Source organism: Berghia stephanieae, chromosome 1, assembly GCF_034508935.2.
Source record: "Berghia stephanieae isolate SIO BIC M18660-M18661 chromosome 1, UCSD_Bste_1.3, whole genome shotgun sequence".
Classification (NCBI taxonomy): Eukaryota; Metazoa; Mollusca; class Gastropoda; order Nudibranchia; family Aeolidiidae; genus Berghia; species Berghia stephanieae.
In genome coordinates this window covers 31547796-31619884 of record NC_088360.1, presented here as the reverse complement: position 1 = coordinate 31619884, position 72089 = coordinate 31547796, and the positions used below count along the sequence as shown (strand labels likewise).

General features: G+C 35.3%; 3 protein-coding genes across 4 annotated transcripts in view; 2 read left to right on the top strand and 1 right to left on the bottom strand.

The window, feature by feature from the left end:
• Positions 1–27974: 27974 nt before the first annotated feature.
• LOC144966565 (uncharacterized) lies at positions 27975–32051 on the top strand. The gene is made up of 3 exons (XM_078903275.1): positions 27975–29109; positions 29368–29567; positions 31998–32051. Exons 1-3 carry the CDS (start codon positions 27975–27977, stop codon positions 32049–32051), a joined length of 1389 nt encoding a protein of 462 aa, XP_078759401.1.
• Positions 32052–32419: 368 nt separating this feature from the next.
• LOC144971860 (centromere protein K-like) lies at positions 32420–46871 on the top strand. 2 transcript variants are annotated; one of them, XR_013645185.1, is made up of 4 exons: positions 32420–32762; positions 41499–41724; positions 43900–44492; positions 45490–46871. XR_013645185.1 is itself a non-coding variant. In XM_078912939.1 (3 exons), the coding sequence occupies exons 1-3, from the start codon at positions 32521–32523 to the stop codon at positions 44332–44334; spliced, it is 903 nt and encodes a 300-aa protein (XP_078769065.1). In that variant the 5' UTR covers positions 32420–32520; the 3' UTR covers positions 44335–46871. The 2 variants fall into 2 exon arrangements, 1 of the variants encoding a protein (XP_078769065.1); XM_078912939.1 differs by having other exon boundaries at positions 43900–46871.
• An 11198-nt stretch (positions 46872–58069) lies between these two features.
• LOC144971854 (thimet oligopeptidase-like) overlaps positions 58070–72089 on the bottom strand; it is a 43794-nt gene continuing 29774 nt past the window's right edge. Inside the window, 7 exon segments of the mRNA XM_078912929.1 lie at positions 58070–59417; positions 60259–60587; positions 64252–64368; positions 66214–66345; positions 67844–68075; positions 69348–69421; positions 70503–70610. Coding sequence (XP_078769055.1) covers positions 60504–60587; positions 64252–64368; positions 66214–66345; positions 67844–68075; positions 69348–69421; positions 70503–70610 — 747 coding nt within the window. The 3' untranslated portion in view covers positions 58070–59417; positions 60259–60503.

Below are 72089 nucleotides of genomic sequence, written 5' to 3'. Positions count from 1 at the left end.
AGGAACCGATGGGTTCCAAACAATGGCACATATATAATATATAACAAGGAACTTAAGGTTTCCAAAAAAAAAAATAACACATATATTATATATGACGGAAATGAGGGGTTCCAAAAAATGGCAAAAAGATGAATATGAAGGTACTAAGAGGTTCAAAAAAATGGCAAAGAGATAAATAGAAAGGAACCGATGGGTTCCAAAAAATGGTACATATATAATATATGAAGGAACTTAAGGTTGAAAAAAAATATAACATATATTATATATGACGGAACCGAGGGGTTCCAAAAAATGGCAAAGAGATGAATATGAAGGTACCTTGAGGTTCAGAAAAATGGCAAAAAGATAGATATAAAGGAACTGAGGGGTTCCAAATAATGGAACATATATAATATATGAAGGAACATAGGGTTTCCACAAAAAAAATAACATATATGTATATGACGGAACTGAGGGGTTCCAAAAAATGGCAAAGATGTATAAGAATATGAAGGTACTTAGAGGTTCAAAAAAATGGCAAAGAGATAAATATAAAGGAACTGAGTGTTTCAAAAAATAGCACATATAAAATATAGGAAGGAACTTAAGGTTCAAAAAAAAAGATTACATATATTATATATGACGGAACTGAGGGTTCAAAAATTGGAAAGAGATGAATAAGAAGGTACTAAGAGGTTCAAAAAATGGCAAAGAGATAAATAGAAAGGAACCGATGGGTTCCAAAAAATGGTACATATATAATATATGAAGGAACTTAAGGTTCCAAAAAAAATACCATATATTATATAGACGGAACTGAGGGGTTCCAAAAAAATGGCAAAGAGATGAATCTGACGGTTCTAAGAGGTTCAAAAGTGGCAGAGATAAATATCAAGGAACCGATGGTTCCAAACAATGGCACATACAAAATATATAACAAGGAACTTAAGGTTTTCAAAAAAAAAATAACACATATATTATATATGACGGAACTGAGAGGTTCCAAAAAATGGCAAAGAGATGAATATGAAGGAGCCGATGGGTTCCAAAAAATGGCACATATATAATATATGAAGGAACTTAAGATTCCAAAAAAAACATATATTATATATGACGGAACTGAGGGGTTCCAAAAATGGCAAAGAGATGAATATGAAGGTACTATGAAGTTCAAATAATGGCAAAGAGATAAATATGAAGGAACTGAGGAGTTCCAAAAAATGGAACATATGTAATATATGAAGGAACTTGAGGTTCTAAAAAAAATAACATATATTATATATGACGGAACTGAGGGGGTTCAAAAAATGGAAAGAATGAATAAGAAGGTACTAAGAGGTTCAAAAAATGGCAAAGAGATAAATAGAAAGCAACCGATGGGTTCCAAAAAATGGCACATATATAATATATGAAGGAACTTAAGCTTCCAAAAAAAAAATACCATATATTATATATGACGGAACTGAGGGGTTCCAAAAAATGGAAAAAGATGAATAAGAAGGTACTAAGAGGTTCAAAAAATGTCAAAGAGATAAATAGAAAGCAACCGATGGGTTCCATAAAATGGCACATATATAATATATGAAGGAACTTAAGCTTCCAAAAAAAACATATATTATATATGACGGAACTGAGGGGTTCCAAAAAATGACAAAGAGATGAATATGAAGGTACTATGAGGTTCAAATAATGGCAAAGAGATAAATATAAAGGAACTGAGGGTTTCCAAAAAATGGCACATATATAATATATGAAGGAACTTAGGGTTCCAAAAAAAAACATATATTATATGTGACGGAACTGAGGGGTTCCAAAAATGGCAAACAGATGAATATGAAGGTACTATGAGGTTCAAACAATGGCAAAGAGATAAATATAGAAGGAACTGCGGGGTTCCAAAAAATGGCACATATATAATATATGAAGGAACTTAAGCTTCCAAAAAAAATAACATAGATTATATATGACGGAACTGAGGGGTTCCAAAAATGGCGAAGAGATGAATATGAAGGTTCTAAGAGGTTCAAAAAATGGCAGAGATAAATATCAAGGAACCGATGGGTTCCAAACAATGGCACATATATAATATATAACAAGGAACTTAAGGTTTCAAAAAAAAATAACACATATATTATATATGACGGAACTGAGGGGTTCCAAAAAATAGCAAAAAGATGAATATGAAGCTACAAAGAGGTTCAAAAAATGGCAAAGAGATAAATAGAAAGGAACCGATGGGTTCCAAAAAATGACACATATATAATACATGAAGGAACTTAAGGTTGAAAAAAAAAACATATATTATATATGACGGAACGAGGGGTTCCAAAAAATGGCAAAGAGATGAATATGAAGGTACCTTGAGGTTCAGAAAATGGCAAAAAGATAGATATAAAGGAACTGAGGGGTTCCAAATAATGGAACATATATAATATATGAAGGAACATAGGGTTTCCACAAAAAAAATAACATATATTGTATATGACGGAACTGAGGGGTTCCAAAAAATGGCAAAGATGTATAAGAATATGAAGGTACTTAGAGGTTCAAAAAAATGGCAAAGAGATAAATATAAAGGAACTGAGTGTTTCAAAAAATAGCACATATAAATATAGGAAGGAACTTAAGGTTCAAAAAAAAAGATTACATATATTATATATGACGGAACTGAGGGGTTCAAAAATTGGAAAGAGATGAATAAGAAGGTACTAAGAGGTTCAAAAAATGGCAAAGAGATAAATAGAAAGGAACCGATGGGTTCCAAAAAATGGTACATATATAATATATGAAGGAACTTAAGGTTCCAAAAAAAATACCATATATTATATATGACGGAACTGAGGGGTTCCAAAAAAATGGCAAAGAGATGAATCTGACGGTTCTAAGAGGTTCAAAAGTGGCAGAGATAAATATCAAGGAACCGATGGGTTCCAAACAATGGCACATACAAAATATATAACAAGGAACTTAAGGTTTTCAAAAAAAAAATAACACATATATTATATATGACGGAACTGAGAGGTTCCAAAAAATGGCAAAGAGATGAATATGAAGGAGCCGATGGGTTCCAAAAAATGGCACAATATAATATATGAAGGAACTTAAGATTCCAAAAAAAACATATATTATATATGACGGAACTGAGGGGTTCCAAAAATGGCAAAGAGATGAATATGAAGGTACTATGAAGTTCAAATAATGGCAAAGAGATAAATATGAAGGAACTGAGGAGTTCCAAAAAATGGAACATATGTAATATATGAAGGAACTTGAGGTTCTAAAAAAAATAACATATATTATATATGACGGAACTGAGGGGGTTCAAAAAATGGAAAGAGATGAATAAGAAGGTACTAAGAGGTTCAAAAAATGGCAAAGAGATAAATAGAAAGCAACCGATGGGTTCCAAAAAATGGCACATATATAATATATGAAGGAACTTAAGCTTCCAAAAAAAAAAATACCATATATTATATATGACGGAACTGAGGGGTTCCAAAAAATGGAAAAAGATGAATAAGAAGGTACTAAGAGGTTCAAAAAATGTCAAAGAGATAAATAGAAAGCAACCGATGGGTTCCATAAAATGGCACATATATAATATATGAAGGAACTTAAGCTTCCAAAAAAAACTATATTATATATGACGGAACTGAGGGGTTCCAAAAATGACAAAGAGATGAATATGAAGGTACTATGAGGTTCAAATAATGGCAAAGAGATAAATATAAAGGAACTGAGGGTTTCCAAAAAATGGCACATATATAATATATGAAGGAACTTAGGGTTCCAAAAAAAACATATATTATATGTGACGGAACTGAGGGGTTCCAAAAAATGGCAAACAGATGAATATGAAGGTACTATGAGGTTCAAACAATGGCAAAGAGATAAATATAGAGGAACTGCGGGGTTCCAAAAAATGGCACATATATAATATATGAAGGAACTTAAGCTTCCAAAAAAAATAACATAGATTATATATGACGGAACTGAGGGGTTCCAAAAAATGGCAAAGAGATGAATATGAAGGTACTATGAGGTTCAGAAAATGGCAAAGAGATAAATATAAAGGAACTGAGGGGTTCCAAAAAATGGCACATATATAATATATGAAGGAACTTAAGGTTCCAAAAAAAATAACATATATTATATATGACGGAACTGAAGGGTTCCAAAAAATGGAAAGAGATGAATATGAAGGTACTATGAGGTTCAAAAATGGCAAAGAGATAAATATAAAGGAACTGAGGGGTTCCAAAAAATGGACACATATAATATATGAAGGAACTTAAGCTTCCAAAAAAATAACATTATTATATATGACGGAACTGAGGGGTTCCAAAAAATGGCAAAGAGATGAATATGAAGGTACTATGAGGTTCAAAAATGGCAAAGAGATAAATATAAAGGAACTGATGGGTTCCAAAAAATGGCACATATATAATATATGAAGGAACTTAAGGTTCCAAAAAAAAATAAACATATATTATATATGACGGAACTGAGGGGTTCCAAAAAATGGCAAAGAGATGAATAGAAGGTACTGAGGTTCAAAATGGCAAAGAGATAAAATAAAGGAACTGGGTTCCAAAAATGGCACATATATAATATATGAAGGAACTTAAGGTTCCAAAAAAAAACATATATTTATATATGACGGAACTGAGGGTTCCAAAAAATGGCAAAGAGATAATATGAAGGTACTATGAGGTTCAGAACATGGCAAAGAGATAAATATAAAGGAACTGAGGGGTTCCAAAAAATGGCACATATATAATATATGAAGGAACTTAAGGTTCCAAAAAAAAACATATATTATATATGACGGAACTGAGGGGTTCCAAAAAATGGCAAAGAGATGAATATGAAGGTACTAAGAGGTTCAAAAAATGGCAAAGAGATAAATATAAAGGAACCGATGGGTTCCAAAAAATGGCACATATATAATATATGAAGGAACTTAAGGTTCCAAAAAAAAAATATATATTATATATGACGGAACTGAGGGGTCCCAAAAAATGGCAAAGAGATGAATAGAAGGTACTATGAGGTTCAAAAAATGGCAAGAGATAAATATAAGAACAGGTTCCAAAAATACATATATAATATGAGAACTTAAGTTCAAAAAAAAATATTATATGAGGAATGAGGTTCAAAAATGGCAAAGAGATAAATATAAGAGCAAAAATGCAAATAATATAAAGGAACTTAAGTTCAAAAAAAAAATTTATATATGACGGAACTGAGGTTCCAAAAATGCAAAGATAATATGAAGTACTATGAGGTTCAAAAATGGCAAAGAGATAAATATAAAGGAACTGGGGTTCCAAAAAATGGCACATATATAATATATGAAGAACTTAAGTTCCAAAAAAAAACATATATTAATATACGGAACTGAGGGGTTCCAAAAAATGCAAAAGATGAATATGAAGTACAAGAGGTTCAAAAATGGCAAAGAGATAAATATAAAGAACGAAAAGGAACTGAGGGGTTCCAAATAATGGCACATATATAATATATGAAGGAACTTAAGCTTCCAAAAAAAAGTAACATATATTATATATGACGGAACTGAGGGTTCCAAAAAATGGCAAAGAGATGAATAGAAGGTACTAAGAGGTTCAAAAAATGGCAAAGAGATAATATAAAGGAACGAGGGTTCCAAAAATGGCACATATATAATATATGAAGGAACTTAAGCTTCAAAAAAAAAACATATATTATATATGACGGAACTGAGGGGTTCCAAAAAATGGCAAAGAGATGAATAGAAGGTACTAAGAGGTTCAAAAATGGCAAAGAGATAAATATAAAGGAACCGAGGGTTCCAAATAATGGCACATATATAATATATGAAGGAACTTAAGTTCCAAAAAAAATAACAATATATTATATATGACGGAACTGAGGGGTTCCAAAAAATAGCAAAGAGATGAATATGAAGGTACTATGAGGTTCAAAAATTGGCAAAGAGATAAATATAAAGGAACCGAGGGGTTCCAAAAAATGGCACATATATAATATATGAAGGAACTTAAGGTTCCAAAAAAAAAACATATATTATATATGACGGAACTGAGGGGTTCCAAAAAATGGCAAAGAGATGAATATGAAGGTACTATGAGGTTCAGAAAATGGCAAAGAGATAAATATAAAGGAACTGAGGGGTTCCAAAAAATGGCACATATATAATATATGAAGGAACTTAAGCTTCCAAAAAAAATAACATAGATTATATATGACGGAACTGAGGGGTTCCAAAAATGGCAAAGAGATGTATATAAAGGTACTAAGAGGTTCAAAAAATGGCAAAGAGATTAATATAAAGGAACCGATGGGTTCCAAAAAATGGCACATATATAATATATGAAGGAACTTAAGCTTCAAAAAAAACAACATATATTATATTTGACGGAACTGAGGGGTTCAAAAAATTGGCCAAGAGATGAATAAGAAGGTACTAAGAGGTTCAAAAAATGGCAAAGAGATTAATATGAAGGAACCGATGGGTTCCAGGATATGGCACATATATAATATATGAAGGAACTTAGGGTTTCCAAAAAAAAACATATATCATATATGACGGAACTGAGGGGTTCCAAAAAATGGCAAAGAGATGAATATGAAGGTACTAAGAGGTTCAAAAATGGCAAAGAGATAAATATAAAGTAACTGAGGGGTTCAAAAAAACGGAACATATATAATATATGAAGGAACTTAAGGTTCCAAAAAAAACATATATTATATATAACGGAACTGAGGGGTTACAAAAAATGGCAAAGAGATGAATATGAAGATACTAAGATGTTCAAAAAATGGCAGAGATAAATATCAAGGAACCGATGGGTTCCAAACAATGGCACATATATAATATATAACAAGGAACTTAAGGTTTCAAAAAAAAAATAACACATATATTATATATGACGGAACTGAGGGGTTCCACAAAATGGCAAAGAGATGATTATGAAGGAACCGATGGGTTCCATAAAATGGCACATATATAATATATGAAGGAACTTAAGGTTACAAAAAAAACATATATTATATATGACGGAACTGAGAGGTTCCAAAAAATGACAAAGAGATTAATATGAAGGTAGTATGAGGTTCAAATAATGGCAAAGAGATAAATATAAAGGAACTGAGGGGTTGCAAAAAATCACACATATATAATATATGAAGGAACTTAAGGTTCTAAAAAAAAAACATATTATATGTGACGGAACTGAGGGGTTCCAAAAAATGGCAAACAGATGAATATGAAGGTACAAAGAGGTTCAAAAAAATGGCAAAGAGATAAATATAAAGGAACCGATGGGTTCCAAAAAATGGCACATATATAATATATGAAGGAACTTATGGTTTCCAAAAAGAAATAACATATATTATATATGACGGAACTGAGGGGTTCCAAAAATGGCAAAGAGATGAATATGAAGGTACTAAGAGGTTCAAAAAATGGCAAAGAGATAAATATAAAGGAACTGAGGGGTTCCAAAAAACGGAACATATATAGTATATGAAGGAACTTAAGGTTCCAAAAAAAACATATATTATATATGACGGAACTGAGGGGTTCCAAAAATGGCAAAGAGATGAATATGAAGGTACTATGTGGTTCAAACAATGGCAAAGAGATAAATATAAAGGAACTGAGGGGTTCCAAAAAATGGCACATATATAATATATGAAGGAACCTAAGGTTTAAAAAAAAAACACACATATATTATATAGGACGGAACTGAGGGGTTCCAAAAATGGCAAAGAGATTAATATCAAGGTACTTTGAGTTTCAAACAATGGCAAAGAGATAAATATAGAGGAACTGCGGGGTTCCAAAAAATGGCGCATATATAATATATGAAGGAACTTAAGGTTCCAAAAAAAAACATATATTATATATGACGGAACTGAGGGGTTCCAAAAAAATGGCAAAGAGATGAATATGAAGGTACTAAGAGGTTCAAAAAATGGCAGAGATAAATATAAAGGAACCGATGGGTTCCAAAAAATGGCACATATATAATATATGAAGGAACTGAGGGGTTCCAAAAAATGGCATAAAACTGAGTTAAAATATAAATGAGAATCTGAGGAGTTTACTACTTCTAAATCCAATTGCCCCCGTGTGGTCTCCGGGATAACTCAATATATAGATGATAAAGATTTATTATTATTATTATTATTATTATTATTATTATATTATTATTATTATTATTATTATTATTATTATTATTATTATTTTATATTATTTAATATATTATTATTGTTATATTATGATTAATATTATTATTATTATTATTATATTATTAATATTAATATTTATTATTATTATTATTATTATCATTTTTTATTAATTATTATTATTATTATTATTATTTTATTATTATTATTATTATTATTATTATTACTAAGCTCATACTCATACGTGCGTCATTGTAAAGGCTACTGTACACGGCATTTATGTTTGGTGGCATCTAACAGAAATGATCATCATCGTTGAAGTTTATTCTCTTTGTGAAAGTATTCTCTCCTTCCTGTACTATGCAAATCGATATCTTATTTCTCCATTGTATTTCAAGCATTATTCTTTAAATGGCATTTTGATCGCGTTGACTTCTTCGCCCGTCGTGTCTCTTGTTCAAATTTCACATCGTTATTAATTAGTTTCAACATAGCATTGCAGAAGTTTTCTAAAGCTCCAGTTTTTTATTTGTCATTTTTTCTTTCATTGTCACAATCACATGTTATCCTCCTGTCCACGGTAGATGTAGTCAGCATTCGCATGAATTTGTAATACAAATAAGTGTGCTTCGGCCGGTGGGAGTTCATTTGTCTGTTTTTCAAGTTTATACCAAAGTACAATTAGTTTTCTGGAGGCCTACAGATCACTCAAATGTATTTAGGCAGTATGATGGTTTACAGTGACCGTGGCAACAAGAACACAGTGTATGATTGGCTGGACTTTTCTATTTGTCAAGTCATCTCAAATCAAGGTCTCGAACTTGCAAATCCGCAGTAAAAAATATTGCAGTTTGGTCACAAATTTTGCAAACAAGTATTTCCAAATCAATAAAATTCATTATCCTGTTGGTATTTTAACTCTAGACTGAATGTTGAACTTAATAATTTGATGTAGTCGAATAGTAATATTTAAATATAAATACCAGTAACGGCGTTGAGCATCGCAAAACACATTGTCCAGACCCATGAACTCATAATCATGACGCTCTCCGCCCACTTACTTAAAGCTCCAGTTGTTTATTTGTCAGGCAGAATGTCTTCCATTTTCATGAATGTCGTTTTGCTCGAAATATTCTGCATTTTAACTTATGTTGATAATAATAATAATAATAATAATAATAATAATAATAATAATAATAATAATAATAATAATAATAATAATAATAATAATAATAATAATAATAATAGCTCTTTATTGTCCATAAATATGACAATTTGTCATTTAGTTACACTTGTTATCACATATGATAATTATAGCATTGAACAGATATTTCACTCCTACTTATTTTCTCTCTGTCTCACTTTCTCTCTCTCTCTCTCTCTCTCTCTCTCTCTCTCTCTCTCTCTCTCTCTCTCTCTCTCTCCCTCTCTCTCCTCTCTCTCTCTCTCTCTCTCTCTCTCTCTCTCTCTCTCTCTCTCTCTTTCTTTCACGCGTGCGATATACACATCATAAACATATTCATTTCATTTTCAATTCGTTACATTTGTGGTAATTCGATACCAAATATTATTCATCGTTATCAATTGGTCAATTAATCTAACATTAAATAAATTAATCATTCAATCAGCCAAATAAATTAATCAGTCAATCATTCAACGCATCAATCCTTGGTTTTGCTGTACCATATGATACAACATTCCAAAGTGATTGAAACAATTTATATATATCTTATTGTTTAGATTTTTTAACATCTCGGGTCATTCTCATTAAAGATTCTCAGTTACTTATATTATTTAACTTGCTTATGCATTGTTTTCTAAAAATTCACAAAAAGAAAGAAGCTAGACGTTCAAAGATGGAAGGAACTGAAAAGTGAAAAATTTAATATATGAAGGAACTGAGTGGTTCCAAAAATGGCAAAGAGATAAGTATGAAGGAACCGAGGGGTTCAAAAAATGGCACAGGGATAAATATGAAGGAACTGGGGGGTTCCAAAAAATGGCACATATGTAATATATGAAGGAACTAAGGGTTTCTAAAAAAATGATAACACATATATATGAAGGAACTTAAGGTTTCAAAAAAAAATAACAAATATATTATATATGACGGAACCGAGGGGTTCCAAAAAATGGCAAAAAGATAGATATAAAGGAACTGAGGGGTTCCAAAAAATGGAACATATATAATATATAAAGAAACTTAGGAACTCAGACAAAAAATAACACATATTATATATGACGGAACTGAGGGGTTCCAAAAATGGCAAAGAGATGAATATGAAGGTACCTTGAGGTTCAAAAAATGGCAGAAAGATAGATATAAAGGAACTGAGGGGTTCCAAAAAATGGAACATATATAATATATGAAGGAACTTAGGGTTTCCACAAAAAAAATAACACATATTATATATGACGGAACTGAGGGGTTCCAAAAAATGGCAAAGAGATGAATATGAAGGTACTTAGACGTTCAAAAAAATGGCAAAGAGATAAATATAAAGGGACTGAGTGTTTCAAAAAATGGCACATATAAAATTAGGTTCCAAAAAATGGCAAAGAGATGAATACGAAGGTACTATGAGGTTCAGAATATGGCAAAGAGATAAATATAAAGGAACTGAGGGGTTCCAAAAAATGGCACATATATAATATATGAAGGAACTTAAGGTTCCAAAAAAAAACATATTATATATGAAGGAACTGAAGGGTTGCAAAAAATGGCAAAGAGATGAATACCAAGGTACAAAGAGGTTCAAAAAATGGCAAAGAGATAAATATAAAGGAACCGATGGGTTCCAAAAAATGGAACATATATAATATATGAAGGAACTTAAGGTTCCAAAAAAAAAAAATAACATGTATTATATATGACGGAACTGAGGGGTTCCAAAAAATGGCAAAGAGATTAATATGAAGGTACTAAGCGGTTCAAAAAAATGGCAAAGAGATAAATATAAAGGAACCGATGGGTTCCAAAAAATGGCACATATATAATATATTAAGGAACTTAAGCTTCCAAAAAAAAATACCATATATTATATATGACGGAACTGAGGGATTCCAAAAATGGCAAAGAGATGAATATGAAGGTAATAAGAGGTTCAAAAAATGGCAAAGAGATAAATAGAAAGGAACCAATGAGTTCCAAAAAATGACACATAAAAAATATATGAAGGAGCTTAAGCTTCCAAAAAAAAATTAACATATATTATGTATGACGGAACTGAGGGGTTCCAACAAATGGCACATATATAATATATGAAGGAACTTAAGGTTCCAAAAAAAACATATTATATATGACGGAACTGAGGGGTTTCAAAAAATGGCCAAGAGATGAATATGAAGGTACTAAGAGGTTCAAAACAATGGCAAAGAGATAAATATAAAGGAACCGATGGGTTCCAAAAAATGGCACATATATAATATATGAAGGAACTTAAGGTTAAAAAAAAAAACACATATATTATATATGACGGAACTGAGGGGTTCCAAAAATGGCAAAGAGATGAAAATGAAGGTACTATGAGGTTCAAACAATGGCAAAGAGATAAATATAAAGGAACTGAGGGGTTCCAAAAAACGGAACATATATAATATATGAAGGAACTTAAGGTTCCAAAAAAAAACAACATATATTATATATGACGGAACTGAGGGGTTCCAAAAAAAAAAATGGCAAAGAAATGAATATGAAGGTACTAATAGTTTCAAAAAATGGCAGAGATAAATATAAAGGACCCGATGGGTTCCAAAAAATGGTACATATATAATATATGAAGGAACTTAAGGTTCCAAAAAAACATATTATATCTGACGGAACTGAGGGGTTCCAAAAAATGGCATAAAACTGAGTTAAAATATAAATGAGAATTTGAGGAGTTTACTACTAAATCCAATTACCCCCGTGTGGTTTCCGGGATCCCTCAACTGAGAGGGTTTAAGAATTGAGCCACCGTTAGCTCATGCGTGTCGTAAAAGGCTACTAAATGAGCAATTTAGGTTTGTGGCATCCAATCAAAAACCACCACCATCCTTGGACTTTTTGACGTTTTGTTTCTTAAAGATTTAATGAAAGCAGTAACCGAGATGTTGAAACTTCGAAATAAAAAGAAAACTTTCATTACCGGTTGTATCTCTATACTGATTCCTCCTGTCAAAATGACATCATATTTCCCCTTTGCATTTCAGGCATTCAAATTTCCATATATAGATGATAAAGATTTATTATTATAATTATTATATTATTATTATTATATATTACTACTACTACTACTACTACTACTACTACTACTACTACACTACTACTACTACTACTACTACTACTACTACTACTACTACTACTACTATTAGTTTTATATCAAGGAAAATATGAGTTCCAATAAATGGCATATATATAATTTATGGAGGAACTGAGGGATTCAAACAAAAATAAAGGCACAGAGTTACTTTATTGAAGGACTTACGGGGTTTCAAAAAATGGCACATATATAATATATGAAGTAACTGAGGGGTTCTAAAGAATGGCAAAATATAAAGGAAAATAGGAGTTCCAACAAATGGCACAGAGTTATTGTATGAAGGAACTGAGGGGTCCCAAAAATTCTCACAGAGCTACTATATGTAGGAACTGAGGGGTTCCAAAAACAATGGCACATATGTAATATATGAAGGAACTGAGGAGTTCCAAAACATGGCAGAAACTGAGTTAAAATATAAATAGTTCTAAAAAGGCACAGATGTAACATATGAAGGAACTGAGGAGTTCCATAAAGTGGCACATATATAATATATGATGGAACTGAGGGGTTCCAAAAATTGGCGCAGAGTAAATTTATAAAGAAACTTATGAGTTCAAAAAAAATGGCACAGAGTTACTATATGTAGGGACTGACGGGTTCTAAAAAAGACATGATTTGATATGGGAAGGAAATGAGGGGTTCCAAAAAATGGCAAAAAAACTTTTTTTAAATAAGTTCCATAAAATGGCAGGAATATAATATATGACGGATCTGAGGCTTTCCAACAAATGGCACAGAGCTATTATATGACGGAACTGAGGGGTTCCAATAAATGGCACAGAGTTATTATATGACGGAACTGAGGGGTTCCAATAAATGGCACAGAGTTATTATATGACGGAACTGAGGGGTTCCAATAAATGGCACAGAGTTATTATATGACGGAACTGAGGGGTTCCAACAAATGGCACAGAGTTAATATATGAAGGAACTGTCGGGTTCCAAAAAATGGCACATAGTTACTATATGGAGGAACTGAGGGGTCAAAAAATGGCAAAAAAACCTGTTTAAATAATTGATGAACTCGGGAGTTCCAAAAAATGGCAGTGTTAATATATGAAGGAACAGAGGAGCTCCAAAAATGGCACAAATATATGCGAGGTATATGAAAAATGTCTATAAAAGATAGTGAATAGACGAACTGACCTTTACAGATGACCTTGAATCAATAACATCATCCTACATTTACATTTTGTAGTGCTTATATTTATTTCAGTAATAAGATGAATCTAGTTTTGATGGATACGAGTATTAATTGAGAGAGAGAGAGAGAGAGAGAGAGAGAGAGAGAGAGAGAGAGAGAGAGAGAGAGAGAGAGATTACTTGGTTTTGTCCAGGCCCTGGCCGGAAACCCTGGCTGGGAAGGAAACAGTCAAATGCTTAGAGTTTTGGGAGATATTTTTTTCCTTGTAAATCATCTCTCTGTTATGCATCGCATTATGTTTCTTTATAATATATATGATTTGTAAAACATTTGAGTGCATTCCTCTTAGCGGGGACCTGTGCTTGTGTCTGGATGAGACTTTTAGTGATCTCAAACTAAGTACTTTGATAGTGTGCTTTTGGAATCTACACCTGTTTCTTATCTGAACCAATTCCCTTTTGTCTTCCCTTTTCTTGGATGCTTTATGGAATTCTAGAACTTTTTACTATCCCATTTTCTCCCTTTTTACTGGCGCTGATATGACCTTGATGTATTGCGAGCGCCGTAAAACCCTTAAAAACAAATAAAAACAAAAACAAGAGAGAGAGAGGTAGCAAGAGAGATTTGAATGGATTGATGTAGTAATTGTTATGCGCCTAGAGTTGTATTGTATGGAGGATTGGGCGCAATATAAATATATTTCATTATTATTATTGTTGTTATTATTATTATCATTATTATTATTATTATTATTATTATTATTATTATTATTATTATTATTATTATTATTATTATTATTATTAATGTGCATTTATATTTTACATATATATAATGACAATGTGATGATATGCCATGACAATGAGCTCGTTTAGTGGATATTGCTCTGTATAAATGCTCCAGATTTTTAAAAAATGAGATGATAATATAGTGATAAAAAAGGGAACAGTCACTGAAAAATAAAGTCGAGATTAACAAGCACGGAATCACAAGTCTGATATTACTTTTCAAAATAACAACAGAAACCACCGTGTTCAATTATCCTTAGTACTGTAAATGGCCTTAAAATGGATATTTAATTTAAATAACCTTATTAAAAGCTTTAAATGGTTTTTAATGGCATTTTACTAAATTGGTATCAAATTTCAATTTGTTTTAAAATGGTATGAAAATTGTTATATAGGTAGATGATTGGATTGTGGAAAGTTTATGTGAGTGAGTGTGTGTGTGTGTGTGTGTGTGTGTGTGTGTGTGTGTGTGTTTGTGTGTGTGTGTGTGTATGTGTGAGAGAGAGAGAGAGAGAGAGAGAGAGAGAGAGAGATTTGAATGGATTGATGTAATCGTTATGCGCCTAGAGTTGTATTGTAATGGAGGATTGGGCGCAATATAAATTATTATTATTATTATTATTATTATTATTATTATTATTATTATTATTATCATTATCATTATCATTATCATTATCATTATCATTATCATTATTATTATTATTATTATTATTATTATTATTATTATTATTAATGTGCATTTATATTTTACCAATATATAATAATGTGATGATATGACAATGTGATATGCCATGACAATGAGCTCGTTTAGTGGATATTGCCCTGTATAAATGTTCCAGATTTTAAAACATGAGATGAGAATATGTGTCAGTGCCTGACATAATCAGTCGGAAGGTGAAAATTTTGGATTTTCTGAAAGAACATGCTCCCCAGAGTATTTAAATCTTTATTTGAAGTAAATGGGGTGATTTTTCATGAAGTTATGGTCAGATGTATGGGAAAGGTATCCAGCAACTTTTTTCAAATTTCATACTTTTTCAACTTGACTAGCTGTAAAAAATATTCAGAAGTGAAATTAATCTTTGATATTTCCCGAAGATGTGCAAAAAGGGTTGATTTAATCATTTATGACAAGAACTCATTTTTGATCTAAATTGGCCCTCTAACTAAACTTAGCAATGTCTCAGTTCAAACCTTTTCACCATCCGACTGATTATGTCATTCACTGTAACATATAGTGATAAAAAGGGAATAATCACTGAAAAATAAGGTTGAGATTAACATGCACAGAATCACAAGTCTGATATTACTTTTCAAAATAACAACAGAAGCCACCGTGTTCAATTATCCTTAAATACTAACGAAAGAGTGAAAATGGAGAGGCTTCATATGGGACCAAAACAGACAATGGACGTATTGGGTACAAACCCTTCGTCAGCACAATACACAAAAAAACTTGTGTCGTCTGTACTCAATGGTGGTTGGAGTATGATTCATACTGCAACCACCATTGAGTACAGACGACACAAGTTTTTTTTGTATTTTATTTGTTTTCCACGTTAATTTGTCTATTGTTGTGCTGACGAAGGGTTTGTACCCGAAACGTCCATTGTCTGTTTTGTTCCCATACGAAGCCTCTCTATTTTCACTCTTTCGTTAGTATTTTACGATCACCGGCTTCAGACAGCCCTACCGTTTTCTACTCAATTATCCTTAGTACTGTAAATGGCCTTAATACGGATTTTTAATTTAAATAACCTTACTAAAGGCTTTTATTAAATCGATATCAAATTTCAATCAACACGAGTTTTAATTCCTTTAGTTTTAAATTGAAAACAAAATGAAAAGAATATTTTTACAATGTCCAAGGTGCACATACAAGCAGGTCTGATAACCAAACTCAATTATAGGCTTGTTTTAGCATTGTAATGGAAACATTTTTTGCGTTTTAATGGAAATATTCTCAAACAAACATTTTCGAGCAATGAAAAATGAATTTCGAAATATTAACTCTTACAATCATTTTTCCTGGAAACCCTGTAATGTGATGATATATTTTTAAAAAAAAGATTTATATGATCATGAGACTATTTTTTAACTATATATTCAGTTATCAAATACAAGGTTGATGAAAAATGAAATAAAAAGCAACCAAAATTTATTGAACAAAACATTGTGTTTTTCAATTTATCAGGTTTGTTTTATTTTTCTTACCGGGATCCACTCAAACAGTGACAACCATTGTTTGTCCTTTGATGTCAAGTCTTGCTTACTCTTCACGGCCTGCCAATAAGTATTGCACTGAATGGGGGTCTTTGACCTACCCTATCGTGGTGGTCACGCTGTGTCTTCTTTCCTCTGTATCTGACTTCTGGGTTGCTTTCTGTCTTTGTCTTGGAATGGGATTGCCAAGTTTTCTCCTGGCCCCGGCGGGAGCCATTGACTGGGGGGGTAACATTCAACTGTATAGTGAGAGATGATATCTTTTTAAATTTTAAATCATCTCTCTGTTTTGTACTGTTACATGTTTTAATTATAAAATGGTTTGTAAAGATTTGAGTTTATTCCTCTAAGTGCTTGTGTCTGGATGAGACAAGGTGATCTCAAAATAAGTACACAGATGGTGCGCTCTTGAAATCTTCGTCTGAGCCTTGTATGAAGCCTTCCCCTTTGTCTTACTTTTTCTTGTGTGCTTTTGGGGTTCTTGGCCTCTCATAGTGGGCAGGGGGGTATATACTGCGTCTTCTATCCCCTTATATCTGTTTTAAAACATGCGTTCTGTCTTTGTCTTGGAATGAGATTACTTGGTTTTGTCCTGGCCTGGCCGGAGTCCAAGCTGGGAGGAAAACAGTCAAATGCATAGTTATTGTTTTGGGAGATGATGTTTTTTTTTCCTTGTAAATCATCTCCCTGTTATGTATTATATTTGTTATTTTAAAATGTATAATGTAAGCATTTGAGTGTATTCCTCTTTGTTGGATTTAGTGCTTGTGTCCGGATGAGACTTATAGGTGATCTCAAACTAAGTACATTGGTGGTATGCTCTTGGAATCTACATCTGATCCCTATTTGTTCCCAGTTCCCCTTTGTCTTACTTTCTCTTGGCTGCTTTAATTGCAATTCTAGAACGTTTTACTATCCCATTTTCTTCCTTTTTACTGGCGCTGATATAACCTAAATGTGTTGCAAGCGCCGTAAAACCCTTAAAAACATAACATCTTGTGTGCTTTCAATTGTAAATCGATTATAACATTTTTGACTACCCCATTTCTTCCTTTTTACTGGCGCTGAAATGTCCTAAATGTTTCGCAAGTGCCGTAAAACTCTTAAAAACAAACCCCCGTGTAAAGCGCTTTTAGTACGTTTAGTGAATATTGCGCAATATAAATGCTCTATTGGGATTCGGAGTCCTTCAACTGGGAGGGTGCAAAAATGGACCCACCCTTAGCTCATGCATACATCGTAAGAGGTGACTAAAAGAGCCATTCAGGTTTGGCGGTAACCAACTAAAAAATACCCGACTGGTGAGAACAAACATATGGAGAGACATGGTGGCTCCCACGTCCCAAACGGCCAATTTTTTTTCTAAATATTGTTCATTCACTTGTTTTGTTTTTTCTTTCTTGTCCTGGCAATCATCCCCAAACTTTTTCTCCCCCCAAATCCCATGAACGTAGCAAATATAAAATGTTTTCAGGAATGATGGTTTAATCCCCCCCCCCCCCCCCCCACCCCCACCCCTTTTACCATATTTGAGTTATGATTTCCATTCCATGCCCCATTTCCCAAACGATTCCAATTTTCCCTTCCTCATCAAATTTAAGTTGCCAGGGCGGAATAAATAAATCGAAGTAGTTTTCTTTAAAATGCTTCTATCCCCCGGTATCTCTATTCCCTGTACCGTTGAAATAGGTTCAACGAGGAGATATTTCTTTCCAAATCCTGCATGGCAGGCACCTTTCTGTTGAGGGTGCGCAGTTCCGAGAGGATCCCGATAAGTATGAGTTATTGATCCTGGAAGTTGAGGGGGGTTCACTTTGCGAGGTGTTTCTGCCCTAACACTCCTCTTTGGCTTGACGCTTCTATAAAGATGGGCGGGTAGCCCAACTTGTAGATGACCCGAGCTACCTAATGCAGGGATGCAAAATCTACTTTTTGGCACTCCCCTCCCATTAGGCAAAGATATTGGAAGGACTAGATTAAAAATCAAATCTAGTTCCTGTCCCCCATGAAACTTCCTTTCTGATCATGGTTTGTCATCAGAAGTCCTTCTTTGTGCAACGCAAAGATTAGGGTTACTCTGAAAGAATGGCCTGGAGGTAGGATGTCCCCCAACTCTATCCCTCAAGTCTTTTTTTTTTTTAATAAGGACCACGGAAAAGGGACAAGAGGAGGCCGGAGTGGAGGAGTATAGCATGTGTGTGCCTTACCCCAGGTCGGGGGCTGAGCCGTGCAAGTGTTCACAGTATAGCCAGGTGGAATAAACTTATCACTTTATCATGGCCTTAACTTTAAATGCAAACTCGCCCCAAAAAGCCCCATCCCAAAGACAAAAAGATGAATATGCCTCTGGTCGATTAAGGGTTCGGTATATATTTTTAACTGGGTGGGGTTCCTGACCTCTCATAGTGGGCAGGGAGGTGCATGCTGTGTCTTCTATCCCCTTATATCTGTTTTCCAACATGATTTCTGTCTTTGTCTTCATCATCATCATTGCCTTTTTCACCCTGGGTCAGGGTATAGGCCACAGACAAACAGTTTCCATCCTTCTCTATCCTGAGCCAACTTTTTATCTCATTCCAGGTCTTACCACTTCTTTGTATATCAGCTTCTTTAATTCTTCTCCATGTTCCTCGTGGCCTTCCCCTTGATCTTCTGCCCTGAGGGTTCCAGTCCAATACTTTCTTTGTTATAGTTGAGTCATTCTTTCTAAGCGTGTGTCCAATCCACCTCCATCGTCTTCTTCCTATATCCTCTCCCACTGGTTTCTGCTGTGTTCTTTTCCATACTTCTTCATTTTTTATTCTATCCATCCATTTTATTCTGAGTAGCTTACGCATGCACCTGTTTACGAAAATCTGTACCCTCCTTATACATGCCTGTGATGCGTTCCAAGTTTCACATCCATACAGTAGGACAGACTTCACGTTTGAGTTGAAAAGTCTTAGCTTTAGTTGAAGGGAGATATCTTTAGTTCTCCAAACTCTGTTCAAAGATGTGAATGCAGCCTGTGCCTTTCCTATTCGTGCTTTCACCTCTGCTTCCGTGCCTCCATCCTTGTCAATTATACTTCCGAGATAGCAGAAAGTGTCTATATCTTCGAGTTCCTGATCTTTTACTTTGATCTGCTCCCTTTGACGCGTACCTATCCTCAAGACCTTTGACTTTGCAGGGTGAATTCTTAGACCAATTGATTCCGAGAGGCTGTTTATAATTGTGGTTTTTGCTTGCATCTGGTCCTGGGTGTGGGACAGAAGAGCCAGATCATCTGCAAAATCCAGATCATCCAACTGTGTCCAGGGGTCCACTGTATCCCATTTCTTCTCCCTTTGGAGGTTTCCTTCATTAGCCAATCAATGGCAAGGATGAACAGGAATGGTGAGAGCAAGCATCCCTGCTTGACACCAGTCTTAGTTTCAAAGCTGTCAGTAAGCTGATCTTCATGTACAACCCTGCAACTTGATCCTTCATACATTTCCTTAATGAGGTTTACTATCTTTTCAGGGAGTCCATAATGTGCCAGAATTTTCCACAAAGGTACTCTGTCAATACTGTCGAAAGCCTTCTCGTAATCCAGAAAGTTGACAATAAGAGGAGAGTTCCATTCTATAGACTGTTCTACTATGACTCGCAGAGAGGCAATCTGGTCGGTGGTTGAACGGTTTTTCCGAAAACCTGCCTGTTCGTCCCGCAGTTTAGCATCTGTTGCATTCTTAATTCTCTCTAAAATAATACGGTTGAAAACCTTTCCTGGAATAGAAAGAAGAGTGATGCCTCGATAATTATTACAATTACTGAGGTCCCCTTTCTTTGGAAGCTTGATAAGATGTCCTTCCTTCCAATCCTTTGGGAATATCCCGTCATTCCAGATTCTCTCAAATAGTGGGTGCAGGGCCTCAGCATTTCTTTTCGCATCAACTTTTAGAGCCTCCGGTGGAATCTGGTCTGGTCCAGCAGCTTTCCCCCTTTTCATCTTGTTAATGGCACCCACAATCTCTGCTATCGATGGTGGATCACAGCTAATTGGTAGCTCATTCCTTGCAGGCAAAATTTCTGGCTGGTTGTCTGGTGGTGGTCTGTTCAGAAGGCAGTTGAAATGTTCCCTCCATCGTTCAGATTGAGCCTCTTTTCCAAAAATAGTTTTCCCATCTTTGTCTTTGACTGGTACCTCTGGTTTCCCATATTTTCCAGCAAGTGTCTTGGTAGTTTGATAAAGGATCCTCATGTGTCCTCCAGTCGCTGCTGCTTCTGCTTTCTCTGCAAGTCTGTTCATGAATGCTTCCTTGTCTTTCTTCACAGATCTTTTGACTTCCTTAGCTATGGCTCGATACTGCTCTTGTGCATCCAGCCTTGAAGCCCTTGTTCGGCTTGCATTCACTTGTTCCTTCCTTGTTCTCCTCTTTTCAATAAGGTCCAAGGTGGTTGGACTTATCCATTCTTTATGTTCCGATTTCTTTACCCCCAATACCTCATGGCAAGTTGTTATGTAGACTTCCTTGATCTTTGCCCAATGTGACTCTACATCTATGTCCTCCTCGAGCTCAGTAAGAGGTTGGAATCTATTACTCAATTGTAGTTTGAATTCCTCATTCTTTTCCCCATCAAGTGCATTCACCTCGAATTTTCTTCTTGTATGTGATCTGGCCCCGTGTTTTCTGAGTCGGAGCTTAAGCTTTGCCAATAGCAGGTGGTGGTCTGATCCAACATCTGCCCCTCTCTGTACTGTCACATCTTCCAATGAACGTCTGAATCTACGAGAGATACAAAAATGATCAATCTGATTCTCTGTCACACCATCTGGTGAGACCCAAGTTGCTTTGTGGATCCTCTTATGGGGGAACACTGATCCTCCAATCACCAAACTGTTGAATGCACAGAAATTTGCAAACCTCTCTCCATTATCATTCATTTCTCCCATGCCATGACGTCCCATGATACCTTCATAGCCTACGTTATCCTGTCCCACTTTTGCATTAGCATCTCCCATCAATATGTTGATGTCTTTCCTTGGCAACTTGTCAATGACTTGTTGTAGCAGACCATAAAATGTATCTTTGTCCTCATCTGTTGCATCATTTGTTGGGGCATAGATCTGTACAATGTTCATGCTGATCTTCTTACTCCGTGTTGTAAAGGACGCCATGATGATCCTTTCTCCGCATTGTTCCCATCCTCTCAGTGACTTCTGGGCAAACTTGCTTAGAATTATTCCTACTCCCTGTGTATGAATCCCGTCCCCTCTCCCTGAATATAAAATCTTCTCCCCAGACTTGAGGTGTTTCTGTCCGGATTGTATCCAGTGGGTTTCGCTTACTCCAAGTATATGCAGCCTGTATCTTCTCATCTCAGTCACAACTTGAGAGCTTTTTCCTGCTTCATACATGGTGCGAACGTTCCACGACGCAATTCGAAGCTGCTTGTTTGGCGAAGACGTCATCGGGTCAGCAGAGTCCTTTCGGCTTTGTCTGTTGTCCTTCATAAATTCTGTAATTCCAGAAACTCTTCGGTCGCCCAAGCTAAAAAAAGGATTTAGTTTGTCTGTCTGTGTTTCTGTAACGGTTTGAGTTTAACGGAAAGGGGTGTTAACCCTTTGCCAACCCCCAACCTGGAGGACCAGGTGACTCAAAGATGGGGGAATCACACACCATTAGTCGCCTTTTACGACACGCTGGCTTGGCGTTGGGCTATTCTTGACCCTCTCATTTGAGGGACCCCGGACACCACACGGGGGGTCTTTGTCTTGGAATGAGATTACTTGGTTTTGTCCTGGCCCTGGCCGGAGTCCTAGCTGGGAGGGAAACAGTCAAATGCATAGTTATTGTTTTGGGAGATGATATTTTTTTCCTTGTAAATCATTTCTCTGTTATGTATTATTATGTTTGTTATTTTGAATTTATAATTTAAGCATTTGAGTGTATTCCTCTTTGTTGGATTTTGTGCTTGTGTCCGGATGAGACTTATAGGTGGTCTCAAGCTAAGTACTCTGATAGTGTGCTCTTGGAATCTACATCTGATCCCTATTTGTTCCCATTTCCCCTATGTCTTACTTTTTCTTGGATGCTTTATTTGTAATTCTAGAACTTTTTGCTATCCCATTTTCTTCCTTTTTACTGGCGCTATATGACCTTAACGTGTTGCAAGCGCCGTAAAACCCTTAAAAACAAACAAAACATATATTTTTAAAAGAGTGTTAGTGTCCGAACCTTTATGGCAAGCCTTTATTCTGAGGCAGATGAGCCACTCCTCCATCTCAGGAGGAAAAATCTGGCTCTCCAGTATGTGACTAAGGTTACATCGCTACACGACAACCCAGCATACAAACACGTACATAGCACCGATAGGACAAGCGGTCCGTACCGTCAATAGTTTGACACAATACTGTATCATAACGATTATTAGTTTTTAGGGACTTCTATCATACAAAATTCTATAATAAGAGATTTCTATGTATCTGATTTAGCAAGTATAATCAGCTACAATAATAAAGACGGACAGACTTACACACTCGCAGAACGCAGCTGGATTAAGTTAAATGTCGGCAACCGGTTTTAACACAGACAGTGCTCCTTTCCCCCTCCCCCTAATTATTTTTTTCTTTCCAAAAATACTACGATAATCATTTTACGTGCTTTATAGCCTATTTTAGTCAGACTTGATGATAGTTTGGGTCAAGATAACTCAGTTGGTAGAGCACTCGCTTCACACGCAAAGGGACCGAGGTCGATCCCGGGTGCAGTCGAATTTTTTTTCCTGACCTCCCAGTCCACCCTGTAGTGATTGGGTAGCTGGGTCTGTTATATCTAGCGGAAAGTACTTTTGCGATAGACTAGCGTCCTATGAAAAGAGTATCGAGAAATTGCTATTCTCCGTTTCACGCGATAGAAAACGGGATAAACTCCGGCTCCATAGACCGAATAGCTATGGACTACTACTTTTTGGTGACAGTAGTCATGAGAGGGAAGTAATTGCCAATTTGTCTGTGTCACTTTGTTAACTTTGATTTTGCCATGATAATCATCCAGTTAAAAATCTCAAATTTCAAACATTTGCTCTTGATCCTTCTTATTCATGTTCTTATTCGTAGGAAACATAACCAGGGTCCACTGATAAATACTCACATTATCGTTATTAATAATAAGAAAAGATCAACTCGAGGCTTTGTTTTATTTTGGGGGGGGGGGGGGAGTTAAATCTCTCAAAACAAAACAAAAAAACAAAAAAGAGGAATATCAAAAGAATGTATTCTAATTCTAATCAATCATTACTGTAATTTCTTTAATATTCTTCTATTTGAATTTATCGAATCAATCAGGATGTATTTAGTTCAATTATCAACAAATTAATTTACAGTTTCTCTCTTTGTTTTAAAGCCAGACTTCCAAAATGTCGCGTTGACCAAGCAGGCCTTCTTCGGCCGCTTTATACAGCAGCCGAACTTCAAACCATTCTGATGTTGAGCTCAAGATGGAATGCAGAGCTGTATTTTAGGACAGTATGATGATATCAGGGAAGAAATCCAATCTAAAGAGGATCTGCGCACATGTAAGCTTTAAGAAGTTTTAAAAACATGATTTTAGGGTACTCTTAATTAAGCAGCTTTGAATTTGATTTTATATCTACTACTGCTGCCATAATGAGCTTTTAAAAAAAGAGCTTTTATATAGCGCAATGTCCACTAAATGTGCTCAAAGCGCTTTACAAGGGGTCCCTGGCCAGTAGCAACATTTAACTTTTAGGACGGGACATGACACCTGTTAGGCGATGTTATAATTTTTTTTGGACAGAGACAACGCTGTTAACGGCCAGGTACTCATTTTACACCTGGGTACGGTGAGAGAATATGAGTAAAGAGTCTTCTCCAAGGACTCAACTATCCGCCGAGCGAGGCTCAAACCCAGGACCTTCCGATCCGAAAGCGAATGTCATACCACAAGACCACATGGCCACACTAATCACAATTCTGGTCAAGGGATAATGTGACCCAATGGATCTTGAGGGACCCGAGTCTTCTAGTATTTTTATATATGTTTTTTCATGAGCTAGATTACTTTCTCACATAGACATCAGGAGTGGCTCCATTTTAATTTAAAATGTTTGTTTTGATGGATTATCTTTATTGTTTTTAGGATTGCCCGGATGACAGCATCTTGCAATGCTGCTCGAAAGGGCCAAACAATGTTCAGTTCATTTTGTTTCTTTGTTTAATAAGGGTTTTTTAATTTGTTGTTTGTTTGTTTGTTTTTTTTTTTTTGTAGGGTTTTTTTTTTTGGCTTCTTTGGGGGGGGGGGGGTAAATTTTGTTGGGTTTTTTTTTTTTTTTTTTTTTTTTTTTGCGTTTATGGGTTTGATTGTTTTTTATTTTTGGGGGGCAGGGGGAGGTGTTTATATTTTGTTTTGTTTTGCTTTCATTTTTTGGGAGTTTTAATTTTGTAATTTTAATGTGTGCTCTTATCCACCACGCCATAGGCAACAGTGGTGTTATGGTATCATTTTTAGGTATTGGAAAATCAGGAGCATAAAGCATTGGATGAATTAATTGAAGCACATTTCCTTGCCTTTCACTCACTTTTCTGAATTAAAAATTCACCCCAAATACTGGAGCATACTCAATGTCTCAATCGTTTCTATGTTACATGTTTGTGTTGAGAATATTGGCTAGCTTCAATGCTGGTCAACTAACTTTGCAGCGTTTTTGTATTTTGAACCCGTCACCTCAAGAAGTCGGGGAGAGAAGGCTCAAGTAAGACTAAGCTTTGAAGCGACTTCTTTTGGGGTCGTGGATAGCTCATACGGTAGAGATCTCCCCAGCCAGGCAGAGTTGTCGTACCAATAACGCCACGGGTTTGAGCCTCCATCGCCACTGTGAAGTTTTTATTCTCTGTTGTCTTCTGGCACTTTCCTACTCACTTGATTTCTTGTTATTTGAAAACAAAATGTAGATCATTCGAACTTATTTTCAATGTCAGTCATCATCTATTTAAATTCAGATAGTTAAATCGCATAATTAAGGTTGGGATTGGGGAAAAAGTGAAATATTTAAAATTTAGGTCTGATCAAATGTCGCTATTGGTGCTAATCAATATTCAACCCATTAGTCAACCCAGAGTTTGTGTCTTCCTAACATAACATAATATATTACCATTTTGAACAATAGAGCTATAAAAAAAACGATACAACTCTGGCCTTTTTGAAGTCCATGTTACATTTTTGTTACTGTTCTCTTTGTGAAAATAGTTTGGTCTCTTGTCATAAACCCATGAATATGTGGTCTTGTGGTTTGGCACTCGCTTTCGGATCAGAAGGTCCTGGGTTTGAGCTTCGCTCAGCGTATAGTTGAGTCCTTGGAAAATGCTCTTTACTCATATTCTCTCAGGTGTAAAATGACTACCTGGTCGTTAACAGTGTTGCCTATGTCAGAAAAAAAATGTGTAAATTCGCCTAACAGGCATCATGTTTTGTTCTACAAGTTACATGTTGCTGGTGGTTAGAGACCCCTTGTGAAGCACTTTGAGCATGTTTAGTGGATATTGCGCTATATAAAAGCTCAATTTTTCAAAAATAGATATAATAAAATTAAAATACGATTTGAAAGAAACAGTCTTAAAATATTAGTTTTTTGTTTGTTTTTTTTTTACTTTCAGTACTACAGCAAACTGGAAGAAGTATCAGTCAACGAGGAGTACAAAATATTGGAGTAATAACACAGGTAACCATGATGATTCATGATTTCTTTTTTTATTAGCAGTCTGGCTAATAGTTCAATTGTAAATGAATGTGACAATCTTTTTAACAGACCAAGTTCAGTCTGAGATTTGCCAATTTTCCCCAATCAACTTTTAAAAATGCAAAAAACAAAAAAACAAAAAAAAAAAAAAAACTGTGGATAACAACATCACCTGGGACTGTCAAAGTATGTTGTTATCCAGGGGTATTGTTATACGGGGTTTTCAAGTAGCAGGAAAAGAGGCCTGGTGAGACCCGTGAATACATAACAATGCGATGTGCAGACCAGTGCCTAAGAGAAGACAGGTCCCAACAATAGTAGAATGTTTACAAAGGGTATACCGGTTACTCTTTTACTCTCTAATATGTATTGTCATTGTTTTGCTGGTTAACAGTGCTCGAAAGCCATTTAACAAAACTAAGAATAAATCAAGAAAATCAAGTGTCAATATGATAATACTGCACAAAAACACAGATGCACACATCTAGTTTTGATTTTTAATTAAAATCCATGCGATAATGCTGATGAGTTTTGAATTCTGAAATGTTTATTTAAGTGCACCAAAATTTACAAGAACTTAAAATTAGTAGATCCACATCTTGCGATATTAAAAACAAACGAAGAACAGGTATTAACCTTAATAATATCATATTGGGACTGATGTTTAGAAAAACAACAGATTTTTATAATGAAAATAATAAAGTGAAAGAGGCTGTAACGTTTTCTTTGCTATTCCAACATATTTAAGACCATAAATATCTATAATTGCCCTCACTGGACACACCATTACCTGATATCAGTTTACCTCCATTGACCTCAGACAGGTAGATAACAGGGAAGGTTGAGAGTTCCATCCTCTGATAAACTTATTTTGCTGTGGTTCCCTTATGAACTAGCGCTGATTCCACACAGTGTAGTAAACATGTGTTCTGATTAGTCTTTATTGGTTAAGACTACGAGATGACGATGGTTGGGTATCAAGCATCAGTATCAACTGCCAGCTATTGTTAAAATGATGTCGCTAAACTGGGGTTTCACAAAAAAATAGGATTTTTATTACTAATAGCATATATCCAAAAAAAATCGGGTCTAGAGGTCAATGTCGCTATCAAGGGCTAGGGGTTGATGTAATCCAGAGGTTGCACTGTATATATTAATCACTTTTAACATATTTAAGGTTAATTAAAAGACACGCCTCCATTTTGAAGTCCATTTGCAATTGTACAATGTGGACGAGGTCATTTAAATTCTGGGAAAACAAACAAATTGAAACAAAAATCCAGTGCCTCTATCAGGATTTAATATATGATTCAATGATCCAACAATAGATGTTATAAGTTCGCCCCAACCCTCCATTGATTATTTGTTGGTCTAGTCATACCCATAAACATATATGGCAGATATATATATATATATAGTAGTAGTAGTAGTAGTAGTAGTAGTAGTAGTAGTTATTTCCTCTTCTTCTTCTTCCATTCAGACCAAAGCTTCAGGCTGAAGATTGTATGTTACCCTTACTTACTTTTCAGTAACAGGGGTTTTTAGAGGGAAGCAGGGAACGATTTTTTAAAAGTCATTAGTCGAAATACACTAGATAAACTGGACAACTTGATTAAGGAGACGGATGAGATGAAGGTGGACATACTAGGAGTGTCTGAGCACAGATGGACAGAAGAGGGTACTGTAAAAAGAGACACTCACACATTTATCTATTCTGGAGGTAGTGAACATCAACATGGTGTGGGTGTGCTGGTGAAATCTAACATTCTCAAATATATTATAGGTATATATGCTGTAAGTTCCAAAAACATGATGATAAAATTGAGAGCCAGACCTTTTGACATGTCAATCATCCAGACATATGCACCCACAAGTGATTATTCGGATGAGGACATTGAAATATACTACGAAGAATTACAAAGTATGATGAAACACGTAAAATCAACGGATGTGTTAATTGTCATGGGTGACCTAAATGCTAAAATTGGGAACGGGAAGGAGAGTGACGTGGTTGGCCAATATGGACTTGGGGTTAGAAATGAGCGCGGAGACAGACTAGTCCAATTCTGCATTGAAAATGAGCTGATTGTTACCAACACCTTTTTCCAGAAACCAAAGAGAAAATTATACACATGGAAAAGTCCAGGGGACTGGTGTAGAAATCAAATAGATTACATTATGATCAGGAAAAGGTTTCGCAACAGTGTAAAATCATGCCAAACATACCCGGGGGCTGATATCAATTCTGACCATAACCCACTTATTGCAAAGCTAACGTTAAAGCTAAAGAAAATTAAAAAACCAAAGCTATTAGAAAAATTGGACATCGATCGTCTAAAATGGTCATCAGAATTGCAGGAGAAATATAATGTCTCTGTTTCGAACAGATATGATGAACTACTTATTGAATCACAAGAACAATTCTCACAAGCAAATGCAATTGAAGAAATTGATATAAAATGGAACATATTCAAAGACAGCATAAAATTCGGTAATAAGGTTATTCCAAAGAAGGAGAAAAGAACAAGAAAGCAATGGATGACACCAGAAATTTTGGATCTCATGTCAAAACGAAAACAAATGAAGAACAAACCAGAGTATGAAGCGCTGAATAAGAAAATCCAACACAAATGTCGCATAGCAAAAGAAAATTGGCTTAACCACAAATGCAGGATGATCGAAATATTTGGCCTAGATGGAAAAGCAGCCCACGAGGAAATAAGACAAATTTCGAGCAAAAAACGCACCACTAACAACAATAACTGTATTAAAGACAAGAATGGTAAAATATTATTTGAGAAAGAGGATATAAAAGAAAGATGGTGTCAATACATTGGCGAGTTATTTGATGATGACAGGCACCAAATACCTTTGCCAAGCAACACTGAAGGTCCTCCAATACTCGCATGTGAGATAGAAAATGCATTGAAAAATATGAAAGATGGCAAGGCTGAGGGTGAAGATGGCATTGTAACAGAAATGTTAAAAATTTTGAAAGAATTCTCAATTGTGAAACTAACAGATCTCTTTAATAGTATTTACAATACAGGCTATATTCCAGACGAACTTGCCAAATCGGTTTACATCACCCTACCGAAAAAAACAAAGGCGACAACTTGCAGTGATTTCCGCACAATAAGTTTGATGCCCCATATAACTCAATTATTATTGAAGATCATCCTAGAAAGAATCAGGGCTGCCATCGATAATGAAGTTGGCGATGTACAGTTTGGCTTTAGAAAAAATAATGGGACAAGAGAAGCAATTTTCTGTTTAAATAATATCACAAAAAAATACCTTGATCATCAAAAAGAAATCTATGCATGCTTTATCGATTACGCAAAAGCATTTGATAGGGTACAGCATGGAGAATTAATGACATGTCTGGAAAAGGCAGGCATTGATGGCAAAAATATACGGCTAATAACCAATCTATATTGGCATCAAAAAGCAGCCATCAGGATTCAGGGCGATCTGTCACCTTTCACGCCAATTAAAAGAGGAGTTCGGCAAGGATGTATCCTCTCTCCATATCTATTTAACCTGTACACAGAGTTTATCTTCCGTAAAACTGAGCACATTCCAGGTATTGTTATTGGAGGTAGGAGGATAAATAATCTGAGATATGCAGATGATACAGTATTGTTGGCATCGAACGAGACAAATCTACAGATCCTTGCAAATCAAGTAAACCTGAACAGTACAGCAAAGGGTCTAGAGATGAATGTTCAAAAGACGAAGGTAATGGTCATGTCAAAGAAGCCTGAAAAAAAGCGCAAAAGTCCAAATTAATAATCAAAACATCGAACAAGTAGATTCTTTTAAATATCTTGGACAGACAATGACCAACAACGGAAAGAATGAGCTGGAAGTGAAAAACAGGATTGCTATAGCTAAGTCGAGGTTCAGTCAACTGAATAACATTTTAACTTCGCAACAAACGCAGATGAAAACGAGAATAAGAATACTCAAACGTTATGTCCACTCAACACTTCTCTACGGCTCAGAAACATGGACCTTGAACAAACAAATAGAGAAAAGAATTGAGGCCTTTGAAATGTGGACTTTCCGTCGCCTTGGAAAAATCAGTTGGAAAGAAAAGAAAACAAATCAAGAAGTCTGTGACATCCTTGATATCAGACCGACCCTAATGAAAGTAATAAAAACAAGAAAACTTAAGTATTTTGGACACCTAAGACGCCATCAAACTGTCAACAAGGACATTCTTGAGGGTAGAGTGGAGGGGAAAAGAGGAAGAGGCAGGCCAGCAAGAACTTGGATAGATGATGTGAAGACATGGACAGGATTGTCGGCAGCCGAATGCAGTCAGCAAGCTGTCAACAGGGAAGATTGGCGTGTCATTTCAAGTCGACCTCAACCCATGAGATGACACTGGAAGAAGAAGAAGTCGAAATGGTTTGTTTATAAGTAGTTGGTTGGGAGTTCCAAAGTCGGATGGTGGAGAAAGAGTAAAGATGGTGGTTTGTTCTTGAGTGGGAGGATTTCAGAATTATATGCTGAGTTTCTTGTTTTGTTGTTGTTCCGTTTCAAATAGCTAGTTGGAATTTCGAGTTTTCCGTTTTGTGCTTTGTGGAATACGAGGAGTTTGCTGATTGAGCGTCTTTCATTTTTGGTTTCCATTGGAGATCGTTCATGAGCTGAGTTACGCTCATATCCCGCTCAACGTTTCCACTGACAAATCTGGCGGCCCGACAGTAGTAGTAGTAGTAGTAGTAGTAGTAGTAGTAGTAGTAGTAGTAGTAGTAGTAGTAGTAGTAGTAGTAGTGGTGGTGGTAGTAGTGGTAGTAGTGGTAGTAGTGGTAGTAGTGTAGTAGTAGTTGTAGTAGTAGTAGTATAGTAGTAGTAGTAGTAGTAGTAGTAGTAGTAGTAGTAGTAGTAGTAGTAGTAGTAGTAGTAGTAGTAGTAGTAGTAGTAGTAGTAGTAGTAGTAGTAGTAGTAGTAGTAGTAGTAGTAGTAGTAGTAGTAGTAATATATTTTGCTGTAAGAATATTTCATGATTATATAAATCTTATATAAACAAAGCGCATTGTACAGTGTAAAAATCATTATCGTGTCGTATTTTATGGTGATTCATGAATTATGAATTATTTGAGTTGTATCTGTTGCCCACAATGTAAGGGTTTTATATATTTTTTTAATTATTTTTTTCTCACGATTTTATTTAATTATTAATTATAATTCAACTTATTAAATAATTAATCTATGTATTAATTAAATCTTTAAATAATTTTACATTATTATTATTATTATTATTATTATTATCATTAATGTTATTATTATTATTATTATTATTATTATTATTATTATTATTATTATTATTATTATTATTATTATTATTATTATTATTATTATTTTATTGTTGTTGTTGTTCTTGTTGTTGTTGTTGTTGTTATTATTATTATTATTATTATTATTATTATTGTTGTTGTTGTTGTTGTTGTTGTTGTTGTTGTTGTTGTTGTTTGCTTTGCTTCATTATTAATTTTACTTACTTAATTTGTTGATTGGAAATATTATATTCTTGTATGAGTTGTATTGACAATTGGCTTAAAATAAACATTTGAATAGAACTAAAACATGATTCCCCACTCAAAAGTGGATGCCCACATGTTCTCGTTCAAAAATTGACAGTCGAATAGCCTCACATCTTCAATGAAAGTGGCCTGTGAAATCGTCAAAATTTAAGTTACAGACTTAAGAAGAAGAAGAAGAAGAAGTAGTAGTAGTAGTAGTAGTAGTAGTAGTAGTAGTAGTAGTAGTAGTAGTAGTAGTAGTAGTAGTAGTAGTAGCAGTAGTAGTAGTAGCAGCAGCAGTAGTAGTAGTAGTAGTAGTAGTAGTAGTAGTAGTAGTAGTAGTAGTAGTAGTAATAGTAGTAGTAGTAGTTAAGAACTGTGTTGATAAGCAATTAGATCAAATTATAAGTTTGAATTAGATGAGTAATGGATTGTCATCCTGAACTTTATACCATAAATGTCGCAGGTGAAGTAGGATAAAGTTGGTGGATTTTGGCGAATTTCTGGCATAAAGTTGGCGGGATTTTTGAAAAGGCCCCTGGCAACACTGCAGAAAACGAAAGTTGATGGCGGCTACTTTGACGTTAAATGTTATTGCTCCTATTTTTATGTCTCCCCCGTCAAAGTTTTAGTTGTTTTGAATGAAAATAGAAATGTCATCTCCTGGTCCAGGGAATTCATGTTCAATCCAAGATACAATCTCAGATGAACATCATCAGTTGTCTTTAGAGTGCGAAAAATTATGGCAGCGAGTCAAGAATGTTCAGGTAGAACTGGAGAACTTACCAACTGAGGACAAGACCCCTCATGTCGCTGAAGTCTCAGTTAATCAAACGGAGTCAGAAGAGCATGTCTACCGACTGCTGCAGGAATATGAAAAGAGGTAGGACAGTAACCAACACTGCCAACACACTTCAATACAACTTCACACATCTTGTATTATGTCGCACTCTTCTTTACTTTGACTTTGTCTTTGTGTTGACACACTTCTTTGATTTAACTTTTATTTTTATTTTTTTGGGGTCACAATACAAACTTAATAATGGAAAACTTGACTTTAGTATTTGCAAATGTGGTTTTAGGTAATTCCAAGGTCCAAAGTTAATAATACTAGCTATTACTATTACGAAATTTCGTTATTCCCAGACACATATTTTAGGGAGTTTAATAGAAATTCTAAATGTACCTCACACACTTGAAACCAATGTCATATGAAAGAGCTGGCAACACAGATTACAAAACAGTTTGAAATTTGTTTCTATCTTGATTAGAAATGTAGTTACGGCAGTTCAAAGTCTGAAATTTCAGACCGTTTTTACCCCCAAATTACCATTGCAAAGTTGTGACCGAAATCGCGTGATGTTAATAAAAAAATGGTTAAAACAGTCAATATGGAGTTCTTATCATATATTGTATACCAAAATGTTCGTCTTATCGAGGACAATGCATTTACATTAATAAAGAGGAAGATAAACAGTTCAAATTAACACATGATTACATAATATGACGCAAATGTTACATAATCAAAAACTCGGCTAGACGTAAGAAAGAATTTGCTCTATCACTTTTGGATTTATCCCCAATATCTCACTGAAACAATTGCAAATAATTACCCTCTTTTAATTAATACATAGAGAATAAAAAAGGGTTTGGGAGTATGTAAATGAAAAGATATAAACATGTTGTGTAATGACATAATGAGTTTATTTTTACCTATGGCAATTTAATTGCATATAAATAAAATGGTAGATTGAAAAAGTTCAAATAAATTGAAAAGATTCCCTAGTATAATAGAAGGAAAGTTCTGGCTTTTAATACTTTAAAAAATTATGCTGAACCACTTTGGGTTTATTGCTATTACATCATTTGAATTGACAATTAATATAATTTCCCCCCCCCCCCCTTCTCTCTCAATGTACGGGGGTGTCAAAACTAATAGAACTTCTTACCATAATAATTATTAAGGCTAAGGCCTTTAGAATATGGATACAAATGATAACAAACCTATCTAAACATATGGGAAAGAAACTTGATGACTTGATGGCAAAGTAAAATAAAATTCAATTAAAGCAATTGGTAGTTTTAAAATATCGATATTATTAATATCGGATTTCACAAAGAGAAGAAATATACGAACTTTTAAAACAAAAACTATAAAATGCCTATAAATAAAGTTGGAAAGTATGTATTTCAAAATAAAAACATAGTAAATAATAGTACTGAAAATATTATGGACTAAATTTAACATAATACATAACTAAATCTAAAATATCGATATGAATATCAATATCGCCCGGCAGCCATGATTAGAAGATAATGTAAACAAGGCATTTCGGCGCAGAGTTAAAAGGTGTCTGCGCATCGATATAGAGTCCTGAAATTTGGCATGAATAAAGTTTAGATGTTATTATAAAAACAAGCGTTTAAATTTTAAAAACACACGCGGTAAATAAAAAAATAAATGCATTTGAAAATTGCCAAATTTTAACTTCATATAACTTCTGGAATTATTAATGGATTTTTCCTTAATTGGCACCACTTAAAAGGAAATTGAAAGACGAAAATAATGATACCAAAATATCTGCGATATTCCTCTTTATAACGAAGTTATGCATCTTTAAATGAACCCCCCAAAACGCGAACGGCAATTTCCAGTCACAACTTTCCTATGAGCGAGTTGGGTCAAAATTTGACTGCCACTGCTGCTGCTCACTAAACTGCCTACATATTTGAAACTCCGCTCTTTTTAACAATTATCCACATTCCAGTTCCAGAATAAAATGGAATGTTTCCAAATGCACATTCACATAGAAATTAAATAAGGAAAGTTAATAAAATATCTATAAAAACATAAAATTAACCAACATTATTAAATCAGTTGTTACTACATATACCCAATATGCGTCGACTTCGAAGTGGGTGTCATGGCCGAATGGTTTAATCATCTGCCCTGGAAGTTTTACTAGAATCGACGTTGCGGGTTCAAATCCTGGTTCCGCCACTATTAAAAATTTTTTTTTTTTACATTCCGTCTTCTTTTTACAGAACGGTGCAAGGGATAAATGTCCCATCCATCCTCCCCCACCTCTTTTTTTTAAAACTCTCTACTCTCTCTCTCTCTCTCTCTCTCTCTCTCTCTCTCTCTCTCTCTCTCTCTCTCTCTCTCTCTTCTCTCTACTCTCTCTCTCTCTCTCTCTCTCTCTCTCTCTCTCTCTCTCTCTCTCTCTTCCTCTCTTAGTTCCTTTCTAGTTTCTAGCAAATTGTCATATTTGTCCCCACTCCGATCTCAAAAAGTGACTAAAAAGGATAAAAATAGATAAAAAGCAAACAAACAAATATTCAGAGAGCGACCAAATGGTCAGTTAGAGGAGAAAAAAAACAAACAATATTTTTTATATTTAATAAAAACAATTTTAAGAGATTCATGCTCAGAAACGGAACAAAAGGTCAAACAAAAAGGAGAAAAGAATAGACTCGGAAAAAAAAAAAGGGGGGGGGAGGATGGATGGGACATTTATCCCTTGCAACATTCTGTAAAAAGAAGACGGATTTTTTAAAAAATTTTTAAGTGGTGGAACCAGGATTCGAACCCACAACGTTGATTCTGGTAAAACTTCCAGGGCAGACTTATTAACTTTCCTTATTTCTATGTGCATTCAGAAACATTCCATATTCTGGAATGTGGATAATTGTTTAAAAGAGCGGAGTTGCAAATATGTGTCTGGGGATAACGAAATTAGGTTATCCCCAGACAGGATAATGAAAGCCCAGCCTTTTCGTTATCCACAGACAGGTGTCTGGGGATAACCAATTTTCGTTATATAATTTTTGTTTCGGGGATAATGACAGCCCACATAGAAATAAGGAAAGTTAATAAAATATCTATAAAAACATAAAATTAACCAACATTAAATCAGTTGTTACTACATATACACAATGTGCGTCGACTTCGAAGTGGGTGTCATGGCCGAATGGTTTAGTCGTCTGCCCTGGAAGTTTTACCAGAATCGACGTTGCAGGTTCAAATCCTGGTTCCGCCACTATTTTTAAAAAAAATTTTTTACATTCCGTCTTCTTTTTAAACAGAACGGTGCAAGGGATAAATGTCCCATCCATCCTCCCCCCAACTCTCTACTCTCTCTCTCTCTCTCTCTCTCTCTCTCTCTCTCTCTCTCTCTCTCTCTCTCTCTCTCTCTCTCTCTCTCTCTCTCTCTCTCTTTCTCTCTCTCTTAGTTCCTTTCTAGTTCTAGTTTCTAGCAAATTGTCATATTCATCCCCACTCTGATCTCAAAAAGTGGCTAAAAAGAATAAATAGTTAAAAAGCAAACAAACCGAAATATTCAGAGAGCGACCAAATGGTCAGATAGAGGAGAAAAAAAAAATAATTTTTTAATAAAAACAATTTTAAGAAATTCATGCTCAGAAACCGAACAAAAGGCCAAAGAAAAAGGAGAAAAGAATAGACTTGCACACAAAAAAAGAGGTGGGGAGAGGATGGATGGGACATTTATCCCTTGCAACGTTCAGTTAAAAGAAGACGGAATTTAAAAAAAAAAAAAAAAAGTGGCGGAACCAGGATTTGAACCCACAATTTGGCAATTTTCAAATGCATTTATTTTTTAATTTACAGCGTGTGTTTTTAAAATAAAAACGCTTGTTTTTATAATAACATCTAAACTTTATTCGTGCCAAATTTCAGGGCTCTATATCTATGCGCAAACACTTTTTAACTCTGCGCCGAATTGCCATGTTTACATTATCTTCTCAACATGGCTGCCCGACGATATCGATATTCTAAATTTAGTTCTGTATTATTCGTAGAATTAAACGAATGAGAATACGTACGAAGCTTAAAAAGTGTCCACCAATGAAAGCATTCAGCGCCATTATATCTTGGGCTGGGAATGTAAGCATTACCATTCATTCGGTCTCTATGCCAAGATAACGACACAAGAAAGACAACACAAACAATATCAAAATCCACAATAAAATGGTTCAGAACTGTTGCGTATATTTATGCCACAATGAAGCTGTCAAAAAATGAAGTTAGAGAATCTGTATAATCATGTATTATAATAACCTATAATGTGTTTTCCAACCACCACATCATCACTGTCACTACTACTACAACCACCATTACCACTTCATCACTACCACAATTACTACAACCACCACCACTGCATCATCACCACTACAACTACCACCATTCCATCATCATCACTACTACTACACTATTACTACCACCACATCATCATCACGACCACTACAACTGCAACAACCATCACCACATCATCATCACTACCTCTACTACTACAACCACCACCACAATATCATCACTAACACTACAACTACATCCACCAGCACCACATCATTATCACTACCACTACTACTACACCACTACCAGCACATCATCATCACTACCACTACTACTACAACCACCACAACCACATCGTCATCACTACCAATACTACTGCAAACACCACCACCATACCATCATCATTACCACTACTACTACAACCACCACCACAATATCATCACTACCACTACTACAAAAACACCAGCACATCATCATCACTACCACTACTACCACAACCACCACCACCACCATCATATCATTACAATTACCACTACTACTACAACCACCACAAGCACATCGTCATCACTACCACTACTACTGCAACCACCACCACATCATCATCACTATCACTACTACTACAACTACAACCACCACCACACCATCATCACTATCACTACTACTACTACTACAACTACAACCACCACCACATTATCATCACTACCACTACTACTGCAACCACCACCACCATATCATCATCATTGAAATTTTTTTTTTTTTTAATTGAGCTTTATATAGTGCAATATCTACTAAATGTGCTCAAAGCGCTTTACAAGGGGTCCCTGGTCAACATTTAACATGTAGGACGGGGCATGACGCCTGTTAGGCGATATTACAATTTTTCGGACAAAGACAACTCTGTTAATGGCCAGGTACTCATTTTACACCTGAGTACGGTGAGAGAATGTGAGTAAAGAGCCTTTTCCAAGGACTCAACTAGGCTCGAACCCAGGACCTTCCGATCCGAAAGCGAGTGTCATACTACTAGACCACATAGCCGCATCATTACCACTACAACCACCACCACCACATCATCATCACGACCACTACTCCTACAACCACCACCACATTCATTACATTACCACTACACTACACACACTACTCATCATCACTACACTCTACTACAACTACAATCATCACCACCACATCATCATCACTATTACTACTACAACTACAACCACCACCAACACCACATCATCCTCACAACCACCAGTACTGCAATCACTACCATTAGGTTTTGGAGCTTTACTTCATTTGAAATAAGGAAACTTCGGAATTGTATTTGCCATTGTGTTTATATATCATAATATAATTCTAATCAGTTGTCTATTTAGAACTAGATTCTAGACAATATGTATGCCAAATACCACCCCAATTCCCCTTTCTTGTGTGCGGGAATTCCTCTTTCGGCATTGAAATTCCTACGAGTGGTGTCTGAAATTCCTGTGAGCCAAATTTTAAGTTGGCGACTCTTTGCTATGATGATGCAGTGAGTGTGAGAGAGTCATCACTACACACATAAACAACGGAAACAATTTAAAAACATGACTATGACACACAACCACTCACACATGAGGCTATACTATTTATCCTTTTCTCTATATACAACAGGACAAGACAAACAAGAGCTTGACTCTCTCTTCACTTCGCATTGATGTTTGTCGTCTGACGAGTTCAACTCTCAGTCGACCTGTCAAGATTCCTTTTTGCCTAGGACGTAATCATTAATAGAATGTTGTGTGGTTTTGACCGTGAAGAAAACCTTAAGAAGTCACATTTATGTCATTTTAGAGACATCGTTTTGAACAATTTTGAGTTAAACGAGCGAGCAGGAAGTTATTTTCTTAGATTTCATGAATGGCCGATCAGCGCTTGTTTACTATAGTAACGCGATGCCCAGCCCATATCTCAATGGCGGATATTTTTCTCATAGAGGCCGCTGGTTGGTTAGCCAATAAGAGCACCGTATGGTTTCCATTGGGTAAATTCCTTGGTATTATTTTAAATTTAGTCCATAATATTTTCAGTACTATTATTTACTTTATTTTTATTTTGAATAAATACTTTTCAACTTTTTTAATGGGCATTTGAGGTTTTTGTTTTAAAAGTTCGTATATTTCTTCTCTTTGTGAAATTCGAGATTAATAATATCGATATTTTAGAAATACCAATTGCTTTGATTTTATTTTGCCATCAAGTCATCAAGTTTCTTTCCCATATATGTTTAGATATGTTTATTATCATTTGTATCCATATTCTAAAGGTCTTAGCCTTAATAATTATTATGGTAAGAAGTTCAACAAGTTATAAATTTTGACACCCCTACACATTGAGAGAGAAAGGGGGGGGGGGGGGGGGGGATAAAATTATATCTATTGTCAGTTCAAATGATGTAATAGCAATAAACCCAAAGTGGTTCAGCAGAATTTTTTTAAAGTATTAAAAGCCAGAACTTTCCTTCTAATTAAAATAGGGAATCCATTTCAATTTATTTGAACTTTTTCAATCTACCGTTTTATTTATATGCAGTTAAATTGCCAGAGGTAAAAATAAACTCATTATGTCATTACGCAACATGTCTATATCTTTTCATTTAGATACTCTGGCAAGCCCTTTTTTATTCTCTATGTATTAAATCAAAGAGGGGAATTATTTGCAATTGTTTCAGTGGGATATTGGAGATAAATCCAAAAGTGATATAGCAAATTGTTTCTTATGTCTTTTAATTATGTAACATTTGTGTCATATTAGGTAATAATGTGTTAATTTGAAATGTTTATCTTCCTCTTTATTAATGTAAATGCATTGTCATCGATAAGACAAACATTTTGGTATACAATATATGATAAGAACTCCATATTGACTGTTTTAACCATTTTTTATTAACATCACGCGATTTCGGTCACAACTTTGCAATGGTAATTTGGGGTAAAAATCGGTCTAAAATTTCAGACTTTGAACTGCCGTAACTACATTTCTAATCAAAATAGAAACAAAATTCAAACTGTTTTGTAATCTGTGTTGCCAGCTCTTTCGTATGACATTGGTTTCAAGTGTGTGAGTTACATTTAGAATTTCTATTAAACTCCCTAAATATATGGATACTTGGCAGATAAATTTTAACAGGCCTGTAAATTCTTCCGACAATTGTTGGATTTTCGACAGTACGAATTTGCTCGATAAATTCTGTGAAGTGCTGACTTTAAAAAATGATAATAATTAAAAATTAAAAGTAAAAATAAAATTCGTCAAGTCAAAGGACAGAACCAACAAAATATAAAATAATAAAAGTTTTATTTTGTGACTCAAAAATCAGTTTTTATTCCATTTCTAGCGGTGACTTAAAATCTTAAAAAGAAGAAACTTTTTATTTGTTGCATCAAAGACAAAACAAACTTGTCAGCAAGGTATATTATCATTCCATCTTACTTATCAATTATCATTGCCTGCATCTCCGGCAGATGTGGATGTATTCACTGCCTGCTATGCCACAGACGAGAAAGGGAGAGGGGTGACAGTGTCTTGTCTTGTCTCGAGTCGTCGAACATGCGTAGTCAGTCGGACCTAGCCGTTTCTCTCTGTTTTGCTACCGACACACAGAGATTTTTCCGGTTGACTATCTCAGTTCATACACTTTATCTGTCATCTGCATTTTTTGCCAAATTGGGACCTAAAATTTGCCCAAAAAACCCCAAAAATTTGCCAAAAAGACCAAAATTTGCCAAAAATTTTGCAGAGGAGAACTAAGCATTTCAGTAAAAATTAACACCCGATACAGAAAAAAAAAAATATAAGAGACAATTTATTACATTTAAGGAGGCTACATTATGAATAGCGTTGTTACAAAGAATTTAAAGGATCATTATCCGTAGAGAGTAGCTTCCCTTGGTTTGGGCCCAGGCAAAGCTGCAACATTTCTCAAGTTTCGCACTTTTTTTCTCGTTATTTTGTTTTCGCTTCTTTTTTTCTCAAAATTTGTCACGCGATTTGCCAATTTTCCCAAAATTTGCCAATTTTGGGAAATTTGCCAAAATTTGCGGAACGCCCTGATATTTGCGGCCGCAAAAAATGCAGATGACAGCTTTATTTGTTTCCATTAAAAGTCAACCAGAGTGATGAATACGAAATAAATATTTTCTTTGAAAGGTGATTGATGCTCTCAGCGGACGTTTTCTTTCATCGACCTCATAACCGTGATTGTTTAAATTTTTCTCTTTTTCCTCCTTCACATATGACCACACCTCTTCCTCCTCTTCTTCCCCACCTTCTTCTTCTTCTTCTTCTTCTTCTTGGCCTTGAGCAAGTCACCTCGCCCTAGCTCAATTTGCAGCGCTGCACTGCAGCTGACGCTTGGGTTATTCCAGTCTTCCCTTGGAACAGACCCTAGAAACAAATTTCCCCTATGGGATGAATAAAGGGGATTTATTATTTTTAAAATTTGTATTATTTTAATAAAACAGCAGTTTCGTTTTATGTCATCCACAGATTGAGAGCAGAGTTAGAATTTTTACAAGGATGTAACGTTGATGACATTACATCCACAAATACAGAATGTCAGTATATAATCCTGCTGCAAGAAAAAATGAAACAGAAGGAACATTTGAAGGAAACTTTGAGCTATGTCAAGGCAAGGTATTCATCTCTTGTTGAGAGTTTGGAACAAGATGAGGACATGAATGTAATGTTGAAGAGGTTACAGGATACTCTGAAGGTATTAGAATACAATCAATTTTGCTGTATTCCAGAATCCCTTAATACAAAAGGGTGAAGAGGGGGCAATATATTTTCCATTTTATTTTTCTGTAATATAATTTTGAATTCTTATTTTTAGTTCTGAATGTTTCTATTGTCCAAACCCACAATCTATAAACCACTAATCCTCATGCAGTTGCATTTAGCTATAGTGCTCCAGACCAGTTAAATACAAGTACAGTACAACCTCTCTATAACAATATCGTCGGGAGCAGAAAAAAATTGCATAACAGAGTTGTCGTTATACAGAGCAACCAGAATTAGGAGGAGGGATAAAGTACTTGTCTATGGCTGTCTTTCCTGACCATCTACAGTGGCCATTTCAACTGGAGTGGCTATATTGAAAATAGTGCTGTGTCACTTCTTGAAATGACAAAGCCAGCCATTGCTTCCTTAAAACTCTTCATTCCAAGCTTGTCTCCTATTATCTGTGCTTGGCTTATAGTGTTTTGATCAATTGCTTGTTCACGGTAGCAGATGCTACTCTACCATGTGTGAACTTCTCAGTGGTGAAGGCAAGAGGGGAGTAGGTTGGTAGATGTGGGTTAAATGCCAAGTACAGCTGAGTTTAACAGTTACAGGTTGTAGACTGTGTGTGTGTGTGCATGTGTACGCATAAGAGAGAGATATTTTGTGTGCTTAAAGTGAATATGGTGATCTGTTTTTGTTAGGGATGTGAGGAGGATAATGAAAGACCAAGTTAAGCTAAAACTTGAGTAAATGGGCTACTTTATTGATTTGTGAACACTTTAGGTTAAAAACATGCTGCCTTCCCCCTTCCCTCCCCCCACTCCACCAAAGAAAAGTAAAGAAACCAAACAAGCCCAGAATATTCACAGTGCCGTCCAGAGCATATAAAGGGTGGTAGACCGAATTCAGTTTTATTTAAAATACTTTTTCTTATTCATCATTTATCCCTTGTTGATGGACCAAATTTGCATTCAATGAGATCAGAAGCCCCTTCCCAAAGACCTCGTTGAATCTGGTTTCCACTACACAGCTGGATCATTGATAGTGTACTTGGTTTTTACACCCTTTTCCTTTAATGACGATGCAGTTATTACACTCAGCTGCTGTCAGTTCCGTGACAATTATTTACATCACTTTTATTTTTCTTTAAGTTCATATATATAGTGCAACACGCATTCGACAAAATCACTGATTCAATGAACAAGGACATGATTCCAAAATCATATCCTTCATTGTCCTAGTAATTTTTTCACAGCATCCATGAACAGTTTCACGGTTTCGACAAACAAAACTGAGACAACCTTGGTCTCCTCCTCACCTCATGCACTGACACTGCTCATGAAGAGAGAGAGAGAGCAGAGCAAGTTATATTATGCCATAGCCTTTGCGAACTTATAGCCTGATACTGACTCAAAAATGATGTCATAAAAACTAGACAACGGTCACAAAAAGAAAATTGATTATTGTGAATTGTATTAAATACTGAACCAATTATATCATTTGTTTCTTGGAGTACCACAAACAATAACTCACTTTTCATTTTTGCCTTGTTAACACTCTCAGGCAACGCCATCTGAACTACTTTATGTTTGCAAAGGATATGGTTTTGTAAACTAAATGAATAAGGCCTTGTCCTTTTATAATCTCAATTTTATTTCAGGATACAAAATATCGAAGAAAGACAGTTGCATCATCTGCGAACAAATACATAACAGTGAAACATAACAATAACCGATATCGTAAGGCTTTTATAATTCTCTATAAACAAGCACCTCCCCCATTCTCCGCTCTTTTTACCAATACCCCCACACCCTCTCATTCCATCCTGCATTCCGTGGTGGTGTGCGTTTTGTTTGTCTAAGCGTGTGAATCAGCAGTGAATGATATATTCACTATTTTATCAACAAAAAGGCATGGGTGACGTCATCAGTTTTGACACCTGGATGTGCAAATATTTAGATCATATTACTTGTGCAGTGGGCTTCACAGTTTGTGTCCCTTGTCTGAACGCTGTTTCACGTATTCATACGCAAATTTGACAACCTTTTCCGACTGCCTTGCATAGTTCAATGAATGTGTGTTGCACTGTAATTAACTTTATTATTACTTTAACCAATCTTTTTTTGGAAATTTGTTCTCTCTCTCTTTTTTATTTTTAAATCAGTCCAAGAGCTCAGTTGAAAACCCACAACATTCTGGTTGCCTGAATAGTAAAGACCACAATTTACCAGACAGATTTGCGGACATGAAAGCCATAATTAACAAACAGAAGCAAACTAACAAACAATTCCAGAGTAAACTCATAGACTTGCTCTCTAATTTTCCATCACCTCCAACGTCATCGTCAAAAGATTCACGAAGGAAAATTTCTAAAAATGCTCTTGACAGTTCAAGAGATTTCAACGAAGGTGAATTCATGAGTCTTAGCTCTATAATTGGGAAATTAATGGAGCAGACACTGAATTCTCCTGGACAGCCTTATATCGACATTGGTGACAACATGTGGCCACAACACATTGAGTTTCTGCTCCGGTCACAAGTGGTTATAAAAGATCCTGAGAATTCAACAAGAATAAAGTTTGTTCCATTCCAGTTATAAAACCATGTTTTATTGGGATGAAATTATATTTCATTTTGTCAAAGATGAAAAATCTTGTAATAATTTGAATTGAATTTATGTACAAGCAATAAATGCAATGTTTATTGTCGCAGGCCACACCTGATATTTATTCATACTCCCGATTTCCCCTATTTACAGCTATTTTTCTGAATAAAAAAAAATCTTAATTACGAGGGCTGTCCCAGAAATAAGGTAAGTAAGCTCGTAACTCAAAAAGTTGTGAATGGAATTGAATGAAACTTACAGTATTTATTTCTCTAGGTAGTTGCTGTTCCGATCGAGGCATTTCCTCCATCGTGACAGGAAGGCAAATACCCCCTCTCTAAAAAAATTGACGTCAAGACATTTCAGGAAATTCTCCACTTCTGAAATCAGTTCATCCTCGTCGTCAAACTTTTTTCCACCCAAGTGTCTCTTAAGGGGCCCAAACAGATGGAAATCTGATGGGGCGAGATCTGGGCTATGAGGAGGATGTGGTAAAACTTCTCATGCATTCCTTTGGAACCAGACCTTTGTCATGTTTGCAGTATGGGGAGTGGCATTGTCGTGTTGAAAAACGACTCCTCTGCTGGGCCGACCGGGTCTCTTTCGTCGAACGCCCTCTTTAAGTTTGTTCAAAGTTTCACAGTATCTGGCAGCGTTTCTGGTCTAACCTGGTTGCAGAATATCAATCAAGAGAACACCTTTGGCATCCCAGAACACGGTGGCCATCAACTTTCTCGCTGAATGTTGCACTTTGAACTTTTTGGTCGGTGGCGAAGAAGGACGTTTCCAGATCATCTAATCCTTTTTTGATTCTGGCGTGTTGTGGTGAACCCAGGTTTCATCACCAGTGATCATATGGTCAAGAAAACACACAGACTGGTCAGCAGGCCCAAGGTCTCCACCAGGTCCAACTCGCAGTTTTTGCTCATCATGGACTCGTTGAAGGAGGTTCTGTGACACTTCTTTGGACCACTCAGTTATGGGAGTGGGCATCTTTGTTTTTATGCAGATCAGAATCTTGTTCATCAATAGTGCTGAAACGTTCAGCACTGATGCAGAACAAAATTATCTTGAATCTCCGGTTTACAGATATCGAATATCATCATTGGTTCAGGAGATATGGCTCTACTTACCTTATTTCTGGGACAGCCTTCGTATTAAAAAAATTTCATCTCTTAGATTTGCCCAAGTATTTTTCTTAATTTGTTTTTGATAAATTTGGATTGGTAGGACTAAATTAAAAATATTACACCCTTTATACCTGAAGAATTTAATTAACAAAAATACCTAAAAAGAGGTAAAAGAATATATAAAGCTTCAGGTAGGAGTTTTTGCTGATATTATATAAAATTATTTTTGAAATAGAAAGGGCGGAGGGGATTATATTAACATTGCCAACATAAAATTATTGGACAGAAAGAAAAATAAATATCCTGGATGGAATTGAGTACAGTCGTTATGTTGAGTCTTACAAAATGCACATTGATAATGAACACAATTGTGTGGCAAAGTTTTAAAGTACTGAAAATAATCCATCCTAGTCTAAGGCCCAGGGTTCCCATAAAGCTGACATGGCGGTTTTTTGCAAAAAAAAATTCCCAAATTTTGCAAGCTAAAAATAGCAAAATTTGCACAAATTTTTTCAAAAAATTGTGCAAAAGTTGCGATTAATTTTCCTAAAAACCCATAATTCTTTCATGAATGAGAAAGGTATTTGTTTGTTTTTAAGGGTTTCACAGCGTTTGCAACAAATGTAAGGTCATATCAGCTCCAGTAAAAAGGAAGAAAATGGGATCTAGTAAAACGTTCTAGAATTACAATTAAAGTACCCAAGAAAAAGGAAGAACACGCTATCAGTGTACTTATTTTGTGATTTTGAGATTATCTGTTTCATCCTGACACAAGCACAGGTCCCCCAGTGATGATAATAAAAATTTGTCAAAAAGGAGGAAAATCTACCGGCCGGTCAGTCAAACCCAAATCTAATGCAAATATTCATAGTTATTTAATATATTTTTAGTCCTAAAGCACTTCTGATCATTAGACACATCCTGACCTTTTGCAAATATAATTAAATGTCATTTCCAATTAAACATTTTAGAGGCCTATAATGTCGCCCACTATATTATGATAAACTTTTGGCCAAAAGACCAGGAGGTATTTGTTTTTACATAACAAACCCGGTTAGTGTCTGTATTATTGCAACCTTGCGATGATGCAGCTTATAAATAAGAATCTTTATTTAATTGCAAAACATATTCCATCAACAAATCAAATTTGAATTAGGCTTTAAACAATCATTTCTTAAATCGATCAGCCTAACTTATTATCTCTCTTACCAAATGATATCTATAAACATAATATGAAGATAAAAGGGTGGTTGAGAGAGAAATAGGGATATGAGAGAGAGGGAGAATTGATGAATTTTTTTTTTTTAATTGTTTTATAATTAGACACAAGTTGTATTGAATACTATTAACAAATTCAGAACAATCAAACAAAAACAAATCAAAAAGGAAGAAAGAAAAAAGGTCAGGCTTATAAAACTAATAAAATCGCCAAATGTACTATCATGCTACAGCTAAAAGCTGGCCCCCCAGGAAAATGCGGCAGCATAATTTGCCACTTACCGCAATGCGGCCGCATAATTCACCTTTTACCGCATAATTATGCAAAATATGGTTTTTAGCGTGAATTTATGACCATTGTGTGAAGAAAAATGAAACCGAAAAGGTCCGATGTTCCCAAATACGCGACAGTGACTTCCCTTTAACTTTAACTCTCTCCTTACCAGCTATTTTTAGAATTTCCCCCGAAATTTCACACCCACCCAGCACAAAATAGACTTTTCTTGCTCAAACAAGAAAGTGACATGTGAGCTCTACACACAGTGATTAGCATTTATAGCTGTAATCAAAGCATTTCTTTAAATTTTGTGATGTACAAGAGAAATCATTTGAGGAAATTGTCGGTGGCATCGTAACGACCGTGACGATTTTCATATGGGTGGTAAGGAGAGGGTTAAAGGGAGGCTGTTCCAATACGATTCAATAGTCTGATGTCACGCCGCCCGGCAACAGCGGCTATCTTGGTTCTAAACAAAGAAAATCATTACTTTTTATTTTTCATGCTGGCTAGAAGTTTTCATATGCTTTGTGATCAAAATGTGTAAAAGTCAAAACATGATCAAATTTATGTGGGTTTTTTTTCCTCTGGATACCTTTTATGCTCGCCGGAGAAATATTTCATACGGGCACCCGCCATTGTTCCGATAGTTTAGAGCCAGTGTTAGTAAGTTACCATCGTATTCCAAGTGCACGTACGATTTGATTTGTCTTCTTGAGATCTAACCAAAACCAAGCGCCAAGCAATTACTGCCTTTCTCTCGCTAACCGGCGAGTTACGATCTGGATTCAAGTTTGATTCCTTTTAATAAAAGTTTTATGAATAATCAATACAAGACAACTCGACCAGAATGGATGCCTTCGTACATCGCAATGGGGCAGCGCCGAGTGCCAAAGCAAAATCATCAACAAAGACATCAGTTACCGACCGTCACAAACAGTTTCAAAATGAAACATTTGTTAGTGCTGGTAAACTGTTTTGTAAGTCTTGCAACTTAGTGCTGGACCATATGAGAAAGTCTACAATTGACAATCACCTCAGCTCAGACTGTACCCGAGAAGGAGATCAAGAGGTACACCCGGCAGCTTGGGCCCCTCGCGGTGAAGAACTCCATCACCTCTTCTGTTGACGTGCCACATTTTTTGGCAGTCCATTTCTGATGAAGTGCCCGCTTTGGCTGCTTGTGCCAAGTGGTACATATACACCACGATCAACAGCGCTGATGCTGAGAGCAGCTTTTCTGTTTACAATCTGATATTGTCAGACAACGTCTCTGCGACATCTAGCTTTTCTGTGCTACAACAAAAAATTAAGTTTTGAATTTGCGTTGTAGTTTTTTAATTTTGAATTGGTTAAATGTAAATAAAGCAATGGAAAAATTTAGACAGCGATTTATTAATTTTTTCTTGTTCTGCATAATTTGTAATTTCCCTTGCATAATTTGCAATTTCCCCCGCATAATTTGGGATATTTTTTTGCATATTTCCGGGGGGCCAGTAAAAGGTACATAAATATTTACACCCATTTGCTCCATCCCCTTCCCTTTCGATCATCGTGTGTCGTGTGCTACTTTTGACATTTGGCGCCAGTCATAAATAAAGGAGTGTCACCAAAATTCATGCAACTCCTGTTTGACATGACAAAAACAAAGGAACATTTATGAAAAAATCCGCGGTAGATTATCATCACTGGTCCCCACTAAATTGTTAAAACTTTTTTTTTTTTTGGCAAAATCTCGAAAATTTGCAAAAAAAAGTGCAAATTTGTGGCCGCAATGCAAATCAGCGATTTTTTGCCATTTTTTTGCGGCCGCAAGCGATGCAAAAAACTGCCGTGACAGATAAAGTCTGGAAAAGGGGGATTTTCACTATTTTCTTCCTCTGTAGGGAAAAAGGTCAGGAATTCAATCATGGGTCTGGCATAGCTACCAAACGCTCCTTAAAAAAACAGATTTGTTCGGTATGTGATTTCCTGAGTCTGTAAGCCCGTGTTTTTAGTTTATTAAAATCCATATTTTGTCATTTTGGCTGTTTTGTGTGGTTTTCAAGGCATGTGAGCCTCATGAATTATTAATATTATTATTACTATTACTACTATTTTTATTATTGTTAACATTATTATTATGGGTGTCCAGTCATGATGAGCAGGGGTTGAATCAATACAGCATATTCTTTATTTCTATGTAAATTGTACCTCTCAATCACAAATTTTTATAATTTCAGTTGATTATATGACGCCTGTTTTATACCAAAACCTGTCATAATGTATTGGAGATTTGCATAAAGATATGTAAGTTCAGCTAGCATCGAATATACTTTTAGTGTGTTCTCAGATAGTATTCATACTTAAATTTGATGGTTTAAATGCCATTGTTTTTGCTTATCATAGACGTGATGACAATAACGCAACTGCTAAAATAAATGTTACACATAAAGCCTATTAATATTGTATCTATATACATTCTATGGAGTACTCGTTTTGCTCTTTAGATTACAGAGTTATACATATTCACCTGTATAAAATTGTACATAAGATGAATAATATATGAATGATAACTTTTTTATTTTCTCATGTGACCAACATCAGGGGATAAATATTAGTTGATGGCTTTCAATAAGTATTAGGTGAAACTTTAATTTTTATGACCATTTGAAACCAAACCAAAAATTCTGAACTTAAATTAATGCCCTCAACATTGTTGTTGGTTAATTAACTCTCATAAATTCAACTAGCAATGTAATTTATGTAATGAGCATTTGCTTATGAGATTATCTTACACTGGATGCATTTGTATTAATCATATTTGTCTTATATCCTTAAAATAAATATAATTAGTATCACGGGTTTAAAATTGTCTTATGTAACATTTGAAGGCACATTTTCCATTAACTCTTCATATTAGTACTAATGTATGTTATATGTTGTGTGACATATACCCATATTACTTGTTTCTTTATTTATAACGTTGTGCTGTTAATAATATAATATATTTAGTTAGATGGGTCTGGGTGGCCTTTGACTTTCCATGATGGGCAGTAGATTATGTCTTCAATGTCCTTATATCTGTTTACCGAGTTGCTTTCTGTCTTTGTCGTGGTATGAGATTGTTTGTTTTTGTCTTGGTCCTTGCCTGAGTCCTCAGCTGTGAGGGAAACTGTCAATGTTAAATATTAGTTTTGGGAGGTGACATTTTTTTCCTTGTAAATCATATCTCTGTTATGTATCATTAGTTATGTATTCTGTAAACATTTGAGTGTTTTCCTCTTAGTAGGATCCTGTACTGGTGTCTGGATGACACTCTTAGGTGATCTCAAACTAAATACACAGATAATGCTCTCGGAATCTACGTCTGTTTCCTATTTGAACCAGTCCCCTTGTCTTATTTTTTAAGTGATTTAATTGTAAATCTCTTCTTTTTTTTTTTTACTATTCCATGTTCTTTCCACTGGTGCTGAAGTGATGTAAATGTGTCCCAAGCGCCGTAAAATCCTTAAAAATAAAAAACAACAATAATTAGATAAGTGGTAATAATCTTCTGCGGGATTTTGGGATTATCTCAGAAATTTTCTGCTGATTTTGCCGTATTAAACATTTTCCTCCGATAAAAGCTCAGGCCAAATGGTGAAAAAACACCATCTTTTGTGTCATATTTTGACACTTGTGCTCAGGTGCATGAATTTTGGTGACACTACTATTATGATAATACAAATCCATGCTATTTTATGTTATGATTTTGTTTGAGTTTGGCCGATGTTTTTACATTTTTCTCCTTTATGACAAATTGCCAGATCAGATATTATTTTGATAGATGAATAGAGATATAAAGACACTCAGACAGAGAGACAGAATGAAGGTACAGAGAGAGAAGATTTGCAATTTTCTAATGCATTTGTGAAATGCAACAAATTTTGCATTGCTACCCAGTCCACAAGAATTTTTTAAAAAAATGAATACTACAGGGACAGATTGTGAAATGTTGCTGAGTTATGTGATTTGCTTTCGTGCTCATTTCTAAAAATCATCAAGCTTGTTTTACCGTTCTTTTATGCTATTTGGTCTCTGTTGGGCTCATCTAAAGTACACAATTGGTGAGAAATATATTTGCCTTATACTTATACTAGAGAAGGCGGAATTTTACATAATTTTTAGTTGGGTTTATTTTTATCATTCTATATTTATCTTGGAGATGAATTTCAATAAAAAATTTTATAAGGAATTGTTCAGGCCTGCAAGGGAGTCTTGCATGTCAAGATAAGAGGTTCTGTTCTCCTTGTTTTTAAGGTGCTATATTATTTTAATCATTGAATAAAGACTGGAATAATGAGACCCAAGTTTTTGCTTATTTTAATTCATTCTTCAGAAAGATGGCGGAAGGGGTCAGGTACATTGGTTACAGTGAATGTAATTTGAATTTTATTACAGTATTACAGTGGTTGAAAGCCCACTTCTTAAAGGGGATTTAAAAAAAAAAAAAATTGCTATGGGAATTTTTTTAATTTTCATGGGATCATTTCCTGTGAAGGAAACAATTTTTTTTATTTTTTTGAATCATTATACAGTCTACAGTGGAACCCCTGAATAATGACGTTGTCTGTGCCGGAAAAATCATTTCGTTATCCAGGGTTGTCGAAATTCCGGGTTTCTAGAGATGGCTGTAAAATGGGGTGTTATTAGTCTTCAATCCAAAGCACAGATCACTGATTATTAAGATGCGCCACAACCATGTTAGAAAGTTCATTACCCCTGATGACTGGGTGGGGTTCCTTACTTCCCATAGTGGGCAGGGAGGTACTTACTGTGTCTTCTATCCCCTTCAATCTGTTTTCCAACATGCTTTCTATCTTTGTCTTGGAATGAGATTACTTTTGCCCTGGGAGGAAACAGTCAATTTAATGTTTAGTTAAGAGTTTTGGGAGATATTTTTTTCCTTGTCAATCATCTCTTAGTCTTTTATGCACTGTATTGTTTTCTTTACATATTATATATGATTTTTAAAAATGTGAGTGTATCCCTCTTAGTTGGGACCTGTTCTTGTGTCTGGATAAGAATTTTAGGTGATCTCAAACTAAGTACTTTGATAGTGTGCTATTGGAATCTACATCTGTTTCCTATTTGAACAATTTCCCTTTGTCTTACCTTTTCTTATGTGCTTTAATTGTAATTCTAGAACTTTTTACTATCCCATTTTCTTCCTTTTACTGGCGCTGATATGACCTTAGTGTATTGCAAGCGCCATAAAACCCTCAAAAATAAAACATTACCCCTTATGCGCTTTATTTTCAGTATTTTGATCGTAATTACTGGTTGAATGCCATTTTCCCTCTGTCGTTTATCCAGGATTGGGACCGGCATGAGTACAGCTGTATTATTATGAGTCGCAAGGACCATGTAAGGCATCACATTTGTTGGAAAAAATTTAGAATTTTTGTATCAAGTCAAAGTGTTGATTTCAATGGCAGATTATTGGTACAATATTGATGTCGCTAAACAGGGTTTTAACTAAAATGTCTGTCATTATATATATATTTTTTTTTTTAACGAATATAGCGCAATATCCACTAAACGTGGAAAGTTAGCAGGAACTGTATAACTTTTAATAAAATAATCAAACATGCTTCAGGTTGTTTGTCTTATTTGAGGATAAATGGCCTTAGGGACCATTTGGGGGGAGGCTTGAAAAACAGATTGTACATACATGTAACACTCAAGACAAGGCTCATTCGTGTATCATATCCTGAGTCAAATGTGGCATATATACAGTGCATAATCACATGGCCTGGCATTGGAAAATTATGTCGTTATTCTTGGCTTTTCAAGATGGCGGAAAAAGGGTACGTGGTGAGACCCATGAGTATTACGATCCGATGCGCAGACCAGTGCCTGTGATAAAACGCGTCCCAACCGTGTAAGAATGTATATTTTTCCTGTTGACAAATGTTTTACCAGTATTACCAGTTACACTTTCACTTTCCGATGTGGATTGTCATTGTTTTGGTCATAAATATTGCTCAGCTGACTCGTCACAGGCTACTTTGAAGGCAATATGAAAATAAATTGAGTAACAGGCGCTAGTCTAAGATAAAGATCTGAAAAAAAATGTGTCTGACACTGTTACACACATTTTTCAATCTTTATCTTAAAGACAAAGCCATGTCGCTGTTTGAAAATCCACCACTCTCCAAGCTTGTCCGTAGAAGATTATAAAGGTTGTTTATAAACATGCGAGGGAAGGCAATTCAGGTAGAAAGGCCATGAGTATTGAGGATAGATTAAGGGATGGAGGTGGTGGCAGACAGTTGTACCAAAAGCAAAACCGGCGAGTAATAATATATAATATATGAACAGAAATTATGGAATAAAGCATACCCAAGATAAAAACAAAGTGGACTAGTTCAAACAGGGAATAGAAGTTAAGCAGATCCAAGAACAAACTATCCTTGTGTCCAGACAATGATTATGATCATCAAAAAATGCCAAGGCAAAATCAGATGATCTCATTCTAGAACAAAGACACAAAAAGGACAAAAGATATTGGGGGATTGAGAAGACGGCAAAGGTTTGGACCGATGTAGAACCCCACTGACTTGAGGATGCTATTGTTTTCCTGCCTAACATACATGTAAATGAAAGACATTTTGAGTTCCCAGCTTCCTACCCTCGTGTCACAGGCAACAAAGAAAAATTAATTTGAAAGAGTAGTTAAAAACAAACATATCCACTAGAAACGTGATTACAATGCATTTGAAATCTTTAACTCTAAGCGCCAGGAGGTGCATTAAGGCCTGGTCATTTTCTTATCATTTCATCCTGTCCTTGCCCTCCACCATCCAATTTCATTCCTCTCCTGCTGCACTATGTGCATATTGTTTTGGGCCTTCTTTCTCTCCTGGGTCCATCCCAATGCCACTGCAGAATCGTTCTTTTACCCTCTCCTCAAGACATGCCCAATCAAATTCCACCTTTTCATTCTCACCACCACACTAACTTTCTCTGCTTCTGCCAATTACAAAATCCTCCTTACACATGATGTTACAATATCTTGCAGCCACTTATTTTATATACGGCAGCCAGTCTTCATGACTGACCATCATTTTTTTTCTCTCTATTTTGTTACTGATTGAGGCAGCTACTCCATAATGCAGCCGCTGCCCCTTATTTCCGGAACTAACAAAAAAAAAGCCTTTTCATTTATGGCACTTGCAACACATCGAGGTCATATCAGCGCCAGTAAAAAGGAAGAAAATTGGAAAGCAAATGCATTCTAGATGTACAATTAAAAGGACTTGAGGATAAAGTAAAGTAAAACAAAGGGGAATGGTTCAAATAGGGAACAGATGTAGATTCCATCAGCACACTATCAGTATCAGTGTGTTAATATTAATAATATGTACTATTATTAGTTTGAGACGACCTAAAAGTCTCACCAAGACACCAGCACAAGATTCCACTCAGAGGAATACACTCAAATGTTTACAAATCAAATGTTAAAAATAAAAACAACAGTACATAACAGATGATTTACAATTTTTAAAATACAATCATCTCCCAAAACTATAACTACATACATTTGACTGTTTTCCTCCCAGCCAAGACAAAGGCAGGAAGCAATTGGAAAGCAGGTAAAGGGGTATAGACACAGCATGTACCTACCTGCCCACTCTGTGAGGTCAGGATCTCCACCCAGGACTTGGATAAGATGCCCAGATAATGACATAATTTTCCAGTCCCGGGCAACGTCGTTATCCAGGGGTTGTGTGCTATCTCTATCCTCGACAAAGTTTATTGTATGCTTGTCCACCAGACTCCAGACGATCATACCTGTGGGTTATATAACAAGCCAGTACAATGCGTGGAGTAATGAAGCAATCACCAAGTGTTTCCAAATCCTTTTGTCAATTTTGGGGGACGAAGTGGTCGAGTGGTTAAGGCATTGCACTGTGACCCAGAAAGTTCCGGGTTCGAGCCCCACTTCAGACACTCGTTTTTTTTCCTTGGGTAAGATTATTAACCGCCAATTTGCTCACTTGGACAACATGGATGATTCCGGTTGACATCAGACATCTTGTTTGATAAATTTTCTATATTCCTTCGTGGAATGCCTCGGCGACGATATCCTATGATGTCATCCTAGGAATGATTTTTTTTAAATTTCTTTTGGCAATCCACAAATAAAAGACCAAGGGCTACACAACTCATAAAAATATCTGACTTGTGCAAGGTGGGGTCCTATGGGTGCCGCCTTGTAATGTTCGACTGTATTCTTTTCTTGCATTTTTTTGTTGTTTGTTTTTAAGGCTTTTACGTCGCTTACAACACATTAGGTCAAATCAGCGCCAAGATAGTAGTAAAAGGTCCAAGAATTACAATTAAAGTGCCGAAGAAAAAATGAAGACGGGGGAATTAGTTCAAATAGGGAAACAGATGTACATTCCAAGAGTACACTGTACTTTGAGATCACCTACATGTCTCATCCTGACAAAAGCACAGGTCCCCACAAATGTTTACAAATCATATATATACAATGTAAAACAAAAATAATACAGTGCATAACAGAGAGATTATTTACAAGACAAATATATCTCCCAAAAGTCTAACTCTCACTTGACATGTATGTGAAGACACAATGCCTGTTAGGCGCCATTACATTTTTTTTCCGACAGAGACAACAGATGGGTACCAATTTTACTACTGAGTGTGGTGATTTTTTTTGTTTTTAAGGGTTTTACGGCGCTTGCAACACATTTAGGTTATATCAGCGCCAGTAAAAAGGAAGAAAATGGGATAGCAAAAAGTTCTAGAATTACAATTAAAGCACCCAAGAGAAAGGAAGACAAAGGGGAACTGGGAACAAATAGGGATCAGATGAAGATTCCAAGAGCAAACCATCAATGTACTTAGTTTGAGATCACCTATAAGTCTCATCCGGACACAAGGACAAAATCCAACAAAGAGGAATACACTCAAATGCTTACATTATACATTAAACATAACAAATATAATAATACATAACAGAGAGATGATTTACAAGGAAAAAAATATCATCTCCCAAAACAATAACTATGCATTTGACTGTTTCCCTCCCAGCTAGGACTCAGGCCAGCGCCAGGACAAAACCAAGTAATCTCTTTCCAAGAGAAAGACAGAAAGCAAGTTGGAAAACAGATATAGGGGATAGAAGACACAGCAAGTACCTCCCTGCCCACTATGGGAGGTCAGGATCCCCACCCAGTGAGTGTGGTGAGAAAATGCAAGTAACAAGCCTTTTCCAAGGACTGAACTTTTTGCTGACAAAGCGAGACTTGCAAATATCGTATCCAAGATCAAAGACCACAAAGCCACACAAATAGTAGATCCCAGCAGCAATGTGCCCGGGTTTAAAACACCCCAATGTGCTCAGGCCTAAACCACCCCAATGTGCCCAGGCCTAAACCACCCCAATGTGCCCAGGCCTAAACCATCCCAATGTGCTCAATCCATCCCAATATGTCCAAGTTAAAACCACCCCGATATGTTCCAGTTTAAACCACTCCAGAGACAGAAAGCCATCTTATTCCAGGATAAGGATAGAAAAGAACATCATGTATTTATTGAATGTGTTTATTTTCATTTCATTCCCCCGATCTAAGACTGGGCGATAGTCACAATGAGCAAGACAAATAGGTACAAAGTTTATGAGAAGAAGAAGAAAAAAAAGCAGCTATGACTTAGTGGTATAATCTTTGTTTCACAACTCGGACAATCTAGTAAGCCATAACGATTCTTATCAACCCCTTGGTTATCCTCATAAAAAATCTTGAGCTTTTATATATTTCAATTTAAATTTAAACTAAATGTGCTCAAAGAGTGTTAAAGAAGGTTCTAAGCCAACCGCAACACTTAACATGTAGGAAGAGAAACGATGCCTGTGGGTGAGTTGCTACTGCAATTTTTTTAGACAGTGATAATGGTGTTACCAGCCAGGTTATTGTTTTACACTTGAAAGTAAAGTGGTGAGAGAATGTGAGAGAGGTCTTAACTTTGGACTGCCCAAAGCGGGGCTTGAACCAGGGACTTACTGGTCTGAAGGAAAGCGTCATACCATAAGACCTTAAATGTTTGTTTTTTTGTTTTTAGGGGTTTTACAGCGCTTGCAACACATTGAGGTCATATCAGCACCAGTAAAAAGGAAGAAAATGGGATAGTAAAAAGTTCTAGAATTACAATTAAAGCATCCAAGAAAAGGTAAGACAAAGGGGAATTGGTTCAAATAGGAAACAGGTGTAGATTCCAAGAGCACACTATCAAAGTACTTAGTAGTTTGAGATCACCTAAAAGTCTCATCCAGACACAAGCACAGGTCCCAACTAAGAGGGATACACTCAAATGTTTACAAATCGCATATAATACAGTGCATAACAGAACAGAGAGATGATTTACAATGAAAAAAATATCATCTCCCGAAACTCTAACTATACATGTGACTGTTTCCCTCTCAGCCAGGGTATTCTGCCAGGGCCTGGACAAAACCAAGTTGGAAAATAGATATAGGGAGATAGAAGACACTGTGAGTGCCTCCCTGCCCTCTATGGGAAGTAAGGAGCCCCACCCAGTAAGACCTCAAAGCTTCCATCACAGTGCTCAATGTATACAGCAGAACGAAGGGAAAGCACTGATGCCAAACTAAAGCATTCATTCCATTTGGTGATAGGAGGGACTCTACTCCAGTGAAACCTTGTTTGGGACTTTGACAAAGTTGAACGTATAATGAATTGAGACATTGTGAATTTAATAAAGTGCTTGATTGCCTGTACTGTAAAAGAGGTTAGTGATACAGCAGATGGCAGTAATGCAAGTGTCACTGTAGTGTAGCCACAATAACAACCCACAATACTCAAGGTGAATTTCTACACAGATAAAATGCATCATTTTTTGTCTCAACTTCTTTTACATCGCTGCAGTGAAATTTAAATTATCCTTTGCCACAAAAAGAATAAATCTAACTATAAAATGCAGAAAACAGTCGCTATTAAAATACTGTTTCCTTTTTTAAATATTGCACAAAAAATCAATGCTGGATGGCACATCTTGACTAATAATCATGTTATCAAAAATAAACAATGGTGTGTTAAAGTAATAGGATGATCCTCATTTATTTTAAGAAGCTTTTTTCTATTTTTAAAAAATGCCCTGAGATGTGAAATTAAGGCATACAAACATTTATAATACTGTGAACTTAAACTTGCTATATCAATTCAATTCAAAAGAGACTAGTTGGAGTAACTGATGAAATTAATTGTAAACCTGGTACATCATTTGGAAAGTAAGTTTTGAAATAAAAAGCAGGGAGCTGAGATAAATTGCAGTTATATTGACTTGAATGTATACAACAACATGGCTTAGCTTTGACAAGATTCGTTTCCTGTGAAGTAATTTGTTTTTGTTTTTAAGGGTTTTACGGCGCTTGCAACACATTTAGTCATATCAGCGCCAGTAAAAAGGAAGAAAATGGGATAGTAAAAAGTTCTAGAATTACAATTAAAGCACCCAAGAACAAGCAAGACAAAGGGGAATTGGTTCAAATAGGGAACAGTAGTAGATTCCAAGAGCACATTATCAGTGTACTTAGTTTGAGATCACTAAATGTCTCATCCAGACACAAGCACAGGTCTCTGCCAAGAGGAACACACTCAATTTACAAATCATAAATTGGTAAAATGAAAAATAATATATTTAGTGCATAACAAAGAGTTGATTTACAAGGGGAAAAAATCATCTCCCAAAACTAACTATACATGTGACTGTTTCCCTTCCAGGCAGGGTTCCGGACAGAGCCAGAACAAAACCAAGTAATCTCATTCCAATACAAAGACAGAAAGCATATTGGAAAACAGATATAGGGGGGTAGAAGACAAAATATGTACCTCCCTGCCCACTATGGGAGGTTAGGAACCCCACTCAGGTGAAGTAATTTAATAATCAAGGTCTCTAAGTAATGGTATTATGGAGAACATCAAAGTAGTGGGAATTCCCACTTGTATCCACAAGATAAACATACCCGAAATTGGTGTGTATTTTAATTTCATATTCTTATCTTCCAGTGTTACAAATCCTTGGTTGCTAAAAAAAAATAAAATAAAATCAATACCGGTAAATAAAAAGTATTGGATAAATTAATATCTAAAAAAACTCACGCTTTATATTTCACAGATTTTTTAAGGGGAAATAACCCAGATTGTACAGCTACATCATAATCAAATTTCTGATTGAATGTATCTTTATCATAGATTCAATTTCGTTTTCAATGAACACAATACAACAAATTGAAGACTCCAGTACTAAAAGTATTTGAATCACATTTTCATGACTTTTAGATAATAAGTGATAAACGGTAAAGCATAATCACCTCATTTCACTCACCAATTTTGTTCATGATAAACATAATTTATAAGTCCCCTATCTCAATACAGTGCAACCTCTCTATAACGACATCGTGGGGACCTGAAAAAATGTCATTATAGAGGGGTTGCCAAACATTCCAATTTCCCTCTGTAGTTTATCTCGGTTTGGGATCGGCATGTTTGCAATTGCAAAGACGGCCAGATTATTTTATCTTGTTTGGTTGTTTTGATTTATCATCATTATTATTATTATTATTATTATTATTATTATTATTATTATTATTATTATTATTATTATTATTATTATTATTATTATTATTATTATTATTTCAATATTTATTCACAATGGTGACTGTCATTGATCACCATCTGGAGTAGACGATGTCACGCTCCATGCAATCAGTCATCAGTCCTTACTAATGTCTTATTAAGAGCTTTCTGAAAAGCAAGCGTTCTCATTGGCTACTTGTCATGTGAGTTTCTGATATCGTTAGTCAAAGAGTAAGCATTTTCATTGGCTACGTGTCATACAAGTATGGGACATCATTGGCCAAAAATCAAGCTTTTTCATTGACTATTTCATAGGCAGAACAGCTAGAAATTTCATCGAACCAGAAATTTCAATGTCGCTATTCAGGGTTTTTGCTAAAATGTATGTCGCTGTAGAAAGTTTTTTATTACTAACAATATATATTTTAAAAATTGGGACCTGGCCGCCATGTCCCCATTGAGGAATGTCGCTATAACGATTGTCATATTAGAGAGGTTGCACTGTACCAAATATTTCATTTTTTGTAAACACTATATAGCCTAATCCAAATTTTAACCTCCATTTTTTTCAAAACTAATTTCCTGTGACTTCAGTATACTTTAAGCACTAGGCTCTTCAAATGTAAAACCTTGAAAACATTTATGCAAATATTCAAAATAGTATGAAAGGTATTATAGCATTGAGAACAAAAGTAGTGAATCTTGGGTAAATAAGAATATGTAAATAACTGATCTTTTATTCAATTTTGATTGTTGATCTTTCCTAATATCAAAATATACATAACTTAATGATACATTAAAAAAAAACAACTGAATATGAATACTTTATGATGGTGATGCAGAATTTATTTGAATAACAAATAATTAAAGTAATTAGTCCTTAACAACAGGTTACGCTTTCAGGCCTTTGCTTATGAGGAATGCGTCTTGTTGGGGTTCTCTTCCAAGGAAGTTTTTCAACATATCATCAGCATCCTGTAGAACATCATGAGCAAAAATAAATACAATGGCTAAAATATTCATATCTAAAATAAAAAAAGATTATTAATTTATTTCAAAATTTAGGATTAAATCTATTTGACTGGAGGGAGAATGTTTAAATAAATGAGTGAATAAATTATATCTCACCTCACTTAATAAATGTGCGCAGAAATATTCTGAGATCAGCATAAATGATAAAATATATCTGCTTGAATATGAACACATCAACTGAAGAACTAAAATCTATTCTTAATTTACATTAATCAATGATTATGATTGTCGCTCTGATTAGTTCTATGAAGCGCAAAGCTAATATTTTACACATTCAACATGTCTATATTGAAATAAATCCAGAATAAGAGCTGAATTCATAGTGTTAACCAAAAAAATCATCAGAGAGGGTTTTGGAAAAGGTATGCTTAAACAAGATGATATTTTAATAAAGTCTGACTACTTTCTCTGTCTCTGTCACAGTGGTTTACCAGCGGATCACTTAGTTGAGATGCTAGGTCAAGAGGTCACTAATCTCCTTCTCTTTACCTGCTCTCTGGTATGGCACATGCCTGCAGTCAGTGAAGCGAGTAGTCTAATTGGTCTGATAAATAATGGCATAGCCAAGTGATAATCTTAAATGTAAATCTATATCACTCATGTTATAGAGTGAAATCCTCCTCACACAGTGGACTAAATATCATAGATATCATCACTATATTTCATTCTCAGGAAGACAGCAAAGTAGACTCACATTTTCACTAATTTATCTTTTAAATCAAATGTTTCTGGAATCCCTACAACAACAATCAGACGTTGCAGTTTATTATTATTCCCACTAGTACATAGTACAAACTGCCTACTTTCTGTTGCACTAATGTTAATTTAGTTCAACAAATATGTAACAAGTGTAGGGGCGGGGTATCAAATTTCACTGGGAATATCTAGCAGTCTATGAGATGTCCAGGCTATCGTGGGTGATGAATTTGGACCAGTTACACAATGTAAACAATGTCGTAATCATTTCCTGGACTCCCACTGACCATGGAACACTTTACTACACCAATTCTACAGTTTTATCATTAAAAGTTCCCACGAATATAGTAAAGGAGTGAAGACGTCATACTTATTGTAGTACAGGAATATATATATATACACTCTGCAAGTAGCCCTACAATAATAGTTCTTAAATACACATCTGTTACTGATTTAAGAAATATGAAATGAATGGGTTTGTTTCATTCATGTCTCTGTTGATTGGTGTCGGAAGGTTTGATTCACCGGCTGCACTACTTGTACAATGTGAATATTGTCTGAATATCTCTTAATTCCTAGGAGGTGCCACTATCATTTTCTCTATCTTGGCTATGTTTGAGTAAATCCCCCCCCCCCCCCCCCCCCCCCCTCTTCTTATTTTCCCCAGTCAAATTGCCTTTGTGGAATACTATCTGTACTAACTGTTGATGTTATATCGTTGTTGTCAGTAATATGAATTAGGTGTAGTGTGAATGTGATGCATTTCTCTTAGCCTGTCTTTTACGTTTGTATGTGTGTATATATGCAGGATGTATGTGTGTATTTATGCATGCTTGTGTGTGTGTGTGAGAGAGAGAGAGAAAGAGAGAGAGAGAGAGAGAGAGAGAGAGGAATGCCTTTTTCTACCATATTCATTGTTTGTATTATCTACTACGCCACTGTGATGGTGTTGTTGTTTGGTGTAATGACGATGGCTTTGTTTCTATTTGTAATAGTGAAGTAAAACCTACACACACAATATATTGCTTTATATATTCTTTAGGAGTGTGTTAAATTGTTTAATCAACTTATCTCCATATCTTTTAAATACATTACAAAATACAAATGAAGAGAACATACCAGATGTCCAGCCCATTACATTTATGACCATTAAAAACGTAGTTAAAATGTGTTGAATCAGGAAATGAATGTTTTACTTTGTGTAATAATATTAAGACTGGACAAAGCATTAATTAGTTTCGGAATCCAACGTCTGATTTTAAAGATTTGAATTTTTTATTGTTCGCAAAACAACAAAAATATTTTTAAATAGTAGGGATTTTAAATTGCTTATAAAACCTATCAGAATAATCACAATAAAACGAAAAAAGAACCAACATAACAAGTGAAAGTAGTACTATCTGTTTCATTCGTTAATATCTTTGTAATGTAAGTGGTCATCTAGATATGGTGTTATATTACATCACGAAAATGCAATACTTTGCAGCTTAACCCTCAAAAAGGGGAATCCCCGTCCAGGTAGCCAATTTTACAGCATGCAGCTGCTGTTGTCAGTCACTTGCTGGGTTCCAGCAGTATAACTAAGTGATCCGATTTTATGAAGAAATAAACAGCAGTGCTGTGCCATTATTATTATCAATTATCGCAGTTTAAAAGACTAGTAAAATCGAATAGTAAAAGTTAAATGACCAGGCCTGTAAATGGTTGGTGAAAAAATTGTGGGAACTTTTTGAACATGCAAAAATAGACACAACAGGACAAAAATATGGACACAACACAGATATGACACGTCAATTGACTAGTCAAATCATGTCACTTTCCCCTACTTATTTATAACGAGGTCCTTATTTTATGGTACCAAAAAAAAAAATCCCAAGAAGAAGAAGAAGAAGAAGAAGAAGAAGAGGCGGTGGTGCGGTCGTGTGAGAGCTTTCGAAGAAGAATATATATTTCGAAGAAAAATAATTATTTCGCATTATTTTTTTTCCGTCCCATCCGGACGGAACCAAAAAAATATAGAGACTGAGAAATAAGAATCGGAGATATGCATGTGTGTCGGTAGCAAAATAGAGAGGAACCTTCCGGTCCGGTTCGACACACTTCTGTGCGTGCGTTATTTACTGACTAGGTGTGTGTGTGTGAAGACGACTCGCGCAAACTTCGCGACCCACTCTCGCTGGCTGTGGCACAGTAGCCAGGCAGTGAATACATCTACATCTAGCGGAGCGTGTAGGTGGCATGATAATATTATAGCTAACAGATAGACAGCAAGTTTTGTTATGTCTTTGATGCGACAAATGAAAATTTATTTTTTTTTAAGTGGGCATTTGAAACGGAATAAAATCTATTTTTTTCCGAGGAACGAAATAAAAGTCTTTTATTTTCTTTTTTATTGGTTCTGTTCTTTGACGCTACGAATTTTATTTTTACTATTTTTTTTTTTTTAAATATTAGCACTTAAGAGCAAAATTGTACTGTCGGAAATCCGACAATAGACGAAAGATTTACAGGCCTGAATGACGTTTGCAACAATTTTAGGTGACTTCAGGTAATCATGAATAAAACAACTAATGAAACATTTTACTCATTTTATTCCTTTTATAATAAAACTCAAACCATAGAAAATGTTTTTTTGTTCTTTCCCTTTTTTTCCCTAAGAGTTCATTTCTCTTTATGACCAATTTCATTAGCACTGAGAGACAAAAAAGCCCCATGATAATTATTTTTTTTTTAAAAAGAGAGAATTTTTATATAGCATAATATCCACTAGAAGTCTCAAAGCACTTTACATACAGGTTAATAGTTTATCAGTGGTTGCAATTTCCTCTGAATTATTTTCTGTTTTTTTCTTAATGTGCTACCAAGACTGTCAAAAGCAAAATTACTTTCTTGTTATTAAATATCAACTTACCAAAGAGCCTCCGGGCTGCAGAATATATTTCCTATAATCAGCACCAACTTTGGGATTCATAATGCCTTCTCTCTTGAATCTTGAAGCAAACATATCCATGCAGAATACCTCGCTCCACTGGGAAAAATAAAATACATTTAAATTGATTGAATACACTTTAGCAATAAAAGTCGGTATCTTGAGCCTATTCAAAAGAGCAAGAGCCAAATTAAATTTAAAGTTTTGCATGGAATTTAACATCAGTCTGTAGAACTGTAGATTACTTGAGTGTCTCTCTGACGCTGGCTCAACCAATGGAGCCAAGAGGAAAATTTGTTTGAGAATGAAATGATTTATGCCCATTCTCTTTAATAACGTTTTTTACCTATACATACATCAAAAGTTTTTAATTGGAGCTGATAAGAACTAGCATAAAGTAAAACTTCTTGGTGCTTCCACAATATCCAACTCATTACAGTACAGCTTGTGTACAGCGGCCTCAGATGCAATGGAAAATTTTTTAATCCCTGTTCTACGGACTATATAACTCATATATAAATCATGCATGGCTATAACGGGATATTAGTTCTTGGAACTTGGCTACAATAGGGTATGAGTTGCAAGTTTAGTACCCAGTTATGAAAAATGAACTACACTCAAGAAAAGAAGAAAAGCACACATGACCCAAATAACTTATTGGGAATGGGAATGGGCTGGGGGTGAGTGAATAGTAGTTATTGAGTGTACTATCGACATTTCTCTGTGTACTTTTTGTAACAACAACCCAACGAAAGGCTATTGAGAGGCGCGTGGCTGACCGATCAACATGATACACTTCGCCTAATGTAGAGTGAGGGGTGTGCAAGTCGTTATTGTTATAAGTGGTTGCTGAGCTCCATGTGAAGCCAGTGGCTGTCTTTTCTTATCGGTGTGCTATTTGAGTTTTAAGTGCAATTAGTAGAAACAGTGGCTGTCAGTGGCGGGGTTGTGATGGGTGGAAAGAAGAGGAAAAAAGGATGGTAGAATTTCACTGTTGGATTGTTCCAATTTGCCTCTTCTTCTGAAGTAAGTGGTAGAGGGAATGGATGATGAAGGGGGGATGGCGGATGGAGGTCAGAATCACATTATTTGAGTTATTTACCATGAGAGATAACTTGAAATGCGTTCTTTGCATTTTTTATTTCCTTCAATATTGCCACCCTTCAAATACTGTTATGCATGGATATAACGGGACTTAACTACAACAGGGATTTTTTCATTAGTACCACTATCCCCGTCATATCTGAGTTCCACTGTATAGAGTCCATTTTATCTGAGCAAATTTTAGAATACAGTGGCCTCCGTTTATAAGCACTATAGCTTTAAGCATGACTCAGCTGAGAAACAGAATTTTTATTATATAAATTTACACCCAATATAATAAACATGCTCACCTAAATGGACTCCACTTATCACTTATAAGCAAGTTCATACAGAAGGAGAAATGGCAAAGGACAGCTTTCAAAGAGAAGAAGAAGTAGTAGGAGTAAGGAGAAGTAGTAGGAGTAAGAAGAAGTAGTAGGAGTAAGAAGAAGAGGAAGTGATGGTGATAGTATAGTGGTGGAGGAGGAGCAGAAGAAGAAGAAGACAGGAAGAGGAGGAAAAGGAGAAGAGTGAACTAAAAGGCATAAAGTTAAAAGAGCAATCTACCATTATACTTTACATTCAGCTAAATTGGTGAGAACAGAGTCAGGACCAGTGCAGATAATTATAAGCTCACACCGATTCCCGAAGACCATGCTTATAAATGGAGACCACTGTAATTTGTTTTGATTATCATTCAGATTTTAAAAGTAGATTTTTTAAAAAAGTCAGATCGTGCCTCTCATTTGAGATATTTATTATTCATTTCAATCAGACTCTTTGAACAAAGATACTTTCATCTTAATTACTAAATTTTCATTTACACAATAACTCGATTGTTTAATTCTATATAGAGCTCACCAGGTATCCATAATATTGAGCATCGTAACCACCACCCAGGTGACCAAAAGTGGCAGCCATATTGGTACCAGGCGTTGCACAAATCCCAATATATTCCTCACAAGTGGCAGCATAAATGTTTGCTGTGTCAGCCTGCAATTGATAACAATATTGTTTATTCAACCATATTGGATAACATGGATAGAAAGAGAAAACATAAAAAATAAATAAAATTCCCTTTATTCATCCCATAGGGGAAATTTGTCTCTAGGGTCTTTTCCAAGAAAAGACAGGAATAACCCAGGCGTCAGCTGTAGTGCAGCATGCAAATTGAACTAAGGCGAGGTGACTTGTTCAAGGCCACACAGCGCAGCGGTGGGTGATCGAACTCGGTACCTTTCAAGTATGAAGCCATCCCAATAAAAGACCACAAACAAAGCCCAAGAAAAGAGCGATGCGATAGGCTACATCACTCCCAAGGAAATGCAGACATTTAGTCTTTTTTCCCCAAGTACAATAAGGGTTTGGAATTCCCTTTCCAACAACTTGAGAAATTCTGACATTTATGAGAAATTTACTTGTCATTTTAAAAAATAAGATAAAAAATCGGAAAACATCTGTCACAGGTGGACATAATCATTATGAACAGGGCCATAACCTAAAACCATCCCACACCACGTTTATCTTCAGTTCTGAAACTGCAAAAGTATGGATTGGATTGGGCATGGACAATTGGCAATTAATATTGTGACATTACTTGACTTATGTGCCAAACCCCGAGTCATAGCAAAGGCCATTGATGATTCTTTGTTATTTGTCCCTAGGTTATATTCTCCAGTTGTTTCCACGTTTATACATCCCTCTAAGCTCTTCTACTGTGCTCTGTTGCCTATTACTTTTTGGCCTGGTTTTCTTTCTCCTAGAGGATTTCACAAATTTATCTTGTGATGATGCTGGCAGGCTTTTATGTTGATTGCCAACCTCCCAACCTCCTCTTTTTTTTTTTTTTCAACTTGCATGTTTGAAGGTTGTAGGCCAATGGCTTCCAACTGATATTCATTCTTGATATCATCTGTCCGCTCAATGCCAAAAATCTCCTTAGATATTTAGATTAGTATTGCACTGAGAAAAAAAATCAATCTACTACAAGCTCTTTGCTAAGATGAAAGTTCAATCACACTTCAAACATATGATAAAATGCTAATGTCCACATACAAAATATGAGATTCAAAATGAAACTGATCTTTGTCTAATATCGTTAATCATCTTTTAGTATGTAAATAATTGTGATTATGAGATTAATGTTTCTTATCATCTCAAAAGACAACTGTTCTTTTAAGACCATCAAAGCACAAGGCGCTACACAAATGAATAATTATTCCAACAAATAATAATTAAATAATATCGTGATCAATTGCAACTAGATGCAATGATTACTCATTGTTTTATTCTCTCTGGAAGAGCAATTGCCTCAGCGTACCAATTATACAGATCACAAAATATGCATTGACAATATCATGTCAATAATAGTATCAATGATGATAATAATAATAATAATAATAATAATAATAATAATAATAATAATAATAATAATAATAATAATAATAATAATAATAATAATAATAGTTACACAAATTTTAGATTTTAATACCTCTGATCTAGTATGGATCCTTTGATCAAATGTTCCCAAAGTGATCTGCCTTAGATTGAACACACCAGCATTGGCCTGACGACTGAGGGTCAGTTTCTCCAGCAGGTCCTCTGGTATGGCCGAGCCATCTTTGTAGTGCCGCGACATCCTGGTCAAAGGCTCCTTCTCCCATACCCAGTTCTCCAACATTTGGGATGGTGCCTCCACAAAATCTCTCTCCACACTGGTTCCACTGAGAAAAAATTCCCAAATTTTAATTCAAATCCTTTTTCCAACATTGATATCACATGGACTCTACTTATTAAAACATGATTTAATGAAGTGTTCATAGAGCAATGCCAGAAAAATATATTTCAGAGAGTTGACATGATTATTAAAACTATACATGACAAAATCTAACAAATAGGAGAAGAAAATTGCGGCACAAAAATATTTGAGGGAGTTGCTGTCATTGTTGGTGTTATTGTCATCAAACTAGCTTTAAGTCTTCAGGTTGAGAAAAGCCTTTAAAAAAAACCCCATTAGTATTGAGACTTTAACTCTGAGGTCATTTAACCTTCCTTTTTAGAAAAGCATTATGTTTTAAAAGCACTGACACACCCATCCACCCACAATATATATTTTGCCAGCTCATGTTTGTAAAATAAAGTTAAAACAGATATCAATGCCTCGGAAAGAAATGGAAAGGGAGAATTAATAATCTACATAACTGGAGTGTATCATTGTTTGCAAAATGCTTTGGGCGTAGACACTTGGTAAAAGTAAGGTAAAAAGGACAGACTCATTGAAATGATAGAGACGGTTATCAACGGTAATTGTCCAGACTGTCAAATTTAATATAAGTAGTTATAGTTAAACTCTCAACCCACTTTTGGTAAAAGATCTCTACTGGGAGGGGTGTATTGAATGACTACCATGACAACAACAAAAAAGTCCGAATCTTGATAATTAAATGCTGAATATAGTTGTTTTCAAACAGCTGTTTACAATATATAAATAGTTTATTGTAAAAAAATCAATGATGTTGACTATAGTTTAAAGTAACTCAAGTCATCAAACTTCAGGCCTTTTTTCTTTTCCTTTTCATCTAATAAATAGAATGTCATGATTTGACTCTTGACATGTGAGATGTTTACAAAACAGCAGAAAAAGTGTCCAGATCATAACATTCATACTCCTTTGGAAGAATATGCATTGTGTTGTCGTCCCAACTATTTGACAATCTGTGCAGCTTGATCAAGAAAGGGAAAGTCTTAAATTTGATCCCCAGTAAAATTAATCCTGAAATATTCTGGAAAATTTTTCTTACAACAATCTATTTGATCTTTTAGTCACTGTATCATCCATAGCAATTCATAGTTTTACGTTGTCTAATAACTAGATAAATTTGTAAGATGAAATGAGGAAGTTGATTTAAATGACTGAAATGCTTGGCCTTGTAATTTTTCTCTTTTACTCTCTTTTATTTATTTTTTTTTTATTTTTTTTATTTGTAAATACCAACCTGAACATGGCGAAATGAGCTTGAGCACAAATCTGGTGCATGACATGTCCAAATTCATGGAAGTAGGTCTCAACCTGCAATTAGATGATTTATTCTAAAATAAACCCAACCACAACTCATCAGAATCTGAATTAAATTTTGGACCTTTCGCAAAACAGTTGGTTTCACAAGTTGGCAATGTAGTACATAGAGCTATCGTGGGTCCACTATAGTCCATGCTCGTCATTAAATTGGTGAAGTGATGTTGGCATCACAGCTGTATTATGCATGTGCTATATGGGTAGAATCTGAGGGGTTTTTTTTTAACCAATTGATGACTGTGATTAAACCCTCACAGACTCATTAAAATGGATAATCATTTTCTCCATCTTCATTTAGTTTGATTGTTATTGTATTTACATATTATTTTCCTCTACTTCCAGTCGTACAATAAGACATTAAGAAATGCATGTCTTTAAACTGGAGCCCAACAGAAACATACTATAAACAACACTTAAAGACAATCAATTTAGTCATATTACATGTCTAAATACCCTTAACTCATCAAGAAAAAAAACATCAAGGCAAACCAGGATTTTAAAAATACTGTCGGCATGTATTCAATTTACACCCTAAAAATACTGGAAAACCCCAGGATAAAAATAAGGAGTTAGCAACTCTGCAAATAGCAAAATGAAAAATGAAAAATTTACAATTCTGCTCATTCCAAATCTAATTCATCCCGGAACAAAACGAGTTGATTGCAGTAGGTCACAAATATGGAATTTCCTGTTTAAAAATCAATACCCTCAAAGCCTGCTTATGAGCCTAGGGTAACATTTATGTGGTGGTACAAGAAAATTCGATATTGGGTGCAAAAGACAGAAGAAACATCAAAATTGTGTTGGCTGTGCCATATTGTTTTCTGATTATCTATTTTTCAAACTGTGTTTCGCTTTAATCTCAAATTGACTTGTTTATATCATTTCAAAAATATTTAACTAACATTCTAAAATCCTCTGTAAGGTAACTTCGATTATAACTTAGCTTGAAACAAAAGTTTAAAAAGCATTTTGGTCACTAAGGCTAACAGAAGAAACCAATATGGAGAGAAGGTGTTTTTTTATATCATACCATACTTTCCTGTTCAACCACACATTTATTGTAAAAACTCACCTCATCATGTGTTAGTAGAGATGGCTGGTCTGCTGTAGGTTTGGTGAAATTGGCCACCATGGCAGCTACTGCTAATTGGCGACTTCCGTCTAGTCCAACACACCCAGGCTAAAGCAGAAAAACAATTATCTGAACATTAAAACTTCTATAGATTGGTTTTAGGACTTATGGCAAAGAATGCCCAGAATTAGCAAATTGGACTTAAGACAAGTTTGAATGTTTGAAATAATTTTTTGGGAATATCACCACAAAAAAAACCCTCAAAAAATAAAGCCAAATCAAATCAAACACAAGCAACCAAAACGGTTATCCTTAATCATTATCAAATGACAACATTCATTCTCTAAACCAGTATCAAAAAGCTCAAAAGAGTTCATAAACTGACTGAAATGGAGATGTTCAAATTATCAATACCTAAATATATTATTGTTGTTGTGTTATTATTATTAATTTTACTATGACGATCATTATTATTATTATGGACACTTTCAACTTTCAAGTTTGACAATTACAGGAAACATTTAAAAGAAACCGGAGCAGGGTGTCCAGGGAAATCCAACCTTAACATTTCCTACCTAGAAGTGAAATTTCCTACCAAGTATTTTATCAATTCTTGCCATACCCACAGTGTTCTATACGCTTAAAAAGACAATCCTACTTAAAATAGGTTTTACCACCTCAATACAATCCATATATCAAAGTAAGAGCAGAGGTGAAAATGACTGGTCACAAAAAGGAGGAAATTTCTCAGCGCACAGATCATGACCCATCCATGCGACTATAATCTATAAATTTTTTGACAACATTCGGAGAAATTTCAAAAGTTTAAAAACTGACAGCAACATATAAAATCTTATCTACTTAGAGAATGGTACCATGTGATTATACAATGTCAAGAGCCACCACCCACCCCCATTTTCACTTTTAAAAATACTCTTATGAATTGTTGGTAGGTATGATGTGGTAGTAAGTTATGGCACTAGTGGTAGAGATGATAGTATAGTGTTAGTTGTTGTAATGGTTGTAGTAGTGGTGATTGTGATGGTGGTAGGGATGATGATGTGGCAGTGGTTGCAATCGTGGTGGTAGGGATGATGATGTGATGGTAGTTGTAGTAGTGAAGTGGTGGTGGTGCTAGGAATGATGATGGTATAGTGGTTGTAGTGATAGTGGTAGTATTAGGGATAGTGATGTGGTGGTTGTTATAGCAGTGGTGGCATTGGTGGTAGGCATGGTGATGTGGTGGTGGTTGGAGTAGTTGTGGTGGTGGGTATGATGACGTGGTAGTTGTAGTGATGGTATGGGATGTGGTAGTGGTGGTGATGGGGATGATGATGTGGTTGTGGTTGCATTTGTGAGTGGTGTTGGTGATAGGGATGATGATGTGGTGGCAGTTGTAGTAGTAAAATAATAAAATTTTGTGCACAGCAGTTGTCCTTCATACATTTTTGATATTTCATTTTAAGCAAGAAATTCGTTTTTCTTATTTTACAGGAAATTTCACCCTCAATCTCATTATTTCCAACATTTCCGACCAAGTATGAAATTTCCGACCAATTTCCAACTTTCCGACTTCCCTGGACACCC

Bases quoted from the DNA above. Each gene is read 5' to 3' on its own strand.
- LOC144966565 (XM_078903275.1), top strand. From the start codon at position 27,975: ATGAAGGTGGACATACTAGGAGTGTCTGAGCACAGATGGACAGAAGAG. The intron at 29,110-29,367 runs GTATTAAAGACA...TGAAACTAACAG, and splicing joins CACCACTAACAACAATAACT to ATCTCTTTAATAGTATTTAC. The intron at 29,568-31,997 runs GTACAGTTTGGC...AAAAATTGACAG, and splicing joins TCGATAATGAAGTTGGCGAT to TCGAATAGCCTCACATCTTC.
- LOC144971860 (XM_078912939.1), top strand. From the start codon at position 32,521: ATGAAAATAGAAATGTCATCTCCTGGTCCAGGGAATTCATGTTCAATC. The intron at 32,763-41,498 runs GTAGGACAGTAA...TGTCATCCACAG, and splicing joins CTGCAGGAATATGAAAAGAG to ATTGAGAGCAGAGTTAGAAT. The intron at 41,725-43,899 runs GTATTAGAATAC...TTTTTAAATCAG, and splicing joins GGTTACAGGATACTCTGAAG to TCCAAGAGCTCAGTTGAAAA.